The sequence below is a fragment of the Gossypium hirsutum genome, chromosome A10 (genome assembly GCF_007990345.1).
Source record: "Gossypium hirsutum isolate 1008001.06 chromosome A10, Gossypium_hirsutum_v2.1, whole genome shotgun sequence".
Taxonomy (NCBI): domain Eukaryota; kingdom Viridiplantae; phylum Streptophyta; class Magnoliopsida; order Malvales; family Malvaceae; genus Gossypium; species Gossypium hirsutum.
The window spans coordinates 27,950,701-28,022,789 of NC_053433.1; the positions used below are offsets into that span (position 1 = coordinate 27,950,701).

At 36.8% G+C, this 72,089-nt stretch overlaps 2 non-coding genes across 2 annotated transcripts; both read left to right on the forward strand.

The window, feature by feature from the left end:
• The first annotated feature begins 21,923 nt into the window (after positions 1-21,923).
• On the forward strand, positions 21,924-22,029 carry LOC121208634 (small nucleolar RNA R71). The gene has a single exon (XR_005903766.1). It is a non-coding gene; the product is annotated as a small nucleolar RNA R71 (small nucleolar RNA).
• Positions 22,030-30,519: 8,490 nt separating this feature from the next.
• LOC121209194 (small nucleolar RNA R71) lies at positions 30,520-30,626 on the forward strand. The gene has a single exon (XR_005904311.1). It is a non-coding gene; the product is annotated as a small nucleolar RNA R71 (small nucleolar RNA).
• Positions 30,627-72,089: the final 41,463 nt, after the last annotated feature.

Consider the following 72,089-nt stretch of genomic DNA (forward strand, 5'->3'; position numbering starts at 1 on the left):
GTGAGTAAGCTTTATAGCCTAACCGTATGAAAATAATAAGCAATTTATCAACTTGCTTCTCATGGTAATACAACCCTATTTGCATTTTTACTCATGTTCCAGTCAAGCTATTTCCTCAAGCCACAATCACTAAATTATTTATCTCTGGAGCTACAGAACTCCAAATTAAGTTATGCTAATTTTCCCTGAAACTAGACTCACATATCCTCTTACCATAAAATTTTCAGAATTTTTGGTTTACCTAATTAGTACAGGTTATTCCTTAAAATTACCCTTTTTTTGCTGTCTGATAGTTCTGACCCCTCTTCACTAAAAATTAATTATCTCATAATAAGGGTCTCAGATGATGTTTCCTTCTATTTATATTTAAAATAGACTCATTAAAATATAAATTATAACCCATAATTATTTTTGTACAATTTTCAATGATTTTCTCAAATCAGAAGAGGGGATTTTAAAGTCATTCTGACTCTCTCTCACAACAATTTAAATATTTCATAATATGAAACTCTTTTGCTTAAACCATTTATTCTATATGAAACTAGACTCATTAGGATTTAATTTCACATTTTATTCAGCCTCTAACTCAATTTCCAAAATTTTTGGTGGATTTTCAAAGTCAGACTACGGCTCTTGTCCAAAACTATTTTAGTGTAAGTTAATGATACTAAGTTTATCACACCTTATTAATTCATTTTCACCACATTGGTAAAGATACATATTTATACATCATAAGTATAGACCTATAATCACAAGGTCATCACAAAATCATTCTCATAGGCATGAATTACCTATTTACATCTTCACCAAATGTGCATCATAAACTGAAATCATTTCTCATGAGCTTGGCATACATACCTGTGTTACTCAACATGGTCATATTCATTCCTTACTAATCATATAACATGAATTGAATTCACATCTCATTAGCTTCATGTAAGGACTTGTACCACTCACAATATGGTCATTACCTTTCTCATTTAGCTTAAACCGTAACTCTCACCATTGAACCATTCGGAAAACTATTGGATATTTACTAAGCCTCAAACATAGGGTATAATGCCGATGCCATGTCCCAGACATGGTCTTACACTGGCTCATCCATCAAGTCAATGCCATGTCCCAGACATGGTCTTACACTGACTATCGAAATCGAGGCCAGCGCCATGTCCCAGACAAGGTCTTACACTAGCTCTCACATATCCGTGCCGATGCCATGTCCTAGACATGTTCTTACACTGACATATCTCGTAGCCGATGCGCGTCCCAGACATGTCTTACACTGGCGTACATCTCAAGGTCGATGCATGTCCCAGACATGTCTTACATTAGCTCTCATCTCAATGCCGATGCCATGTCCCAAACATGGTCTTACACTGGCTCTCATAATATGGCCGATGCATGTCCCAGACATGTCTTACACTAGCATACAATTAACCTGAATGTCACGGCATGAATATCCGAATTGTTTCTTAAGGTTCAAATGGGAATTCTACTACCTCAATATTCATCATACATAATCATTTCCACAACCAAGCAATTCATGCTATATCAATTTAAACACATATAATAACAATGTAGTTGTATTATTTACATACAACTTACTCGTTTCAATGGAATATCATATTCCTTCAAATCTCCAAACATTCAATCAACACATAAACGTTATTTACGTTTGACATCAGTTTCTCATATACAATATCATCAACATAAACTTTAATATAATCATGGCAAGATAGATTTTCAAGTATAATAACAATGGCATAAATATCATGCTCATTTAATCACACGGACTTACCTCAAATGCAATTTTGGCTAATTATTATTTTTTTGTCCTTAACCATGCACTTTCTCGATTTAAGCCAAAATATCGATTTTCTTGATCTAACATGATGAAATTCACTCATTTAATTACTAAATAAATTTGGACAATCAAATTTCACATTTTTCGCCAAATGACCATTTTGGCCCTAGACTTTCACAAATTGAATTTCCTTATTATCCAAGCCTAACCGACCAATTATTACTCTTATGAAAACCCCAAATTTCCACTATTTCAGACAATTACAACCTATTTTATAACTTTTACAAAATGGACCTTTTAAGTGTTTTCCATGAAAATCCTTTAACAAAAGTTGTTTATTACACAACCAAGACTCATATTCTTCGATAAAATTTTAGTTAACAACACACATGCTTTCATGGAAAAACCCTAAACTCTCAACCATTTTGCAAAATAGTCCCTCAATAGCTAGATTAAGCTTTAGGGGTCCCAAAAATGTAAAAGTTATCAAGAAAAGTCATAAAAATCACTTACTTGCAAGAGGATAACCTAGCTGAAATTTTAAATCTTCAAAAAGCCCCTCTTTTTTGGTATCTTCGTTGGAGAAAGAGATGAGAAGAAGATGATATCATTCCCTCTTTATTTTATTTGATTTTTAGTCAAATAAGCCACCAAATTCCACCAAAATTTGAAAATTGTCTTATCTTTGTCTCAATCGCCGACCAACCTATATATAAGGGTCTATTTGCACTTTAAAGACCTACAATTATGGTTCTCTAGCTGTTTAACACATTTGAGTAGTAAAACATAACTTTTTCCCTTTATGCGATTTAGTCCTTTTTCGCAATTAAGCTCACAAATGTTAAAATTAATTCACCAAATTTTTCATGCACCTATATAATCATGCTATAACACATAAAATAACATTAAAAGTAATTTCTTTGGACCCAAAATAGTGGTTCCAAAACCACTATTTCGATTAGGCCCAAAATTGGGCTATTACATGCTATTTTTATGGACTTGATGATATCTTGATTTACTCTCGTGATGAATCTGAACATGCCGAGCATTTGAGAATTGTGTTACAAACTTTGAAAGAGTCGTTTGCAAAGTTTAGCAAATGTGAGTTTTGGCTATGAGAGGTTGGATTTCTGGGACATATTCTTTAAGTGATGTTAATTGGAAACCTCTGAGAAATGTTTCTGAAGTCCGTAGTTTTCTGGGACTAGCGGGATATTATAGATGGCTTGTAAAAGGCTTTCGATGATTGCAACTCCGATGACAAGATTGCTTTAAAAAGATGTTAAATTCGAATGGTTAGATAAATGCCAGAAAAGTTTCGAGCATTTAAAAGCTTTATTAACTGAAGCTCTAGTGTTAGTTTAGCCTGAGGCGGGTAAAGAATTCATAATTTTCAGTGATGCATCGTTAAATGTGTAACACCCCGTACCCGAGTCCGTCGCCGGAGTCGGACACGAGGGGTTTGCAGACTTAAATCACTTCTTTGCACAATCCATTTTAAAATTTTCCAGGCAAGCTGGCTAACTGCGTCACTGTCGCCTTAAAAATCATATCTTGAGTTTCAAAACTCGAAAATCAGTTTCGTGATTTTTCCCTGAAACTAGACTCATATATGCATCTGCAAATTTTTTTCTAGAATTTTTGGTCGGGCCAATTAGTACAGTTTACTAGTCAAAGTCTCCCATGTTACAGGGATCGACTACACTGACCTTTGCGCATTACGACTTCGATATCTCCCAATACAGGGCTTCAATACTGATGTCGTTTGTTTCTATAGGAACTATAATCAAAAAGGAATCTATTCATATATGGCATCACTTCTAATTATCTCTGGTTAATTTATAATGAATTTCCAAAGTCGGAACAGGGAATCCGGAAACCGTTCTGGTCCTGTCTCACGAAAACTTTAGCATCTCATAATATACTGTTCATATGAACGTTTCGTTACTTTCCTATGAAAATATATTCATCAAGGTTCGTTTTCATAATTTATTCACTATTTAATTCCATTCCTACTATTTTTAGTGATTTTCCAAATCTACATCACTGCTGCTGTCAGCATCTGCCTTTAAGGTAGACTTTACCTATTTCATAGTTTCCATGATTCAACTAGCCCTTTTAGCATAAATAGCACAAATTATGATAGTGATTAACCATCCCCATGGCCAATCCTTGTTAAGCATATCCATACCAAATGATTATAACATTATGCTCAAACATATATAAGCCATTTTCGCATGGCTATCCAAAATTATACAAATCCAAAGGGTCCATGACCCACAACAAAAAGGGTACTCCTATACATGCCATTTTCAGAGTTCAACCAAAAGTGTACCAAAAGGGTTTTGATAGTGTGGGCGACTTTGACTTCAATAATCCCGAGTCCGATAGCTGACGAACCAAAATCTATAAAACAGAGATTCAAAGAACGGAGTAAGCATTTAATGCTTAGTAAGTTTTAAGCAAAACAAAGTGTTCTCAATCACTATCATTGGTCATTCATTTCAACTGTTCGATGAAGTTAATCTAGAGCTTCATCTCGATCTATAATATCATTAAACGCAACACTTGGCTGCCACATATATACTTTCGAATAATAATGACCTAGATGGTCAAATATTTCCAAAGCACATTCTTCATCGATTTTCAACTTTCAATAATCCTTTCCACTTGTTCATAATCACATCCATACTTTTAAGTATTTCAACATGACAAGTACTAAATTACCATAGGCACATAAAGAACCAACATATTCCTTATCACATATATGTAAGCTTACAAATCATAATCCTTACCTTGTACTGGCACATCTAGCTCAACCCAACCCATACTCAGATCATAAGGCTTTTGGGCAGAATATGCACTAATACATAAGAATATTTCATCGCATACTTTATTATACAAACATACCATTACCAATTAGATCATTCTCACATTTGGAGTTATAATATTAATCACATTTACCTACCTCTTTGATACTGATAATTCACCTCGAAATCACTCCACCGATGAGTAAGTAATACGTACCTGAACATCTTGAATACATAATACTTATTTGATGGTAACTTAATGCAGATACTCAATATCAAAGTCTTACTTGAATCCTAGCATTTAGCCGTCGGGTCTTTAAAGCTCGGATATAGTACGAGCACGAAGCCTACGGACATTAATCAGGATAATATTCTCGCAAAAAGCCTACGGGGTTTTAACCCGGATATAGTTCTGACACAATTGCCGTTCGGGACTTATCACATTTATACACTTCCACATCCATCACATTGGCCATTCGGCCTTATCACATATATACACTTTCACATTCATCACATTGGCCATTTGGCCTTATCACATATATACACTTTCACATTCATCACATTGGCCATTCGGCCTTATCTCATATATGCATGTTCACATTCATCACATTGGCCATTCGGCCTTATCACACATACACATGTTCACATTCATCACATTGGCCATTCGCCTTATCACACATACACATGTTCACATTCATCACATTGGCCATTCGGCCTTATCTCATATATGCATGTTCACATTCATCACATTGGTCATTCAGCCTTATCACACATACACATGTTCACATTCATCACATTGGCCATTCGGCCTTATCACATATATATACACTTTCACATTCATCACATTGGCCATTAGGCCTTATCACATATATACACTTTCACATTCATCACATCGGCCATTAGGCCTTATCACATATATATACACTTTCACATTCATCACATTGGCCATTAGGCCTTATCACATATATATACACTTTCACATTCATCACATTGGCCATTCGGCCTTATCACATATACTATCATGTACACACTTTGTCTTGGCCGAATCTACATTAATCATTTCCCAATGAATAATTCAATTTTACGCCATACTATCATTTCATATTCGAATACTCATAAGCTTACAATATCATGATTTAGAATTCAAGTATGGGTTTAATCAATAGCTTATGAGCAACTAAAACAAGTTTTATCCATGTTTACAACAAAATCACATATTCACTACAAGCTGTTTTCCTGAGCAATGGTCACTAAATTATTTATAACCGGAGCTACAAAACTCCAAATCACTTGCCGTTAATTTTTCCTGAATATAGACTCGTATATCTTCCATCCATAAAATTTCCAGAATTTTAGGTTTGGCTAATCAATACCAGATTTTTCTTAAAGTTTCCCCTGTTTCACTGTTTGACTAATCTAACCACTCTTCACTACGAATCAAATTTCTCATTTTACAGATTTCAAAATGTGTTGTATTTGATTTCATTTGAAACTAGACTCATTAAGGAATCTAAGCATATAAATTTTATCTTATAACCATTTTTGTACAATTTATAATGATTTTCTAAATACAGAACAGGGGATTTCGGAGTCATTCTGACAGCGTCTCACACAACTTTAAATATCTCTTTATAGGAAATTTCTTTGCTCACAAGGTCTCTTTTATAAGAAACTAGACTAATTAAGCCTTGATTACATATTTTATTCAGCCTATAATTCCACACCAACAATTTATAGTGATTTTCTAAAATCACGTTACTGCTGCTGTCCAAAGCAAATTATTACAATTTGCTCTTAAATTTCCAAGTCCAAACACATATGAACTTACCATTTGAGTTTAAGACATATCATGGCCACATCATATCTTATTAAATCAACTCATTATGTCCTATTATGATTGAATTTACTCAACGTTTAATCACTTAAAACTTACCTCGGATGTTGTCGAACGATTTCGGCGGCTATTCGACCACTTTTTCCTTCCCTTTATCGGATTTAGTTCCCCTTTGCTCTTGAGCTTAATTCAAACAAATTTAACTCATTAAAGTCTCATTTTGCTAGCTTATGGCCGAATATGACAAGGAGTTTGATAGGTCATATGGCCACCTTTTAGCATGCAAATGATATCAACACCAATCCACCTTGGCCGAATATCATCTCCATGACATAGTAAAGATTTGAACCATGGGCTATTTAGAACTCAAGCTAACTACTAAAACATGCATGCATCTCATGGAACATCATCAAACATACCTTAGTCTATCAAACCACCATAGCCGATTTCCTCAAAGCTCTTTTTCCTTCTTTTTCTTTCTCCTATTCGGCCAAGAACAACATGAGAGCTTTTCTCTTCTTTTTTTTTCTTTTTTTTGGTCATGCATGAGAATGATGAACACATTTTTTTCTCTTTGTTTTCTTCCTTCAATTTCTTATTAGTTTATTGCCCATGCTTCTTATTTTATTCTTCCATTAACACAACATGTTTCATGACATGTTTTGCCCATGCTTCTTATTTTATTTTTCCATTAACACAACATGTTTCATGACATGTTTTTCCCATCATCCCTTGCCATGGCCGGCCACTAGTACTTAAATGGGGGGGGAAATTGACATGCAAGTCCACCCCTTTGATTACATGCACTATTAGGCCACTTGCATTTGCCTAGCACATTTCTAAATTTTCTCACATAAGTCCTATCAACTAAATTCACATGCAATTAACTAAATCGAAGCTTAAAACTTTCACACATTTATATTCACATATTTTAGGCAATAATTATGACATTCAAATAATTTGGTGACTCGGTCTAGCGGTCCCGAGACCGCTTTCCGACTAGGGTCACTTTAGGGGTGTCACAACTCTTCCCCCTTTAGGGATTTTCGTCCCCGAAAATTTCTACCGATGCATAGTTTAGGATAACATCCTCTTATTGAATTATATTCATATAAACATTAGCTCATCGATAGCGATTGTAATTCATTATTGATTTCTCATCGATCTATAAAATCATTTTCTTATCTTAAAACAAATACATAAACATTTCTACAAGTATGCACATATATCTCATTTTCTTGATTTCATAAGCAATAATCACTTAATTTAATTCAAAAATGCATTTCAAACACATATTAAGCACATATTAACATGTATAATTCACATCATCAACCCACATATTTGTAACCCACATTTTCGTTCATGTATAAGCTGTAACCTAACCGAAAGTACACATATACTCAAACATCCCAATAAATATCCTTTATAACTTTATCACATCTCAATATTCAACTTAACTCATTTCCAAAAGAAAATCAACTTCCACATACCTGAACATTGAATTCATTTAGCACATTTAATCACTGTTAACGATACCCGTTGAATCATTCGAAATCATTACGGATACTTATTAAGCACATATAGCTCTTACAATGCCATATCCTAGATATGGTCTTACATATGCTCACATATCGAGCCGATGCCATGTCCCAGACATGGTCTTACACACTATCTCAAATCAATGCCTTCGTCCCAGACGAGGTCTTACATGAATTCCACTTCACACACTTAGTGCCCACTGACCGATCTCGCACTCATAGTGCTCGATTAAAGGAATTCGCACACACACAGTGCCTCTAATCATTCACACACATAGTGCTCTTATTCATTCGTTATTACACATTGAAATGACTTAACCAAGTCTATAAACATCATGTATGTACACTTTTAAACATATCATCTCATTTAAATTTGAATTCGTATAGTAATGAATACTTAAACTTTGCTCAAATTACCGGCACGAAGCCTACTAGGCACGACGGCCCGAATACACGTCACCAGCATGATTGCTCTTCGGGACCTAGCCCGGATATAACACCAGCACGAATGCTCTTCGGGGTTTAGCACGGATATATCACTAGCACGAATGCTCTTCGGAACTTAGCCCGGATACATCACTAGCATGAATGCTCTTCGGGACTTAGCCCGGTTACATCACTAGCATGAATGCTCTTCGGGACTTAGCCCGGATACATCACTAGCATGAATGCTCTTCGGAACTTAGCCCGGATACATCACTAGCATAATGCTCTTCGGGACTTAGCCCGGTTATAGTAACTCGCACAAATGCCTTCGGGACTTAACCCGGATTTAGTAACTCGCACCAATGCCTTCGGGCTTAGCCCGGACATCATTCGAATAACCATGCACATTTAACAATAAATCATGACACATTCGTATTTCATTTTCATTAGCAAAACTCAAACACAAGACACTTATCACTCTTGCAATTTCGGCTCAATAGCCACACACAAAGAGCATGATTTTGATTTGCTTAAAACATGATCTAATCAAATCATAATTTAAGCTCTATTACTCAAGAACTTACTTATGTTATACCCTTCTCAATATTGACACATCATAAGCATGTCTCAGTCCTCTCAATACCATCTGCTACAGCTCGATCAGGATCGGAATTCATTACAATAAATAAACACATTTTCAATTGTCAGAAATCACCACACTATCAAATATTCACATAATGGCATGTATAGCTAGACCCAAACGTATTACGGTAGTCCTAGAATCGACTAAACCGTAGCTCTGATACCAATAAAATTGTAACACCCCGTACCCGAGTCCGTCACCGGAGTCGGACACGAGGGGTTTGCAGACTTAAATCACTTCTTTACACAATCCATTTTAAAATTTTCCAAGCAAACTGGCTAACTGCGTCACTGTCGCCTTAAAAATCATATCTTGAGTTTCACAACTCGAAAATCAGTTTCGTGATTTTTCCCTGAAACTAGACTCATATATGCATCTACAAATTTTTTTCTAGAATTTTTGGTCAAGCCAATTAGTACAGTTTATTAGTCAAAGTCACCCATGTTACAGGGATCGACTACACTGACCTTTTCGCATTACGACTTGGATATCTCCCTGTACAGGGCTTCAATACTGATGTCGTTTGTTTCTATAGAAACTAGACTCAAAAAGGAATCTATTCATATATGGCATCACTTCTAATTATCTCTGGTTAATTTATAATGAATTTCCAAAGTCGGAACAGGGAATCCAGAAACCGTTCTGGCCCTGTCTCACGAAAAGTTTAGCATCTCATAATATACTGTTCATATGAACGTTTCGTTACTTTCCTATGAAAATAAATTCATCAAGGTTCGTTTTCATAATTTATTCACTATTTAATTCCATTCCTACTATTTTTAGTGATTTTCCAAATCTACATCACTGCTGCTGTCAGCATCTGCCTTTAAGGTAGACTTTACCTATTTCATAGTTTCCATGATTCAACTAGCCCTTTTAGCATAAATAGCACAAATTATGATAGTGATTAACCATTCCCATGGCCAATCCTTGTTAAGCATATCCATACCAAATGATTATAATATTATGCTCAAACATATATAAGCCATTTCCGCATGGCTATCCAAAATTATACAAATCCAAAGGGTCCATGACCCACAACAAAAAGGGTACTCCTATACATGCCATTTTCAGAGTTCAACCAAAAGTGTACCAAAAGGGTTTTGATAGTGTAGGCGACTTCGACTTCAATAATCCCGAGTCCGATAGCTGACGAACCAAAATCTATAAAACAGAGATTCAAAGAACGGAGTAAGCATTTAATGCTTAGTAAGTTTTAAGCAAAACAAAGTGTTCTCAATCACTATCATTGGTCATTCATTTCAACTGTTCGATGAAGTTAATCTAGAGCTTCATCTCGATCTATAATATCATTAAACGCAACACTTGGCTGCCACATATATACTTTCGAATAATAATGACCTAGATGGTCAAATATTTCCAAAGCACATTCTTCATCGATTTTCAACTTTCAATAATCCTTTCCACTTGTTCATAATCACATCCATACTTTTAAGTATTTCAACATGACAAGTACTAAATTACCATAGGCACATAAAGAACCAACATATTCCTTATCACATATATGTAAGCTTACAAATCATAATCCTTACCTTGTACTGGCACATCTAGCTCAACCCAACCCATACTCAGATCATAAGGCTTTTGGGCAAAATATGCACTAATACATAAGAATATTTCATCGCATACTTTATTATACAAACATACCATTACCAATTAGATCATTCTCACATTTGGAGTTATAATATTAATCACATTTACCTACCTCTTTGATACTGATAATTCACCTCGAAATCACTCCACCGATGAGTAAGTAATACGTACCTGAACATCTTGAATACATAATACTTATTTGATGGTAACTTAATGCAGATACTCAATATCAAAGTCTTACTTGAATCCTAGCATTTAGCCGTCGGGTCTTTAAAGCTCGGAAATAGTACGAGCACGAAGCCTACGGACATTAATCAGGATAATATTCTCGCATAAAGCCTGCAGGGTTTTAACCCGGATTTAGTACTGACACAATTGCCCTTCGGGACTTATCACATTTATACACTTCCACATCCATCACATTGGCCATTCGGCCTTATCACATATATACACTTTCACATTCATCACATTGGCCATTCGGCCTTATCACATATATACACTTTCACATTCATCACATTGGCCATTCGGCCTTATCTCATATATGCATGTTCACATTCATCACATTGGCCATTCGGCCTTATCACACATACACATGTTCACATTCATCACATTGGCCATTCGGCCTTATCACATATATATACACTTTCACATTCATCACATCGGCCATTAGGCCTTATCACATATATACACTTTCACATTCATCACATCGGCCATTAGGCCTTATCACATATATATACACTTTCACATTCATCACATTGGCCATTAGGCCTTATCACATATATATACACTTTCACATTCATCACATTGGCCATTCGGCCTTATCACATATACTATCATGTACACACTTTGTCTTGGCCGAATCTACATTAATCATTTCCCAATGAATAATTCAATTTTACGCCATACTATCATTTCATATTCGAATACTCATAAGCTTACAATATCACGATTTATAATTCAAGTATGGGTTTAATCAATAGCTTATGAGCAACTAAAACAAGTTTTATCCATGTTTACAACAAAATCACATATTCACTATGAGCTGTTTTCCTGAGCAATGGTCACTAAATTATTTATAACCGGAGCTACAAAACTCCAAATCACTTGCCATTAAATCAACTCATTAAATCAACTCAATATGTCCTATTATGATTGAATTTACTCAATGTTTAATCACTTAAAACTTACCTCGGATGTGGTCGAACGATTTCGGCGGCTATTCGACCACTTTTTCCTTCCCTTTATCGGATTTAGTTCGCCTTTGCTCTTGAGCTTAATTCAAACAAATTTAACTCATTAAAGTCTCATTTTGCTAGCTTATGGCAGAATATGACAAGCAGTTTGATAGGTCATATGGCCATCTTTTAGCATGCAAATGATATCAACACCAATCCACCTTGGCCGAATATCATCTCCATGACATAGTAAAGATTTGAACCATGGGCTATTTAGAACTCAAGCTAACTACTAAAACATGCATGCATCTCATGGAACATCATCAAACATACCTTAGTCTATCAAACCACCATAGCCGATTTCCTCAAAGCTCTTTTTCCTTCTTTTTCTTTCTCCTATTCGGCCAAGAACAACATGAGAGCTTTTCTCTTCTTTTTTTTTCTTTTTTTTTGGTCATGCATGAGAATGATGAACACATTTTTTCTCTTTGTTTTCTTCCTTCAATTTCTTATTAGGTTATTGCCCATGCTTCTTATTTTATTCTTCCATTAACACAACATGTTTCATGACATGTTTTGTCCATGCTTCTTATTTTATTTTTCCATTAACACAACATGTTTCATGACATGTTTTGCCCATCATCCCTTGCCATGGCCGGCCACTAGTACTTAAATGGGGGGGAATTGACATGCAAGTCCACCCCTTTGATTACATGCACTATTAGGCCACTTGCATTTGCCTAGCACATTTCTAAATTTTCTCACATAGTCCTATCAACTAAATTCACATGCAATTAACTAAATCGAAGCTTAAAACTTTCACACATTTATATTCACATATTTTAGGCAATAATTATGACATTCAAATAATTTGGTGACTCGGTCTAGCGGTCCCGAGACCGCTTTCCGACTAGGGTCACTTTAGGGGTGTCACAAAATGGCCTAGGTTGTGTTTTGATGTAGGAAAGCAAAGTTGTAACTTATGCCTCGAGACAGTTGAAGCCAAACGAAAAGAATTATCCAACGCATGATCTTGAATTGGTTGCAATTGTGTTCGTGTTGAAAATTTGGCTTCATTATTTTTTTGGTGAGAAATGTCATATTTATACTGATAACAAAAGCTTGAAATATTTGATAACTTAAAAATACTTGAATTTGTGACAGCAGAGATGGTTAGAATTGTTAAAAGACTATGACTTGGTAATTGACTATCATCCGGGGAAAGCGAATGTAGTTGCCGATGCTTTGAGCTGAAAGTCCTTGTTTGCTTTACATGCTTTGAACACATATTTGGCTTTTTCTGACGATGGTTTGTTAGTAATCGAGTTGAAAGCGAGGCTATTTTTTATACAACAAATTTATGAGGCTCAAAAGTTTGATAATGAGTTACAAGCAAAACGGGTTCAGTTGAGTCAATTTCTGATTCAAAGTTTCAAGTTGATTCTTGTGATTATTTGAGATTCAGAGATCGAATATGAGTTTCGAGAAATTCAGAGTTGATTCAGATGATTTTGAATGAAGCACATAATAATTGTTTATCAGTATACCCGGGAAGGACGAAAATGTATAATGATTTGAAACAGTTTTATTGATGGCATGGCATGAAACGAGATATCTCAGAATTTCTTTCGAAATGTTTGATTTATTAGCAAGTCAGAGCTGAGCATGAAGTATCGTTAGGTTTATTACAACCTATCATGATTCCTGAGTGGAAATGGGACAGAGTAACTACGAATTTTGTTTCAGGTTTGCCCTTAACTCTGAGAAAGAAAGATGCAATCTAGGTTGTTGTTGACAGATTGACGAAATCTGCGATTTTCATTCTAGTGCGTACAGACTATTCATTCGATAGATTTGCTGAGTTATATATTTTTGAAGTTGTGAATTGAACAGAGTGCCTATTTCTATTGTTTCAGACAAAGATCCGAGATTCACTTCATGATTTTGGAAGAAACTGCATGAAGCATTAGGTACAAAGTTACATTTTATTACCGCATTTCACCCACAGACAGATGGTCAATCCGAGCGAGTTATTTAGATACTTGAGGATATGTTGTGTTGTTGCATTCTTGAGTTTGGAGGTAGCTGAAAGAAATATTTACCGCTAATTGAGTTTGCTTACACTTATAGCTTTCAATCAAGTATAAATATGGCACCATACGAAGCTCTATATGGTCGTAAATGTCGAATGTTGTTGTACTGGACTGAGCTAAGCGAGAATAAGATTCATGGGATTGATCTGATCAGAGAGGCTGAAGAAAAAGTGAAAGTAATTCACGATAGTTTGAAAGCAGCTTCGGATCGACAGAAATTGTACATAGATTTGAAAAGGAAAGATATCAAGTTTCAGATTGGGGATAGAGTATTTATGAAAGTGTCACCATGGAAAAAGATATTGCGGTTTGGTCGAAAAAGGAAATTAAGTTCACGATTCATCGGACTGTATGAGACTATCGAGCGGGTCGAACCAGTTGCTTATCGACTATCTTTACCATTTGAGCTAGATAAAAAAATAATGTGTTTCATGTATCGATGCTTCAAAGATAACGATCTGACCCTTCACATGTGATTTCCCCGACTGGGGTTGAAATTCAGACAGATTTGTCATATGCTAAAAAACTGATTCGAATTGTAGCTCTAAGATTAAAAAGCTGAGAAATAATAAAATTACACTAGTGAAAGTATTATGGCATTGAAATGAGGTTGAAGAAACTACATGGGAACCCGAGGATGCTAAGGGAAAATAATACCCTAACATATTCACTGGTAAGATTTTCAGGGATGAAAACCATAAACGGGGAGAGTTGTAACAACCCGTTTTTCGCTAAATCAGAACTGTGGTTTTGGAACCACAAATCCAAGGTTAGAATATGATTTTAATATTATTTTATGTGTTTACAGCATGATTGTGTGTATGTGCGAAAATTTCGTGAGCTAATTTTATCGTTTAATAGCTCAATTTGAGAAAAATGACTAAATCGCATAAAATGTAAAATTTGCATTCTACTTGTTAAAAGTGTATAATTGTTATGGTTTATTAAATGAAAGGTCCTTCTGATGTTATTAAACCATTGACAATGGAAGTTGACATAGATGGCCTTATATTAAGCGGTTTTATATGTTTATATTAAAGGTTAATATTGGTAATTGATAAATTAATTTATTATTAATAAAAAAAGTGAATTAAAACATTATTTTCCATCTCCATGCACCGAAATTTGAAGAACAAGAAGAGAAAATAGGGTTCTTCATTCAGCTATGAATAATTCAAGCAATTAGGTATGTTTTAAGCTCGATTTTTAATAATTTTTACGTTTTTGAGATCGTTGCTTTGTATTCTAGCTAGCCCATGTCTTAATTTTTGAATTTCTTTATGATTTTGTGAAGTTCCATTGATGATTATTTGAGATTTTGGATGTTTGATGATGAAATATGAAAATCTGATGATAGATTTTAATGTTTTGTAAAGTGATTTTTGACAAAAATGTCAAATAGGGTTTATATTGTGAAATGTGTAAATTTAGGGGTTGAAATGTGAAATAAATGAAATATGTGGGCTACTAGGGACACTAGTGAAATTTGGCTATGTTGAAATTGGATTAAATTGCTTGAATTTATATTTTTGTGAAATAAGGACTAATTTGTAAAAATGTAGAACTTTAGGGGCTAAAGTTTAAAAATGACCAAATAGGTGTTTGTGGACTGAACTGAAGGATTTGATGGATAAATGAGTTAATTTTGAATGTATATAGATCAAGAACAAAAGAAATCAGATTTAGATCGAGGAAAATCAAAGGTTATCGAATAGTCGATCATTCCGTTTATCCCAAATACAAGGTAAGTTCATATGCAAATAAATGTCTTTAAATTGAATTATATATGTTTAATTGTTATTGAATTTCTATGAATGTTGAATGATCAAATACGAACAAGAATCGATAGGGTTACAATATCTAAAAGTCCAGTACTAACCTTAGGAATTGTATAGGATACGAATGTCATGACATTAGGATTAACGAGATGTGATTATGTGTAGGATCAAGTCTAGGACATTGGCATCATTATGTGATTAGGTGTAAGACCATGTTTGGGACTTTAGCATCATTAATTAATTTCGTGGAAGACCATAGCTGGGCTATCGGCATTGATATGTGATAACATGTAAGACCATATATGAGATATGGCATTGTACAAGCTATATGTGATTTCCGAGTAACCTTAACAATTCCAAAAGGTTCAACGGGCAAAAGTCAAGTCAAGGAAGAATGTGTGTCTAAGTTAAGTGACTCGGGTACGTGTGAGATTCATATAAGTATTGAAAAGGGAAGTATTTGATGTATTCATTTATGGTATTGAATATGTATACATTGAGAAATGTTTGTGAGTGATACGTGATATTCGCGATAGGTTTTAAAAATTTATAATTAATTGTTCTTGAAACTAACTATTATCATGGTGAAGGCAAGTGTACCTATCAAACAGTAGTATAGCTTTATCAAGACTAGATTTTCGAACTTGAAGGAACCAAGAGTACTTGTAATTACTTTCTTTTTATTATCTAGCTTAAAAATTAAGGGATTTGTTTATCTAAACTAATTAACTAAACTAAGAGTGCACAGAGAGAAATTGGGGAAAAGCTTTTGGGAAAATTCGAGTGATTAAGACAATACCCGAGGAAAAATCAACCTAGACTTCACTTGTTATTTGACTCTAAATCAGACGATTTATTCATTTGGCTTGATCCGTAGAAATCCCTAAGTTATATTATTATCTCTCACCCTAGGTTAATTAATTGAAATCTCTTTCTAATTAATGCCCTAGTGTTGCATTAACTCGATCTATGGATCCCTTTATTAGGTTTCACCCTAATCCGAAAAAATCTTATCACCCTATCTCTAGGCGTGCAATCAACTCCCCTTAATTATGACAAATTTACTCTTAGACAGGGTCTTTTCCTCCTTTGAATAAGAGCATTAACTTGAATCAATATCCTGAAATATTAAAACAAGAATTAAGAACACATAATTAAGAACAAGTCAAATATTTATCATACAATTCAGTTAATAATAACAAGATCTGTCTTAGATTTCATTCCCCTTAGGTATTTAGGGGGTTTAGTTCATAATTGTAAAAAAGAACATCTCAGAAGAATAATGAATACAAAACATAAAGAAAACCCAAAACTCCTGAATGAAAATTGAAGGGAGATCTTCAGTCTTGACGAATAATTCGGCTCCTAAGATAGATCAATCAGCTTTCTTCTAGTAATTCCTTGCTTTTTACTCTATGTGTCTATTCTAGCTGCCTCCTCTGGTGTTTAAATAGGCTTTAGAATGCCTAAGAGCCCTCAACAGTGGCTTTTTCCGAATAGGGCTATACTTGGGCTCGGCAGGGACACGCCCGTGTGCGATTACTCCAACATGTGGTCAAGGCTGTTGAGTAGGCACGGGCGTGTAGTCTACCCGTGTAAGTCATGCTTCAATCCTGCAAAATGGACACGACCGTGTGACACGCCCGTGTGAGGAAGTCCAGTCCATGTTGATTTCCCACGTGGGTCCATTTTCTCCATTTTCGGCCTGTTTCTCTCTCTTTTTACTCTTCTATGCTCACCTAAGTATATATCATGAAAATTAAAGGATTAAGAGCATCGAATTCACCAAATCTAAGGAGAAACCATCCATAAATGTGCTAAGCATGGGATAAAAATATGTAAAAATTACGGCTTATCGAAAACCCCCACACTTAAGCGTTTGCTTGTCCTCATGCAAAATCTCCAATCCACAATCAAAATAAATTCTTCTCAATTTATAATCCCTATCAATAATATCTCAAAATAATCCATAAGTAATCATACATTGAAAATTCAACTAAAAGTACATCAAACTTTCAAACATTCCAAGTTGAGCATTTTATCATGAAAACATAGGTGTCCCCCCTCATCTAAGTAATCACCTTTGATTAAAATATCACAGAGTTTAACATCTTCACTAAAGATTCACTAAAATCACTCGAGGTGTTTAAGGACATCAAATAAAGCACTCATTAGTCAATATGAAAAGTTATTACCATAGGCTTGCATGAAAATTAAATCTCCACCACTATAAATTATGATGATACATCAATCAAAAAGGTCTTTAGAGGGTTGTAACGTGGCTTTGGTTAGGGGGTGTGGTCACAAGCTGAAAGAAAAAGTTAGAATCGAGATTGAATTGAAGAAATCACCTAACTAGAAAAATAACTAACTATCAATTGAATACAAGTGAGCTTCTTCTCAGAATATGGAATTAACACTCAAGCTAAAAAGTGACGAATTACTACTAATATGTATATAAGTATTTTTTTTTACTTGAAGTAACATAGAACTTAATTATTGCAACGAAGAATAAAACATAGCCAACCAATTAGTTCAAATCAAATCTCGACAAAAATAGGGATCAAATTAGGGGATTTCAACAATAATGGGTTAGGGGTTAATATTGAGGGTAAATTAATTGATGGCTTGTTAGGCTCAAAGGGGCTCACTAATAGTTAATTATAAAGGTAGGCTTCTATGGAGTGAGTGGGTTAAACCTAAGCGCCTTTATCATCTCGACATATCAAATCAAATGGTGTGCTCTTGACATGCATAATCAAGCAAGTTCTAGAATAACAAATCAATACTGACGCACTCATAATAAAAGTGAGCATGAAAGAAATAAAATATGCTCTAAAGGCTGAAGTTCTCACAAAAATTATGGTTTTTTGATGTTTAAACTTGTGAATTTTAACTCAAGATAATATCTAAACTTGGGGAAACAACCTAAATTTTTTTTTAATTCTCAAAAATCAACTTATCATGCTTGATTCCTTAATGTCTTAAAGTTTAAACGATCAATGCATAAATGCCTATGTTTTAATTCAATACATATCAATAAAAATCATAACTTAATCAAAATTCATTCTAATAGTGATATGAGTGATTCACGTGAGAGTAAGAAAAAATTTAGGGATTTCTAATGATGATATAAAAGACCCCCCACACTTAAGATGTACATTGCCCTCAATGTACAAAGATGGATATATTGAAAAATATAGATATATAATCATAAGATAGGGAGAGAGGTGAAACTTCCTGAATGATGAATGAACTCCTTGAATTGGAGTTATAGAGAATAATTGGCCAAGGTAATAATAAGAGTGGAGGAGGATACTCCGGTGGTGGTAGAGGTTCATTAGTCTATAAGTCCTACGCCAAAAGAATATTATATGTGGTAGTAGCTATGGTGGTGATTGAGCAGGACAAGGCAGTCGTGGAGAACCTTTTCCAATGGAGTTTTTAGTTCCTAAGTGATGATGAACTTTGGAGCTCTTTAAACCTGTGATAGAATCAGGAACTTTTTAGGAAATATAAAGAGGCATAATTACTCGTAAAGAAATAGCTGAATAAAAAAAATTATAAAATCTCAAGATAAAATAGTATTAAAAGGAAATGAAAAAGTAATTTCAAAATATAAAGATAAAAATAAAATAAATAATAGGTGTTTATAAGAAATTGGGGCACACGGCCGTGGGGAATGCCCGTGTGCCCTCATTTCAGACTGTGAATTTCGTGGTTTTCGAAATTGGGTACATTGGTGTACATAGCCATGTTGCACGGCCGTGTAAATCTTCGTTCACCTTTCCCACACCCGTGTATGCAGGCGCAAGCCCGTGTTATTTTGATAGGCTCGACCACGGTCAGTGGGCATGGTCGTGTCGCGCGCTCCTGTTAAATTCTCAGTTTCAACCAAGGTTTCTCGACATGGGTGTGTCGCACGCCCGTGTTGTTTTGATAGACCTGCCCACGGCCATGTCGAACGGTCATGGCGACTTATCGCAGCCCTTGTTTAAGGAAAATTTTGCCCTGTTTTCACACGACCGTGTCTCCTCCCGTGGTGTGAGCACATCCTAAGGCACGCTCGTGTGCCCTGCCGTGTGGAATAGAGAACCTGTGTTTCAATGACTCAGTTAATGATTAGATGATAAAACTAAAATTTTTAAAGAAGTTAACATCGTTAGTGCTCGGGTTGCCTCCCGAAAAGCACTTTATTTATAGTCTAAGCTCGACTTACCTTTCTGGTGCATGGTCATGGTAGTGCGAGGAGTTTACAGTCCTCATCCCTGCTATCAATTTTATCAACATAAGGTTTAAGACGGTAATGTTTACCTTAAAAGTGCCAAATTTGGGATGAATTACCTCGACTATACCATATGGGAAAATACTGAGTATCGTAAGGGGGATTGCTCCATTAGGTTCAGAAGTGGCAATGCGAGGGCCTACTGCATATCTAGTAGTACTTTCTCTCCAACCTTAAATTGATTTGGTGCGACATTGAACACGTCATGGCGTAGTTTTGGTTTATCGTGTGTCCTCGATTTATGTGTCCGCCATTCATCTAGTTCCTTGATTTGTAGCCTTTGCTCTTCATAGATAGGTCCTTTTGTTGTTGCTTGAACATAGATCATATAGGTTCTTCGAACTTATTTCCTGCAAAGTAGGTTCACCACATGCTCAGTTTTAGTAGAATGATTCATACAACCACCTTCAAGTTTTGATGTGTTACTCGTATTATGAGCTTGAAGGGTGATTGTTTCGTCTCCCACATGAAGTATGAGTTCACCTGTGCCAACATCAATTATTGTTTTAGCAGTTGCTAAAAAGGGCCTCCCTAAAATTAAAAGAACGTTACTATCCTCCTCTATGTCTAGAACAACGAAATCAACTGGGAATATAAATTTGTCAATTTTAACGAGTACATCTTCAATAATCCCTCTAGGAAATCTTATTGTTTTCGGCTAATTGAATACTCATCCCAATTTGTTTGGGTTTCCTAAGACCTAGTTGCTTAAACATTTTGTAAGGCATAACATTGATGCTAGCCCCTAAACCAGCCAAAGCATTATTAACACCTAGGCTACCAAATAAACAGGGAATCGTAAAACTCCCTGGATCTTTTAATTTGTTCACGAGGTTATTCTACAGTATGGCTGAGCAAACCGCATTTAGTTCCACATGCGACGCCTCATCCAACTTCTGCTTATTTGTTAAGAGCTCTTTTAGGAATTTGACTGCGTTTGGCATCTACGAAAGAGCTTCAATAAAAGAGTAAGTTAATATGTAACTTCTTTAATAATTTAAGGAATTTACCAAATTGTCCATCTGTGCGGTCTTTCCTTGTTGCGTTGGGATATGGCACACGAGGTTTGTACTCTTTACTTACCGGTTTCTGGTCATTGTGGTCCACCTCACCTTTACCTTTACTTACAGTAGTTTCTTGCCTCGATTCTGGTTCAGGTGCAAGTAACCCTTCCTCATCTTGAATGGTAATTGCATTGAGCTACTCCTTGGGTTAGATTCAGTGTTACTCGGTAGGCTACCTTGTGGTCTTTCAGATATCAATTTAGCGAGCTGACCTATCTGAGTTTCGAGCCCTTGGATTGATGCTTGTTGATTCTTAAGTGCTGTCTCGGTATTCTAAAAATGAGTTTCTGACACCGAGATGATTTTTGTTAGCATCTCCTCAAGGTTTGGCTTTTTCTCTTGTTGGTAGGGTGGTTGTTGAAAGCCTGGAGGTGGTGGTCTCTGATTCCCTTGGCCTCCCCATGAGAAATTTTGGTAGTTTCTCCAACCTTCATTGTAAGTATTACTATAAGGATTATTTTGAGATCGAGGATTATTACCCATGTAATTTAACAGCTCGTTCTCCATGTTGTGGCCATAGGGTGGGTATTCTGAATTGCTTGATCCACCTCCACTTGCTTCGCACTACATTACTGGGTGAACCTATGAAGAACTAAGAAAACCGTCAATTTTTCTATTCAAAAGTTCTACCTGATTAGAGAGCATGGTGACCAAATCGACGTTAAAAATGCCGGCTGTTTTCGTTGGTTTTGTCCTCATGACTTGCCACTGATAACTATTAAGTGAAATCTCTTCTATAAATTCATAAGCATCCTCAGATGTCTTATTATTGATAGTTTTGCCAGCTGCTACATCAATCATCTGTTGAGTCGAAAGATTCAGGCCACTGTGAAACGTTTGAACCTGTAGCCAAAGTGGTAACCCATGGTGAGGGCACCTGCTCAATAGATCATTATATCTCTCCCATGCATCGTAGAGTGTTTCTAAATCCATCTATACAAAAGAGGAGATAACATTATGTAATTTGGCTGTTTTAGCCAGTGGAAAATATTTTAATAAAAACTTTTCGATCATTTGTTCCCAAGTAGTGATTGACCCTCGTAGTAACGAGTTCAACCATTATTTAGCCTTATTCCTCAACGAAAAGGGAAATGGTACGCAATATTCATGACAGGTTTTAAATATTTATAATGAATCGCTTTTGAAACTAACTATTATCACGATGAAGGCAAGTGTACCTATCAAACAATAGTATAGCTTTAGCAAGACTAGATTATCAAACCCAAAGGAACTAAAAGTACTAGTATTAACTTCCTTTTTATTATCTAGCCTAAAAAATTAAAGGGTTTTGTTTATCCAACTAATTAATTAAACTAAGAACTCACAAAAAAGAAATTTGGGGAAAATACTTGTGGAAAAATGATTGAATTAAGACAATACCTAAGGAAAACTCCACCTAGATTTCACTTGTTATTTGACTCTGAATCGGACGATTTATTCATTTGACTTGATCTGTAGAAATCCTTAAGTTATATTATTATCCCTCTCGAGACTAACAACATCTAACCCTAGGTTGAATAATTGAAATCTCTTTCTAATTAACTCCCTAGGGTTGCATTAACTCGATCTATGGATCCTCTTATTAGGTTTCACCCTAATCCGGCAAAATATTGTCACCCTATCTCTAGGCGCGCAATCAACTCCGCTTAATTATGAAAAATGTACTCTTAAACAAGGCTATTCTTCCTCTGAATAAGAGCTTAACTTGAATCAATATCCTAGAATATCAAGACAAGAATTAAGAACATATAATTAAGAACAAGTCAAATATTTATCATACAATTCAGATAATAATAACAAGATCTGTCTTAGGTTTCATTCCCCTTACGTATTTAGGGGTTTTAGTTCATAACTAAAAAGGTAAACATCTCAGAAGAATAATGAATACAAAACATAAAGAAAAACCCAAAACTCCTGAAGTGAAATTAAGGGGAGATCTTCAGTCTTGATGATGAATCCAGCTTCTGAGATGGATCAATCGGCTTTCCTTGAGCAGTTCCCTACTTCTTTCTCTGTGGCCCTCTTTTCCTCCTCTTCTAGAGTGCATTTATAGGCTTTAGAATGCCTAAGAACCCTCAAAATTTGCCTTTTTTGAATTGGACTCAATTTGGGCTCGACAGGGACACGCCCGTGTGACACGCCTGTGTGCGATTACTTCAGTCTGTGGTCAAGCCTATTAAATAGTCACGGGCATGTGGTCCACCTGTGTGAGTCGTGCTTCGATTCGGCCAAATTGACACGGCCGTGTGGTCTACCCGTGTGAGGAGGTCCAGGCCATGTTGATTTTGTACGTTGGACCATTTTCTCCATTTTTGGCCTGTTTCTCGTTCCTTTCACTCTTCTATGCTCACCTAAGTATAGAACATGAAATTAAGGCATTAGGAGCATCAAATTCACCAAGTTTAAGGAAAAATCATCCATAAAATATGCTAAGCATGGGATAGAAATATGTATAAATTACGGTTTATCAAATACCCCCACACTTAAGCATTTGCTTGTCCTCAAGCAAAATCCTCAACTCATAATCAAAATAAATTCTTCTCAACTTATAATTTCTATCGATAATAACTCAAAATAATCCATAGGTAATCATACATTGAAAATTCAGAAAGAACATCAAAGTTTCAAACATTCCAAGTTGAGTATTTTATCATTAAAACAAAGGTGTCTCCCCTCGTCTAAGTAATTACCTTTGATTCAAAATATCACAGAGTTTCACATCCTCACTAAAGATTCACTCAAATCACTTGAGGTGTTTAAGGACAAGAACTGAAGCAGTTAATAGTCAATAACGAAGAGTCATTACCATAGGCTTGCATGAAAATCAAATCTCTACCACTATAAATTGAGATGAAACATCAATCAAAAGGTATTTAGAGGGCTGTAACGTGGATTTGGTTAGAGGGTGTGCTCACAAGTTGAAAGAAAGGGTTAGAATCAAGATTGAATTGAAAAATTCCCTAACTAGAAAAATGACTAGTCATCAATTGCGTACAATAGAGCTTCTTTCAGAATATGGAATTTAACTTCTTTAGCTCAGAAGATCACTACTACTAATATGTATACATGTATTTTTTTTATTAATTTTTTAGAGCAAATCGAATTACAAAATAGAATAAAACATAGCTAAGCAACTATTCCAACTCAAATCTCAACAAAAATAGGTATCAAATTAATTTAGGGGATTTCAACAATAATGAGTTATGCGTTAATATTGAGGGTAAATTAATGAATGAGTTGTTAGGCTTAAGGGGGTTCACTAAGGGTTAATTGTGAAGGTATGCTTTTATGGAGTGAGTGGGTTAAATCTAAGTGTCTTTATCATTTTGACATATCAAATCAAATGGTGTGGTCTTGACATGCATAATCAAGCAAGTTCTGAAATAACAATTCAATACTGATGCACTCATAATGAAAGTGAGCACGAAAGAAATAATAGATGCTCTGAAGGCTCAAGATCTCACAAAAATTATGGCTTTTTTATGTTTAAACTTGTGAATTCCAACTCAAAATAATACCTAAACTTGGGGAAACAACCTAAAAGTTTTTAATTCTTCAAAAATCAACTTATCACACTTGATTCCTTAATGTCTTAAAGTTTAAACAATCAATGCATAAATGCCTATGTTTTATTCAAGACATATCAATAAAAATCATAAATTAATCAAAATCCGTTCTAATCATGGCATGAGAAGATCACATGAGAATAAGACAAAATTCAGGGATTTTGAATAACGATATAAAAGACCTCCCACACTTAAGATGTACATTGCCCTCAATGTACAAAGGTAGATATATTAAAAAAGATAGATTTAGAATCATAAGATAGAGAGAGAAGTGAAACTTCCTGAATGATGGATGAACTCAAACTTCCTGAATGATGGATAAACTCCTTGAATTGGTTTTTCGAATAATAATCAGCGTGAGAGTGGAGGAGGATACTCTGGTGGTGGTAGAGGTTGGGTTCCATAAATGTTGCGCCAAAAGAATATTATATCTCAAGTTGTCTATGGTCATGATCGAGCAGGACATGGTAGTCGTGGAGAACCTTTCCCGGTGGAGTTTTTAGTTCCTATGTCATGATGAGCTGAGGAGCTCTTTATAACTGTGATAAGATCAGAAACTCTTTAAGAGGTATACTGATGCATAATTACTCGTAATGAAATAGCTGAAGAATAAAAATTGTAAAAACTCAGGATAAAATAGTATTAAGAGGAAATAAAAAATAATAATTTCAAAATATAGAGATAAAAACAAAATAAAATAAATAATAGGTGTTTATAGAGAAATTAGGGCACACGACCATGGGGCACTCCCGTGTGCTCTAAGCTCAGCCCGTGCGTTTCATAATTTTCAAAATTAGATGCATTGGTGTATACGACCATGTTGCACGGCCGTACCGATATCCTTTTGCTTCTCCCATGCCCGTGTTAAATTGACAGGTTTAACCACGATTTCAAAACACAGGCGTGTGGAACACCAGTGTTATTTTGGTAGTTTTGCCCACGACCATGTCGCACGGCCGTGTCTACTATCGCATCCCGTGTCGGGGAAGAAATTTTGGCCCTGTTTTCTCACGTCCGTATCGCACGGCCATGTTCCATCACGTGGTATGTGTATGGCCAACGGCACGCCCGTGTGCCTGGCTGTGTGGTTCTGAAAAGGCCTATGTTCAATGACTTGGTTAGTACGTTTAGATTTTAAAAACTAAAATTTAAAAGAAGTAATATTGTTGGTGCTCGGGTTGCCTCTCGAGAAGTGCTTATTTAAAGTCTAAGCTAGACTTTACCGTGTGAGTATACTTAAGGAGATTCGTGGAGCCGTACCTCATCCCCGTCATCTTTAAATTTCTCACCGTTGTAAGGTTTGAGGCGATGTCTATTTACTTTGAAAGTACCTTGCAAGGGGTGACTTATTTCTACAGTGCCGTATGGGAAAACTATTTTGACTACAAACAGACCTAACCATTGTGATTTAAGCTTCCCAAGGAACAATTTGAGTCTCAAGTTATATAATAGTACAAGATCTCCAACTTCAAATTGTTTATTTTATTTTAACCGAGCATCATGGCATTGTTTCATTGCTTCCTTGTATAGTCTTGAATTTTCATATGCATAGGTTCGCCATTCGTCTAACTCGTTTAAATGCATCAATCTGTTTTCACCTGCAAGTTTGGGATCAAAGTTTAGAAATTTTATAGCCCAGAATGCTTTGTGTTCTAACTCAAATGGTAGATGACAAATTTTTCCATAAACGAGTTTGTATGGTGATGTTCCTATGGGGGTTTTAAAAGCAGTTCTATAGGCCCATAATGCGTCATCTACTTTCATTGCCCAATCTTTCCTGTTTAATCCTACCGTCTTTTCTAGGATACATTTAAGTTCTCGATTTGTCACTTTGACTTGGCTACTAGTTTGAGGGTGGTAAGGGGTAGCTGTTCCGTGGTAAACTCCATATTTCTTGAGGGTCCTTCCAAATTGGGCGTTACAGAAATGAGTCCCCCTATCGCTGATGATTAATCTAGGTGTTCCAAATTGAGAGAAAAGTTTTTTAAGGAAATGTACCACTACTCTAGCATCATCTGTAGGTAGAGCTTGGGCTTCAACCCATTTAGACATATAATCGACAGCTACTAAGATGTATTTATTTCCAAACGAAATAGGGAATGGACCCATGAAGTCGATACCCCAAACAACAAATATTTCACATGAAAGCATATATGTCTAAGGCATTTCATCACGGTTAGAGATATTACCTGTCCTTTGGCATTTGTCACAAGAAATAACATACCTGTTGGCATCTTTGAATAAGGTGGGCCAATAAAAACCTGATTCAAGTATTTTATGTGCGGTCTTATTTACACCGTAATGTCCCCCAACTGGTCTTGAGTGGCAATGTTCCAAGATTTTTAATGCTTCTGTTCTTGTAACGCATCGCCGAATGACTTGATCTGGACATATATGGAAAAGAAAAGGATCTTTCAAAAGTATTTTTTCACATCAGTAAAGAATCGTTTCTTTTTCTGATGTGTCAACCGTTTTGGGATAATGTTAGCGGCTAAAAAATTCGCGATGTCTGCAAACCAAGGTACCTCCGAGTCAGAAATAACAAAAAATTTTTCTTCAGGGAACAAATCATTTAATTCCACTTCATCTAGCTCTTTGGTACTTGAATTTTCAAGCCTAGATAAATGATTAGCAGCGAGATTTTCTGCTCCTTTCTTATCTAGAATTTCCAAGTCGAATTCTTGCAATAACAAAATCCATCAAATGAGTCGAGGTTTTGCATCAGTCTTAGTTAACAGGTAGCGAAGGGCAGAATGGTAAGTATAAATGACAACTTTAGACAATAATAGATATGGCCTAAATTTATCGAATGAAAAAACCACAGCTAACAATTCTTCTCCATGGTGGTGTAGTTCTTCTGTGCGGCTGTCAAAATTTTGCTAACATAATTAATACGTTGAAAGTGCTTTTCTTCATTGTCCCAAAATAACACCTACTGCAAAGTCAATCGCATCACACATTAGTTCAAAAGGTAAATTCCAATCAGGTGCTATTATAATTGGAGAATTAATCAATTTATCCTTTAGAGTATTAAATGCTTCTAAACATTCCTGATCAAAATTAAAGAGCATATCTTTTTCTAGTAATTTGGTCAAAGGCTTAGCTATTTTAGAAAAATCTTTAATAAATCTTCTATAAAACCCAGCATGTCCTAAAAAACTTCTAATAGCTTTAACTGAACTAGGAGGAGGTAATTCATTGACTTCGACTTTAGATTTATAAACCTCAATCCCTTTACTAGAAATTTTATGTCCTAGCACAATACCTTCTTGAACCATAAAGTGACATTTTTCCCAATTAAGTACAAGGTTTGTTTCCTCACATCTTATTAGAACTCATTTTAAATTTTCAGGGCAAAGATGGAAAGTGTTACTGAATACCGAGAAATCATCCATAAATACTTCCACGATATATTCTACGAGTTCGTCAAAGATGGCCATCATGTAGCGCTGGAACGTAGCAGGAGCATTACATAATCCAAAGGGCATTTACCATATAGACATGTGAATGCCATTTTTTCCTGATCTTCAGGAGCTATTGGGATTTGGAAATAGCCAGATAGTCCGTCTACGAAGCAGTAGTACATGTGCCCTGATAGTCTTTCCAACATTTGGTCAATGAATGGCAAGGAGAAGTGATCTTTTCTCGTGGCATCATTTAGCTTCCTATAGTCAATGCAAATTCTCCAACCTGTGACAGTCCTGGTTGGAATTAGTTCATTCTTCTCATTGGCTACCACAATCATGCCTCCTTTCTTAGGAACAACTTGCACTAGACTTACATAAGAACTATCAGAAATAGGATAAACAATTCCAACATCTAGAAGTTTAATTACCTCAGCTTTAACAACTTCATTCATGTTGGGGTTCAGTCATCTTTAAGCTTGAACACAGGGTTTATATTCATCTTCCATTAAAATTTTGTAGGTGCAAAAAGAAGGGTTGATCCCTTTAATGTCAGAAATTTTCCAAGCTATGGCCTTTTTATGTTCTTTTAATACTTGGATTAATTCTTCTTTCTTCTTGGGTTGCAAGTTAGATGCAATAATAACTAGTAATATAGAATTATTTCCAAGGAATTCGTATTCCAAGTGATTTGGTACTTGTTTGAGTTCTAGTTCGGGAGGTTCTTCAATAGAGGGTTTTTGCTTAAAATCATCGTTCCCTTTAATGTCCTCATATTCTGCTTGGCTTTGGAAAGATTTATTGAAGTTCAGCTTAGCTTTTATTTTACCTCTCTCAGAATCATCGTCATCTATCTCCTCTCCTTGGGCATGGCACAGTTCCAACGTGTCCTTATGTATGATTTCCTGAAAAGAATCTTAGGCAGCATGATCAATAGAGTAAATAATATAACTTGAGTCATCCTGTTCCCTAGAAAATCTCATGGCATCATAAATTTTAAAAATGATTTCTTCGTCACCTACTCTAAGTACCATTTTACCATCACCCACATCAATAACAACCCTAGCAGCGGCTAAAAATGGACGCCCTAAGATTAAAGGCACTTCAACATCTTCATCCATATCAAGCACAACGAAGTCAATAGGGAATATAAATTTATCTACTTTTACAAGTATGTCCTCTATAATAACCCTAGGATATTTAACAGATCTATCAGCTAGTTGAATACTCATCCTAGTGGGTTTAGGTTCCCCAAGACCAAGTTGTTTAAACATTTTATATGGCATCAAATTAATACTAGAAACTAAATCAGCTAGTGCCTTATCAACGTTAAAACTACCAATTAAGCAGGGTCTAGTAAAACTTCCTGGATCTTTTAGTTTGGTTGGCAGTTTGTTTTGGAGTATAGCCGAGCATTCCTCGTTAAGTTCCACTGTAGATAAATCTTCAAACTTCCTTTTGTTTGTTAGAAGCTACTTTAAAAATTTTGCATATGTAGGCATCTGCAATATAGCTTGAACAAAAGGTAAGTTAATATGTAGTTGTTTAAAAAGTTCAAGGAATTTACCAAATTGTGCATCCATGCGGTCTTTCTTCAACATTTTTAGGTATAGAATTGGTGGTTTATATTCCTTCGGCATTAGATTGTCATTGCTTTCGGGTTTTACCTCCTCTCCTTTGCTTCTGTCAGCTTCTTGTTGTAGCTTCTTTTCCGATTTAGCTAACACTTTCCCACTCCTCAGTGTAACTGCTTTCACATGTGCTTTTGGATTGGGTTCGGTGTTACTAGGTAGATTTCCTGGTGCTCTTTATGAAATCATCTTAACCAGCTGTCCAATTTGAGTTTCGAGCCCTTGGATCGATGCTTGTTGATTTTTGAGTGTCGTCTCAGTATTCTAAAAATGTGTCTCTAACACCGAGATGAATTTGGTTAGCATCTCCTTAAGGTTTGACTTTTTCTCTTGCTGGTATGGTGGTTGCTAAAAGCCTGGAGGGGATGGTGGTTTCTGATTTCCTTGGCCTCCCTATGAAAAATTTGGGTGATTCCTCCAACCTGCATTGTAAGTATTGCTATAAGAATTGTTTTTGAGATCGAGGATTATTACCCATGTAATTTAACTGCTCGTTCTTCATGTTGTGGCCATAAGGTGGGTATTCTGAATTGCTCGATCCACCTCCATTTGCTTCGTACTGCATTACTGGGTGAACCTGTGAAGAACTAAGAAAACCACCAACTTTCTTATTCAAGAGTTCTACCTGATTACAGAGCATGGTGATCGAATCGACGTTATAAATGCCGGTTGTTTTGGTTGGTTTTGTCCTCATGACTTGCCACTGATAGCTATTCAGTGACATCTCCTCTATAAATTCATAGGCATCTTCAGGTGTTTTATTATTGATGGTTCCGCCAGCAGCTGCGTCAACCAGTTGTCAAGTCGAAGGATTCAGGCCATTATGAAAAGTTTGAACTTGTAGCCAGAGTGGTAACCCATGGTGAGGGCATCTTCGTAAAAGGTCCTTATATCTCTCCCATGCATCGTAGAGTGTCTCTAAATCCATCTGCACAAAAGAAGAGATATCATTACGTAATTTAGCCATTTTAGCCGGTGAAAAATATTTTAATAAGAATTTTTCGGTCATTTGTTCCCAAGTAGTAATTGACCATCATGGTAACGAGTTCAACCACTGTTTAGCTTTGTTTCTCAGTGAAAAAGGGAATAACCGAAGGTGAATGGCATCATCAGAAACGCCATTAATTTTGAAAGTGTCAGAAAACTCCAGAAAATTTGCCAAGTGAGTGTTGGGATCTTCGTCCTGCAAACCATCAAACTGAACAAATTATTGTATCATTTGAATTGTGTTAGGTTTTAGTTCAAAAGTATTTACAGCTACAGCAGGTCTAACTATGCTCGATTCAGTTCCTGTTAAAGAAGGTTTAGCATAATCATACATAGTACGTGGAGCAGGATTTTGATTAACAACAATCGTAGAAGGTAACAGATTTTCTTGGTTTTCAGCCATCTCCTCGGTGGTGGTTTGAATATTGTCCTCTTGCTCATTCTCTATGTATTTTAAGCTTCGCCTTATTTCTCTTTAGTTTCTACGAACTGTGCGATCGATCTGTCTTAGGTTTCATTCCCCTTAGGTATTTAGGGATTTTACTTCATCACTAAAAAGGTAAACATCTCAGAAGAATAATGAATACAGAACATAAAGAAAAACCCAAAACTCCTCAAGGGAAATTGAGGGGAGATCTTCAGTCTTGATGATGAATTCGGCTTCTGAGATGGATCAATCGGCTTTCCTTGAGCAGTTCCCTGCTTCCTTCCCTGTAGCCCTCTTTTCCTCCTCCTCTAGGGTGTATTTATACGCTTTAGAATGCCTAAGAACCCTCAAAATTGGCCTTTTCTGAATTGGACTCAATTTGGGCTCGACAGGGACACGCCCGTGTGCGATTACTTCAAGCTGTGGTCAAGCCTGTTAAATAAGCACAGGCATGTGGTCCACCCGTGTGAGTCGTGTTTCGATTCTACGAAATTGACACGGTCGTGTGGTCTTCCTGTGTGAGGAGGTCCAGGCCGTGTTGATTTCGTACGTTGGACCATTTTCTTTGTTTTTGGCCCGTTTCTCATTCCTTTCTCTCTCCTATGCTCACCGAAGTATGAAACATGAAATTAAGGCACTAGGAGCATCGAATTCACCAAATCTAAGGAAAAATCATCCATAAAATGTGCTAAGTATGGGATATAAATATGTATAAATTATGGTTTATCAAGAAACAACCGAATGCGAATGGCATCATCAGAAACGCCATTGATTTTAAAAGTGTCACAAAACTCTAAGAAATTTGCTAAGTGAACGTTGGGATCCCCATCCCGTAAACCATCAAACTAAACAAACTGTTGGATCATTTGAATGGTGTTAGGTATTAGTTCAAAATTATTTGCAACAACAGCAGGCCTAACTATGCTCGATTCAGTTCCTGTTAAAGAAGGTTTAGCATAATAATACATAGTACATGGCGCAGGATTCTGATTAGCGGCAATCGCAGGAGGTAGCAGATTTTCTTGGCTTTCAGCCATCTCCTCAGTTGTGGTTGAAGTATCGTCTTCTTGCTCTTCCTCTGTGTATCATAAGCTTTGCCTTATTTCTCTTCAGTTTCTGCGAACTGTGCAATCGATCTCACTATCAAACAGTAATGGTCCCGACGTGTTTCTTCTAGTCATACACTATAAAAATTTGCAAATAAAATTGAACGGCTAAAGTAATAAAAATTGAGTGTTCGTAATATCCTAGTTCCCCGGCAACGGCACCAAAAACTTGATACGTGATATTTGCGACAGGTTGTAAAAATTTATAATTATTTGTTCTTGAAACTAACTATTACCACAATGAAGGAAGTGTACCTATCGAACAGCTTTAGCAAGACCGAATTGTCGAACCCAAAGGAACCAAGAGTACTAGTAATTACTTTCTTTTTCTTATCTAGCCTAAAAATTAAGGGATTTGTTTATCTAAACTAATTAACTAAACTAAGAGTGCACAGAGAGAAATTGGGGAAAAGCTTTTGGGAAAATTCGATTGATTAAGACAATACCCAAGGAAAAATCCACCTAGACTTCACATGTTATTTGACTCTGAATTAGACGATTTATTCATTTGACTTGATCCGTAGAAATCCCTAAGTTATATTATTATCTCTCTGGAGACTAATAATGTCTAACCCTAGGTTGATTAATTGAAATCTCTTTCTAATTAACGTCCTAGTGTTGCATTCACTTATTAGGTTTCACCCTAATCCAGAAAAATCTTATCACCCTATCTCTATACGTGCAATCAACTCTGCTTAATTACAAAAAATTTACTCCTAGATAGGGTCTTTTCCTCCTCTGAATAAGAGCATTAACTTGAATCAATATCCTGGAATATTAAAACAAGAATTAAGAACACATAATTAAGAACAAGTCAAATATTTATCATACAATTTAGATAAAAATAACAAGATTTGTCTTAGGTTTCATTCCCCTTAGGTATTTAGGGGGTTTAGTTCATAATTGTAAAAGAAAACATCTCAGAAGAATAATGAATACAAAACATAAAAAAAACCCAAAACCCCTGAATGGAAATTGAAGGGAGATATTCAGTCTTGACGAATAATTCGGCTTCTGAGATGGATCAATCGGCTTTCGTCTAGTAATTCCTTACCTCTTACTCCGTGTGTCTATTCTAAGTGCCTGCTCCGGTGTTTAATAGGATTTAGAATGCCTAAGAGCCCTCAATAGTGGCCTTTTCTGAATAGGGCCATACTTGGGCTCGGCAAGGACACGTCCGTGTCGCACACCCGTGTGTGATTACTCCAGACCGTGGTCAAGGCTGTTGAATAGGCACGAGCGTGTATTCTACCCGTGTAAGTCGTGTTTCGATCCTACCAAATGGACACGACCGTGTGACACGCCCATGTGAGGAAGTGCAGGCCGTGTGGGTCAATTTTCTCCTTTTTCGACCCATTTCTCGCTCTTTTTACTCTCCTATGCTCACCTAAGTATAAAACATGAAAATTAAAGGATTAAGAGCATCAAATTCACCAAAACTAAGGAGAAACCATCCATAAATGTGCTAAGCATGGCATAAAAATATGTATAAATTACGGCTTATCAATGAGCTTATATGTACTTACTCATAGTTTGCCTATGGATGGAAATGATGTTGATTTATGTGGTAATTTTATTTGTATATGGCTTACTAAGCTTTTAAAGCTTACTTTGTGTGTTCTTTCCCTGTTTTATAGATAATCGAAGCTAGCTCGGACTCAGGGATCATCAGGAACACCGTCACACTATCGATCAACTTGTTGGTACCTTTGATGCTTTTTAAATATGGTATATGGCATGTATATGCTAGTGATATGATGTGTTTTAAGATATGGTATTAGCCATTAGATTTGGCTCATAAAGGATGTAAATGTTGGTGTGTATTTGGCCATTTGGGTTGGCTTATTTTATGACTTTGTTAAGTGAAAATATAAATGGCCTTGTGCTTTGGTTGCCTATAAATGTATTGAAATGGTATGAAATGATGTGGTTTTAGTTTGTCTGAGGAGGGTGAGAAATGTGGCCTAAACCAAGCCTAATTTCGCCCACATGGTTGAACACACGGGTGTGTGACTCGACCATGTGTCTACTGTAACTTAGTTAAACAAGTCAGCGAGTTACACAACTGAGACACACAGGCATGCCTATTGGCCGTGTGTGACACATGGGCTGGCACATAGGCATGTGGCTTGCCGTGTGACCCAAGTCAGTAAACCCTCCAGATTTCACATGGCCATGGCACACGGGCGTGCCTTCAGACATGTGATGCAAGTCAGTATGTGTGCCCTATTTCCACACGGCTTGTGACACGGGCATGTCTAGTGACCGTGTGAGGCACACGGCCTGTTCACATGGGCGTGTAATCCCTGTATGCATGAAAATTTTATAAGTTTCCAAAAGTTTTCAAATATTATAAGTTTAGTCCCAGACCTCTTTCAAGCATGTTTTAAGGTCTCACAGAGCTTTATAAGGGACAATATAATTATTTTTGACTGATATTTAAGTGATAATGAATTCATGTTTGAGAAATGTATGTTCTATGTTGTGATTTGATCGGTAATGCCTCGTAACCCTATTTCGGCGACGGATAGAGGTTAGGGGTGTTACAGAATTGGCCACAAGGGTAGAGACACGGCCAAGTATCTTAGCCGTGTAAAGGGCGCGGCTCAGGGATATGGGCTTGTGCCCAGGGTGTGTGAAGTCTACACCTAATTTATGAAAAATTTATGAAAATAAAATCGCACACACGGCCTAGCACACAAGCTTGTGCCTTGGCCGTGTGACCCTAATTTGTTGATGACATCATAAATAGAGAGTTAAATGGGATGAGGACACAGGCATGTGAGACCACATGGCCTACCCACACGGGCGTGTGACCCTCCAAAGCATGAAAATTTTCTAAGTGTTATAACAAATTTTGAAAGTTCTCAATTTAGTCTCGAACCACTCCCAAAGTATGTTTTCGGCCTCGTAGGCTCGCTATAGGGACAATATGAATGTATATGAAAAGTTTTAATTTGGATGGTATTTTATGTCTCGGCTCTGCATGATTACTTGTGTATAAGTCTGTTAATGCCTCGTACCCTATTCAGGCGTTGAGTACGGGTAAGGGGTGTTGCAGTGAGTATGTTCCTTGGTTAAGTACCCTACGGGGGTACCCTCAAATTAAGAATTGATGGATTAATGAATCGTACACCTCGAGTGTACTACTTGAGCTTTCATCGAAATTTTAATGATTCTACGGGCATATAACTCTTGACATGGCATGAGAGCTTTGAGATGAAATGATAATGAGTTGAAAGAATATTGCATGATGAGCTCATCTATGTTACTTGATTTATATGAATAGTTTGGTGACTAACATGTTTGATGAAATGTATGTGATTAGGCCATTTAGCCAAATGCATGGAAACATAACATTGTATGCCTAGATCTTAATAAACAAGATTGGCAAGTTTAGCTTCTGTTATACGAACTTACTTAGCTTGTAATGCTTACTCCTTTTATTTTTCCCCTATTTTATAGTGCTCAAAAGCTCTTGAAGGTTGGAAGATTGTTGGAGCATCGTTACACTATCAACTAGCATTTTTGGTATATTTAGTGAAATCATTTTGGTGTAATGGCATGTATAAGGAAACTTGGCCAATAGTGGCTTGAAATGTCATTTTGTAACCTAGCCATTAGAATGGCTAGTAATGGTTCATTTTGGATATGATTTAGTAATCTATTATGGTATATTTATATATATATGTCCACATGTGTTATGCTAAATTCATGTGATCAAATGTTGTTAATGTCTAAGTTAAGCTAAGATGAGTTAGTAACCGTGTATGCATGAAATGGCATGCATTGATGAATGATGAATTTATTCAATTGGAGTGCTTGAAATGGTTGGAATTAGTTGAGTGTTCGATGTGCAGGTTTTTGATTTTGGGTAAGAAATGAAGCTAGGAAATGGCTTCATTTTGTCCACATGGGCAGACACACGGGCGTGTGTCTAGACCGTGTGTGACACACAGGCGTGTGTCAAAACCGTGTTTGATACACGGCCTGGTAACACAAGAATGTGGTTAGGCCGTGTGTCCCTTGTACCTTAATTTTGAAAAATAGAATGCTCAGAATTGGGCACACTGGTAGGGACACGGGCGTGTGTCTTGGCCTTGTGAAACCTGCACCTAATTCGAATGAAGTTAATGAACCATAGGAGTGTGGCATGGCCAAGTGTGCAAGTCAGAGAGTTGCACGAGGTTGAACACAGCCTCTAACACAGGCGTGTCTCTTGGACCACACAGGCGTGTGAGCCTTGGACCTTGGAAAAATTTTGTAATTTCGTGAAAAATTCTTAGAGGTCTCGATTAAGTCCAGATTCGATTCTAATGCTCGTATGGGACCTAGTGGAAATTGTGGTTTCAAAATCATAAATCTGAGGTTAGAGAAACTATATTTATATTATTTTATGTGTTATAGCATGATTATATGAGTGTTTGAAATTTTTGGTAAATTAATTTTAGTGATTGCATGCTTAATTTTGAAATAGGAAAAAATTGCATAAAGTAAGAAAGTTTTGTTCTACTAGCTAAAGGTGTCAAATAGCTATGGAACATTAAAGTAGAGGTCCTTATTGAGTAAATAGACCAATAAAATGTTAGCGGCTAGACATGGAGCCTTAATTCATGGAATGGTCAAAGGTTAGGTGACTTAATTGGTAATAAAATAATAAATCTAAAGGCTAGCTATCATCTTTTTCAATCTTTTTCTTCACCACCAAAAATTTCAGCAAAAAGGGGGGTTTGAGAGCTCAAAATTTCAGCAACTTCTATCCCTTACAAGTAAGTGATTTTGATTATCTTTCTTGATGATTTTTGTATTTTTGGGACCCTTGTAGTATAAGCTAACTAATGGGGGGACTATTTTGAAAAATGGTTGAGATTCTAGGGTGTTTCCATAAGAGTATTAATGTTGTTTTTTGAATTTTTATAGGAGAAAATGAATCATGGTTGTTAAATAAACAACTTTTGTGAAGTGGTTTTCATGAAAACCCTTAAAAGGATCATTTTGTGAAGTTTATAAAATAGGTTGCAAATGTGTGAAATAATTGAAATTCTGAGATGCTATAAGTTTAAAGTAGTCTTGGCTAGGCTTGGTTAATGTGGAAATTTGATGAAAATCATTTTACGAGCCTAGGGGCAAAATCATAATTTTGTGAAGGTCTAAGGGCAAAATAGTCATTTTTCCAAAGTAGGAATTTGGAATGTCTTGATTTATGTAATGATTAAATAAAAAAATTTTGTCATTATAGATCAAGAAATACGAAAACTGGACTTAGACCGGGGGAAAACCAAGCTAGTGGACTAAATCAAACTAGTCGCCCATATTTTGTATATCGAGGTAAGTTGCACGTAAATATCACAATTCTATTGTTATTATGCATTAAATAATTTATATTGCATGAAATGTTTGATTTTTTATGAATATGCATGACGAGATTTGATGTGGTAAAACTCCCTGTTGAACCGTAGGAATAGATTAGATATCCATGTCGTGATACTAGGGTTATGTGAGCCAGTGTAAGACCATGTTTGGAACATCGCATCGGCATTTATATGAGAGCTAGTGTAAGATCATGTCTAGGACATGGCATCGACCCCGACATGTGAGCCAGTGTAAGACCATGTTTGGAACATGGCATCGGCATTTATATGATATCTAATGTAAGACCATGTCTGGGATATGGCATAGGCCTCGACATGTGAGATAGTGTAAGACCATGTTTAGAACATGGCATCGGCACCGATATATGAAAGCCAGTGTCAGACCATGTTTGGGACATGGCATCAGCTTCTTACCCTTTTGTATGAGGTATCAGATATCCATTTATTATTCAACTGGTTCAACGGGTAATTTAAAGATCATATCACGATTGAGAAAAGTTGCGATGATGTTGCAAGTGGTACAGGTACTTACATGAAACTCATAAGAATAAGCTTGGGTTATGTATATGAATAGTAAGGACGAAAATAAGTAAGTTATGTTTATAGTCATTCGAGAATCTTGTGCAAGTATATGAAATGTTATGAGTATGATATTTCTTGGTAAAGCGATATTAATTATTTACTTGTGACTTACTAAGTTTTATGCTTATTTCCTCTCTTTTCCATTTTCTTATAGGGTCGCCATGCTAGCTCAGGAATCAAGGGACGTCGGAGGCATTGATCACACTATCATCTAAAGTTTTTGGTGTAGTTAGTTTAAATGTTTTGAGCGTGGCATGTATAGGGACTTGGTCATTTTGTTGAGCTTCATGTTGGTTTAGCCATAAGTGTTGGCTCATATTGATGTGATATTCATTTTGTATAGGCTATTGATGTTGGCTAATATTGATTATTATTAAATGCATTTGATGAGAATTCTCATGGATGTGTTTGTTACATGGTCATGTGTTTATGTAGCATTGGTATTGTTTAATGTTTTTGTATGTGGATGTAAGTAAGGGTGACAAAAAGGCTTGGTAAATAGCCTTCTTTTTGTCCACACGGGTAGACACATGGGTATGTGTCTAGACTGTGTGACACACAGTCTGCCCCATGGGCGTGTAGTCAGGTCGTGTGTCCCCTCTACGTAAATTTGGAAAAACAGAATGCCCAGTAGTAACCACACGGGCAGAGACACGGCATGTGTCTCAACCGTGTGGACACGTCCTAGTACACGGGTACGTGCCTTGGCCATGTTCCCCTAAATGGATTGATGACGTTAGAAATAAAATGTCAAGGTTTTTGTACACGGGCTGAGACATGAGCTTGTCATGGCCGTGTGAGGGACACGGGCCATAGACACAGGCGTGTGCCAGGTCGTGTGAAAACCCCTATAAGTTTGAATTGAAAAATAAATCCACACAGGCTAGGGACACGGGCGTGTCTCAATAAGTTCAAGCCGTGTGAGCCACACGGGCCTTCAACATTGCCATGTTAAGAGTACGCACGGGGGTGTTGCCTTTCCACACGGGCGTGTACCCCTGTTTGTATTGAAATTTTTTTCAAAGTTATCTGAAGTGTTTAATTTATTCTTGAATGATTTCTAAAGCATGATTTGGGCCTCGTAGGTCCATATTATGAATGTTGAAAGGAAGCTTGAAAGTTTAAAATTTTAACGAAATTTTATGACCTTGAAATGTTTGTATGCATGTGTTCAAGTCTATTAACGCCTTGTACCCTGTCCTGGCGTGGGATACGGGTAAGAGGTGTTACATTTAGTGGTATCAGAGCTATGGTTTAGTCGATTCTTGGACTAACCTAGCGTATGTACGAGTCTAGCTATGCATGCCATATAAGTAATATGATAGTGTGACGACTCCTGACAAACTTAAATTGTAACACACCTTACCCCTACCCTAGACCGGGGACAAGTACAAGGCGTTATTGGACATATATGCGAGCATAAACGGAAAATACGGGTTATAAAATTTTGTTTCAACTCAAAACAAATCCACTAACATTGTAGTGTCCCTATTTTGGGCGTATGAGGCCCTAAACAAACATTGAGAAATGTTCAGGACCAAAATAAAGATCTAAGGAAAACTTATAGTTTAATACCTTACACGCCCGTGTTAAGATCATACACATCATTAGGACATGCCTGTGTGGTCACCCTGTGTCCAAAACTTGAGCATTCTATTAGATTCATACGGCCAAGACACACGCCCGTGGCACTAGCCCGTGTTCGACATCGACTTAAAATTTTAGGTGTAGGGGACATACGGTTATACCAAACGCCCAAGGGTGATCCGTGTGTCACACAAGGCCTGGACAGACGCCCGTGTGTCTACCCGTGTGGACCTTATTAGGCTACTTTTCAAGCCTTTGGCCACCCTCAATTGCCCACTCTCATCTATAGTTTCTACTAATATCTAACATCCCCTAATTTGCACTCAAGTTCTATCATAATTGTCAATTGCATGTAAACCTCATATCATTGGTTTTGCACATCCTAGGTTACCCTTTTTGTATTAAAGATTATAGTCTCATTAATCACAATATCAGGTTTGGCTCGTCTTTTAACTCATTGCCAACTGTGATCCTCTCAATTTCAAATGAATTGGTCACATTTATCGTATCCATTCATAATACACCATGTAATCATTTCAATAAGTAAAAATTTCGTGATTAGTAGGATAGCAACCTACACCAATACAGGCTATATATCAAGGCTATACACAAAATGAATAGACATAGCATTCAAGCCTTTACATTGCTAGCCAAAAGACACATATGACAAAATGACCCAAAAATACCTATACATGCCATTGAACAAAACAAAGTATCTATGTACCAAAGCTGGATTAGTTGATAGTGTGTTGACTCTCCAACTGTCTTCCAACCTTTATGAGTCCTCGAGCTCTGAAAGATAGGGAAAAGAGAGGGGTAAGCATTTTCATGCTTAGTAAGCTTGAATAACCGGAAAGTAAACTTACCAAATAATTAGCATACATCCATAATAGATAAGGAAACCAACAAGTATAAAATGGTTCCCCATCACTTGCACTCAACCAATGAGTTAGTCACATAACATGTATTTCATGTTAATCCTGTTGAGTGTCTAGGAAATCTCGATGGAATATCCATTAACCGTCAATTCATAAGGATGATCATTTTAGGTGTGCACTCCCACGAACCTCACATCTTTTGGCAGGATTACCAGTCTAGGCTAAATCTCCCATATCGTAAATTCATAAGGTGATTTCGGGATTACCAGTCCAAGCTAAGTCCCTTATTGCGACAAACACCTTTAATGAGCTCGGATCTGAATCACCAATCCAAGCTAAATTTAGACCCTAATCGGATTACCTGTCTGGGCTAAATCCATAATGCACATGTATTCTCCGGGAAGCTCAATCATCCAAAGGAACACCCGTCTGGGCTAAATCTATAATGCACAAGTATTCTTTAGGAGGCTCAATCATCCAAAGGAACACCTATCCGGGCTAGATCGTTTTCATAATTGAGATCAGTAGATTACCCATCCAGGCTAAATCCTTTCTACAAGACATGTAGGATCTGATTACACATGTAAAACATGGTTTATCCATCGAATTCCCTTTTTAACCTTAACCGAGACAATTTTTCAACACATCATTATTAGGAATGCATTTCATGAAATCTTATGCTATCAATAAATACAATCGTCATTCATTCACAAATCATATAATTAGGCATATTAGGATTTTACTTTAAGTTATCCTAACTTACCTGGTATTCGTTTTGATTATTCCGAAACCTTCTGTTTTCCTTGATCGACCTCCAAAATTTGTTCCTAGGGGTCTATTACAACAAAATTAAATCATTAAGACTCCAGATTATGCATTTCATGTCTCAATTCCACCCTCGGTCCAAATGACTATTTTTCCCCTAACCTTTCACATTTTTACGATTTAGTCTCTAGGCTGTATAATGAAACACATGCAATTTCTATCTTACCCAAGCCTAGCCAAATGTTTTTCCCTCTTATGGAAGCCCACATTTTCCATTATTTCTCATTTCCACCACATATTTTACATCTTTTGCAAAAAGACTGGAAATGGCTGATTTTTGTTTCATTTTTCCCATTTTATTTCATTAAAATGCCAAATGACCAAAATGCTCTTAATCTTTTTCTTTAAAATTTCATCCATGCAAGCCCATTTTTGTCCAAAAACTTAGAAATTAGGAAAATTGCTCTCCAAGACCTTCTAATTTACAATCTAAAGCAATTTCATTCAAATTTCTTCTAGAATCCAAGTTTTGCAATTTATTCAATTTAGTTCCTAATTTCCAATTGGACACCTTACTCAAAGAATTTCTTCATGAAACTTTAACACATGCATATTATCATATTATAGGCCTTATAATAATCATAAAATAAATATTTTGATGTCAGATTTGTTGTCCTGAAACCACTATTCTGACTAGGTCCTATTTCGGGATGTTACATTTCTCCCCCTTAAGGACTTTCGTCCTCGAAAGTCTTATCAATAAACAGATTCGGATATTAGCTTCTCCTGGTTTCTTCTGGCTCCCATGTAGCCTCTTCCATACCATGTCGGTGCCATAAGACTTTTACCAAAGCCACGTCTTTATTTATCAGCCTTTTAACCTCACAAGCCAAAATCTTGACCGGTTCCTCACCATAAGTCATGTCCGGTCTAATTTCAGTCTTAGTCGGTGAAATTACATGAGAGGGGTCTGATCGGTATTGCCTTTACATAGATACATGGAACACATCATGAATGTTTTCCAGTTAGGGTGGCAATGCCAAACGATAGGCTAACGGTCCAACTCTTTTGGTGATGTCATACAGTCAGATAAATCACAGACTCAGTTTGCCTTTCTGACCAAATCTCAACACCCTTTTCCATGGAGATACTTTCAAGAATACACCATCTCCAACTTGGAACTCAATTTTCTTTCTTTTCAAATCAGCATATGACTTTTGCCTATCCGATGCCGCTTTTAGACAATTTCGTATCACTTTAACTTTCTCCTCAGTTTCTTTAATCAGATCAACTCCATGAATCTGACTTTCCTTAAGTTTTGTCCAGTACAATGGAGTTCAGCACTTCCTGCCATACAAGGCCTCATAAGGTGCCATCTTCAAACTTGTTTGAAAAATATTGTTGTAGGTGAATTCTACCAACGGCGGGTATTTTTCCCAGCTACCCTGAAATTCAAGGATGCAACATCACAACATATCCTCGAGAATCTGAATCATCCGTTCAGACTGACCATCGATCTGAGGGTGAAAAGTTGTACTAAAGCTCAACCTCGTACCCAAGGCTTCATGTAATTTATTCTAGAATCTCGAAGTGAACCTCAGGTCTCTATTTGAAATAATCAACAGTGGCACTCCATGCAGCCTTACAATCTCAGAAATGTATAAGTCGGCCAACTTATCAAGAGAGAAATCTATTCTTACCAGAATAAAATGAGCCGACTTCGTCAACTTATCCACTACAACCCATATGGCATCTTTCTTTTTCGGAGTTAAAGGCAATCCTATCACGAAATTCATGGTAACTCTATCCCACTTCCATTCGAGGACCATCACAGGCTGTAACAACCCTGAAGGTATATGATGTTCAACTTTAACTTGCTGACATACCAAGCATTTTGATACAAATTTGAAAATATCTCTTTTCATGCCGTTCCACCAGTACATTTTATTCAAATTGTTGTACATCTTGGTACTTCCCGTGTGACAGCCCAAAATTGACCCTAGTCGGGAAGTGGTTTCGGGACCACAAAACCGAGTCATAAAAATAATTGATTTCCATATTCTATGCTTATTATGTGTGTACATGAGTATGTGGAAGTTTCATTCTCCAATTTTGCCAATTGCATGAGAAATTATTAAATAGGGATTGATATGAGACATGGTGAAAATATGATAGGCTAATTTAAAATGGTCTATTAATGCATGTTGTGAAAATGATGGGTTTGCATGTCAAATTACCCAAAATTTGAGCTAGTGGTTGGCCATGCTATGGGTGGAAACATGTTGGGAACATGTTGGCCTAGTGAGGTATGTAGGAAAAAAATAAAATAAGGGGCATGGGCAAAAAATAATGAAAAGGAGTATGATGAATACAAAAAAAAAATGTGTGTAGTTGTTTCCCCCCCCCATTGCCGTGAGCTAAAGAAAAGAAAGGAGAAAATTTTTGTTCATCCTTTCTCATCTTCATTTAGCCGAAACTAGAAAGAAAAAAACAAAGAAAAAAAATGCTCATCCTTTGGTTCATCCTTGGCCAAAAATTTTAAGGAGGAAGGAAGAAGAAAGGTTGAAGAGGTTCGGCCATGCATGTAGCTAGGCTAAGGATGTTTGATGATGTTCCATGAGATGCATGCATGTTTTAGTTGTTAGCTTGAGTTCTACCTAGCCCATGGTCTAAATCTTGCTATGTGATGGAAATGACACTCGGCCATGGATGCATCATTCTTGGTTGATGTTTGATGTTGTGGTGATGAGGCATGAGGATGAGTTAAGATTCGGCCTAGGTGGAGTTTGTGTTAATGCCATTGCATGCTAAATATGAAGCTTGTTAATGATGCATGTGATGGTGGCTTGATGATTCTTGAACCTCCTTTTTAGCATTTTTGAGTGAGCACATATGTGCATTGGTTGCTAAATGGAGAAGAATCGGCTAGCAAGTTGTGTGCTAAGGCCGAATATAACTTTTGCATGTTAATGAGCAATGCATGTGTCAAATTGATGGAAAGGGAGAGGATGCTTTACTAGTGTGTATATGTGTGTATTAGCCAAGTTTTGAACTTGAAACAAAAGGGTGTTTAGTCAATACAAGTGACCATACTTGTAGAATGTATTAAGTGTTGAAATCGGCCCCAAAATAGACATGCATATTCGGCCAAGGGGGAAAAATTAGCTAAAATGTTGAGTTTGATTCATGATTCCGTACATATGTGACTTTAATGTCTAATGTATAAATATGGGCTAAGTGCCTTGTGTTCCTCTTTTCGATGCTCAAATGATTAAATCAATTTATTTGTTTAATTAAGCTCAAGAGCAAAGGGGAACTAAATCCGATAAAGGGAAGGAAAAAGTGGTCGAATAGCTATCGGAATCGTTCGACAACACCCGAGGTAAGTTCTTGAGTAAGAGAGCTTAAATTATGATGTGATTAGATCATGTTTTAAGCAAATTAAAATCATGCTCTTTGTGTGGCTATTGAGCCGAATTTGCAAGAATGATAAATGTCTTGTGTTTGAGTTTTGCTAACGAAAATGAAATACGAATGGGCCAGGATTTATTGTTAAATGTGCATGGTTATTTGAATGATGTCCGGGCTAAGTCCCGAAGGCTTGTGCTAAGTGACAATATCCGGACTAAGATCCGAAGGCATTTGTGCGAGATACTAATTCCGGGCTAAGCCCGAAGGCATTTGTGCGAGATACTAATTCCGGGCTAAGCCCGAAGGCATTTGTGCGAGACACTAATTCCGGGCTAAGCCCGAAGGCATTTGTGCGAGTTACTAAATCCGGGTTAAGTCCCGAAGGCATTTGTGCGAATTACTATAACCGGGCTATGTCCCGAAGGCATTTGAACGAGGAGCTATATCCGGTTAAATTCCGAAGGTACGTGATTTGGGAATGAATGAACTTGCTGTAAAATTCCAGTTAATACTCTCGAAACATCCCAACATTGAGGTATGTTTCGTATGTGCTTGAATTTAGTTGAGCCCTTACAAATAAGTATTCGCTCAGTTGATAAACGAGCTACCGGCCTTTGGCTAAGTTGATCTTTTGTGTACGTACATAAGGGTTGATAATGTGAAGCAAGTACGATATCGTAAATTTGTGCATATGAAATTATCCGTTTAGCTATATGAATGCTATACTTTTGTTGTGCTGGAATTCCTTGCTCAAAACTTACTAAGCATAAATTGCTTACTCCATTTCATTGCTCCTCTGTTTTATAGATTTGGTTCTCCAGCTATCGGACTCGGGATCTTGAAGTCAAAGTCGCCCACACTATCAAAGCCCCCTTTTGGTACAATTTTGGTTGAACTTCGAAATGGCATGTATAGGACTACCCGTTTGTTGTGGGTCGTGGACCCTTTGGACTTGTATAAATTTTGGATAGCCATGCGAAAATGGCTTATATGTGTTTGAGTATAATGTTATAATCATTTGGTGTGGATATGCTTGACAAGGATTGGCCACGGGGATGGTTAATCACTTTCATAAATTGTGCTATTTATGCAAAAAGGGCTAGTTGAATCATGGAAACCATGAAATAGGTAAAGTCTACCTTAAAGGCAGATGCTGACAGCAGCAGTGATGTAGATTTGGAAAATCACTAAAAATAATAGGAATGGAATTAAATAGTGAATAAATTATGTAAACAAACCTTGATGAATCTACTTTCATAGGAAAGTAACGAAACAATCATACGGACAGTATGTTAAGAGATATTCAGGTTCTCGTGAGACAGGGCCAGAACGGTTTCTGGATTCCCTGTTCCGACTTTGGAAATTCATTATAAATTAACCAGAGATAATTAGGAGTCATACCATATATGTATATATTCCTCTCTGAGTCTATTTTCTATAGAAACAAACGGCATCAGTATTGAAGCCCTGTACAAGGAGATATCCAAGTCGTAATGCGCAAAGGTCAGGGTAGTCGATCCCTGTAACATGGGAGACTTTGACTAATAAACTGTACTAATTGGCCCGACCAAAAATTCTAGAAAAAAATATTTAGATGGGATATGAGTTTAGTTTCAGGGAAAAATCACGAAACTGATTTTAGAGTTGTGAAACTCAAGATATGATTTTTAAAGCGACTAGTACGCAGATTGGCAGTGTCTGGGAAATATTTTTTATAAGGGGTTTAAAGTCTGTTAACACCTCGTGTTCGACTCCGGTTTCGGTCTCGGGTTCGGGGTGTTACATCCCGAGTGAATTGACAAACGGCTGTCATGCGCTTCTTGCAAAATCTTCCGAATAAGCTCATTGTCCTTAGGTACAAAAACCCTATTTCTGAACATCAAACATCCATCAGAACCAATCCGAAAATCTGATTTAATACTTGATTCACATTGAGTTCTTTTTGCTTGCAAGTCATCATCATTAGTTTGAGCATTATAGATTTCCAGAAGAAATGTCGGCCTAGCCTCTAGCTCTGCCAAGACTGAACCATCATCAAGCAATGCCAAATGAGCATCCATAGCTCTCAAAGTAAACAAGGATTTTCTACTCAAAGCATCGGCGACCACATTCGCCCTTCCCGGGTGATAGTCAATGATTAAATCATAGTCCTTAATTAATTCTAACCATCTCCGCTGTCTCAGATTTAATTCTTTTTGAGACATCAAATACTTCAAACTCTTGTGGCCTGTGAATATGCGGCAAGTATCACCATATAAATAATGCCTCTAAATTTTTAAAGAAAAAACAATGGCGGCAAGCTCTAGGTCGTGTGTCAGATAGTTCTTCTCGTGTGGCTTCAATTGCCATTAAGCATAGGCTATCACTTTGCCATCTTGCATAAGTACACAACCCAGTCCATTTGAGGATGCATCACTGTAGACCACAAACTCTTTTCCTGGTTTAGCTAGTACTAAAATAGGAGCTTCGTTTAGCAATGTTTTTAACTTCTCAAAACTTTGTTGGCACTTCCTCATCCATTCAAACTTAACGTCTTTCTGTAGCAACCTCGTCATCGGAGTCGCTATCATGGAGAATCCTTTTACAAACCTTCGATAGTAACCGGCTAAGCCCAAAAAGCTTCTAATCTTGGTTACATTTTTAGGCGGTTTCCAATCGACAATAGCAGAGATGTTGCTTGGATCAACTCGGATGCCTTCACCCGAAACAATGTGACTAAAAAATCCTACCTCTCGGAGCCAAAATTCACTCTTGCTAAACTTAGCATATAATTGTTTCTCCCGTAAGGTTTGCAATACTGTTCCCAGATGCTTCACATGTTCTGTCTCATCCTTAGAATAAATCAAAATATCATCAATGAACACGACAACAAACTTATCCAAGTATGGCTGAAAGATTCGACTCATTAGATACATGAATACAGCCGGTACATTTGTCAATCCAAACGGCATGACAAGAAATTCATAGTGACCATACGTTGTTATAAAAGCTGTCTTAGGCACATCCAATTCTCTAACTCATAACTGATAACAGTCGGACCTTAGGTCTATCTTATAAAATACAGTGGCTCCCCTCAATTGGTCAAACAGATCATCGATCCTTGGCAAAGGATACTTATTCTTGATAGTTACCTTATTCAATTGCCGATAGTTTATACATAGCCTCATTGAACCATCTTTCTTCTTTACAAATAATATAGGAGCACCCCAAGGTGAAAAGCCCAGCCTTGCAAAACCTTTATCCGTCAGCTCTTGTAACTGTGCTTTCAACTCTCTCAGCTTAGTTGGTGCCATCCTATATGGAGCAATTGAAATAGGAGTTGTCCTTGGTATCAATTCAATGCCAAAATCTATTTCTCTTTCAAGAGGTGGTTTGAGTAATTCCTTTGGAAACACATCCGGATACTCACATACTATCAGTACAGACTCAATCTTCAACTCTGTTTCCTTAGTGTTCAATACAATTGCAAAGTAGGCTTCATACCCTTTCCTCATATATCTCTGAGCAACCATTGTCGTGATTACAACAGGTGGCGAACCCAATTCTCTTGAATCGACCTGTAGAATCTCACCACCCGAGTATTTTAATTTAATATGCTTACTACCACAATTTACAATTACATCATGAAAGGCTAACCAACCCATACCAAGTATTACATCAAATTCATCAAATGGTAATAACATAAGGTTAGCTGAAAAGCAATGACCCTGAATCGTCAAAGGACAATTCTTACAGACTTTATCAACTAGGACTGATTTGCCTAGTGGGTTCGACACTCTAATGATGAATTCCGTAGGTTCAACGGGTATGTTCATACTAGACACCTATCTCATGCAAATATATGAATGCGTCGACCTTGGGTGAATTAAAGCAATAGCACTTGTATTAAAAAGAGAAAAAGTACCCGTAATAACATCAAGAGCAGAGGCTTCCTCTCGAGCACGTATCGCATACGTTCTTGCCAGGGCTCGAACCTCTGGCTTGGTAGTGTCTTTAGTCGCAACTCGACAGCCACTAGCACTCTGAGGGTATCTCGGAGGTCTACCCTGTGGAATGGGAGTACTCGACTTTGGGGCTACTTTCACTTCTTTTTTGACTCACTCTGGGCAGACTTTGAGAAAGTGGTCAAGAGAACCACATCTGAAACAAGCATCATTCTTCATTCGGTACTCTCTAAAGTGAAATTTGTTGCAACTCTTACACGTCGGCTTTTGATCATCTACACTCCCCACACTAGTACCATCGGGGAGGAAGACTTCTGACTTCGTCGTTTAGAGCCTCTCGCTCTACCCGAATATCGTACTGATGAAGTGGAGCATTCATGTTGGCTCCTTGCTTTCTTTGTGGAAAATGAGAGTGTTGTATTGCTGGACCTCTTGCTCACAACTCAAGCCTCTCTCTTTGCTTGTTTTCTTTCATTATTAATCTTCTCGGCCTTCTTGGCACGACCAGCCAATACGGCAAACTCCCGTATTTCAAGGATTCCAATCAATAACTTGATTTCCTCATTCAAACCTTCCTTGAAGCATTTACACATTTCCGACTCAGTTTGGACCCATTCAGTTGCGTACTGGCTTAGTCTTACGAACTCTCTCTCGTATTCTGCTACAGTCTTATTCCCTTGTTTGAGTTCCAAGAACTCATTTCGGTTTGAGTCTAAGAACCTCTGACTGATGTATTTCTTTTTAAACTATGCTTGGAAAAATTCCCAAGTAATCTTTTCCTTCGGCAACATCCTTCAGGAGGGACACGACATACTTCAAGCACTCCTCAAGTGTGCATGACAATTCATCTAATACCTGTGTACTATTCTGAAGCCAGAACTCAGCTCTTTCGGCATCATCATCAACCTTAACTTTAAATTCTTCAGCCCCATACTTTCTAAGCTTGTCTACAGGGGCTTTCCTCATTAGGTTGGTTAGGGGGCTGGGGAGGTCGTGGTAGTTGGAGCGATTCCTCAAGTAATCTCCAAACCACTAGTCCATCATTTCGAAGAAGGTGGCCTTGGCCTCTTCCTAGCCTTCAGACATAGACCTTCTACTACTAGTAGAAACAGTTTGATGTACAGAAGCTAGAGCACGGCTTTCGGCTCCCTCGGACTCATTTTGTGCTTGATTGGAAAACATTTACTATATTCAAAAAAATTTAAACGGTTAGGAGATGTCACACTATCAATGTTCAAATAATAGCATGTATAGTGAAATCCAATACTCTCTACGGTAGTCCTAGAACTGACTAAATTGTAGCTCTGATACCACTAAATGTAACACCCCTTACCCGTACCCGAGACCAGGGACAAGTACAAGGCGTTACTGGACATATATGCTAGCATAAACGGAAAATACGAGTTATAAAATTTCGTTTCAACTCAAAACAAATCCACTAACATTATAACGTCCCAATTTTGGGCCTACGAGGCCCTAAACAAAAATTGAGAAAGGTCCGGGACCAAAATAAAGATCTGAGGAAAACTTATAGTTTAATACCTTACACGCCCATGTGCGTTGGGACACGCTCGTGTGGTCACCCCGTGTCCAAAACTTGAGCATTCTGTTAGATTCCCACGGCTAAGGCACACGCCCGTGCCTCTGGCCCGAGTTCGACACTGACTTAAAATTTTAGGTACAGGCGACACATGGTCATACTAAAAGCCCAAGGGTGATCCATGTGTCACACACGGCCTAGACACACGCCCGTGTGTCTACCCGTGTGGACATTATTAGGCTACTTTTCAAGCCTTTGGCCACCCTCAATTGCACACTCTCATCTATAGTTTCTACTAATATCTAACATGCCCTAGTTGCACTCAAGTTCTATCATAATTATCAATTGCATGTAAACCTCATATCATTGGTTTTGCACATGCTAGGTTACCCTTTTTGTATTAAAGATTATAGTCTCATTAATCACAATATCAGGTTTGGCTCATCTTTTAACTCATTACCAACTGTGATCCTTCCAATTTGAAATGAATTGGTCCCATTTATTGTATCCATTCATAATACACTATGTAATCATTTCAACAAGTAAAAATTTCGTGATTAGTAGGATAGCAACCTACACTAATACAGGCCATATATCAAGGCCATACACAAAATGATTAGACATAACATTCAAGCCTTTAGATTACTTGCCAAAAGACACATATGACAAAATGACCCCAAAATACCTATACATGCCATTCAACAAAATAAAGTATCTATGTACCAAAGCTGGACTAGTTGATAGTGTTTTGACTCTCCAACCGTCTTCCAACCTTTATGAGTCCTCGAGCTCTGAAGGACAAGGAAAAGAGAGGGGTAAACATTTTCATACTTAGTAAGCTCGAATAACCAGAAAGTAAACTTACCAAGTAATTAGCATACATCCATAATAGATAAGGAAACCAACAAGTATGAAATGGTTCCCTATCATATGCACTCAACCAATGAGTTAGTCACATAACAAAACACCATGTAATTTATCTTAAATGAGCCCATCATTCAACATTTCATTTTGTACATGTATTTCATGTTAATCCCGTTGAGTGTCTAGGAAATCTCGATGGAATATCCATTAACCGTGAATTTATAAGGATGATCATTTTAGGTGTGCACTCTCGCAAACCTCACATCTTATGGCAGGATTACCAGTCCAGGCTAAATCCCCCATATCGTAAATTCATAAGGTGATGTCGGGATTACCAGTCCAGGATAAGTCCCTTATTACGACAAACACCCTTAATGAGCTCGGATCTGAATTACGAGTCCAGGCTAAACTCAGACCCTGATCGAATTACCTGTCTGGGCTAAATCCATAATGTACATGTATTCTTCGGGAGGCTCAATCATCAAAGGAACACTCGTCTGGGCTAAATCCATAATGCACATGTATTCCTTAGGAGGTTCAATCATCCAAAAGAACACCCGTCCGGGCTAGATCCCTTTCATAATTGATATCAATGGATTACCCGTCCGGTCTAAATCCTTTCTGCAACACATGCAGGATCTCATTACACATGTAAAACATGGTTTATCCATCGAATTTCCTTTTTAACCTCAACTGAGAGAATTTTTCAACAGATCATTATTAGGAATGCATTTCATGAAATCTTATGCTATCAATAAATAAAATAATCATTCATTCACAAATCATATAATTAGGCATATTAGGAGTTTATTTTAAGTTATCCGAACTTACCTGGTATTCGTTTCGGTTATTCCGAAACCTTTCGTTTTCCTCAATCGACCTCCAAAATTTTTCAACAGATCATTATTAGGAATGCATTTCATGAAATCTTATGCTATCAATAAATAAAATAATCATTCATTCACAAATCATATAATTAGGCATATTAGGAGTTTATTTTAAGTTATCCGAACTTACCTGGTATTCGTTTCGGTTATTCCGAAACCTTTCGTTTTCCTCAATCGACCTCCAAAATTTTTTCCTCAGGGTCTATTACAACAATATTAAATCATTAACACTCCATATTATACATTTCAAGTCTCAATTCCACCCCGGTCCAAATGATCGTTTTGGCCCTAACCTTTCACATTTTTACGATTTAATCCCTAGGCTCGTATAATGAAACACATGCAATTTCTATCTTACCCAAGCCTAGCCAAATGTTTTCCCTCTTATGGCAGCCCTATTTTCCATTATTTCTCATTTTTGCCACATATTTTACATCTTTTACGAAGAGGTCCTTTTAGAGGTTTTTCATGAAAACCACCTAGAAAAAAGATGTTTAACACTCATCCAACTTTCATATTCCTCCATAATCCATCAAAATACAAGTAACTCGTGCATGGGTAAATTTTTAAACATGAACCCTAGCATGAAATATGGGTAGAAATGGAGAGAGCAAGCTACCCGAATTTCAAAAATACAAAGAACATTAGAAACAGGGTTTGGGAGCACTTACTATTGAGCTTGAAAAGCTTGAAAGCCCTAGATATGGAGGGCTTGAGAGTTTCGGCTGGTACAAAAGAGAAAATGGCTGATTTTTGTTTTATTTTTCCCATTTTATTTCTTTAAAATGCCAAATGACCAAAATGCCTTTAAGCCTTTTTTTTAAAAGTTCATCCATGCAAGCCCATTTTTGTCCAAAAACTTAGAAATTGGGCAAATTTCTCTCCAAGACCTTCTAATTTATAATCTATATAAATTTCATACAAATTGCTTCTAGAATCCAAGTTTTGCAATTTATTCAATTTAGTCCCTAATTTCCAATTAGACACCTTACTCAAAGAATTTCTTCATGAAGCTTTAACACATGCATATTCTCATACTCTAGGCCTCATGATAATCATAAAATAAATATTTTGATGTCATATTTATGGTTCTAAAACCACTATTTTGACTAGGCCCTATTTCGGGATGTTACATAAATTGTGTTTTCATATAGTAAATGGATCCTAACGGAGCAGTGGCGGATGATGTAGGAAGTAATATGGTAGCTCCCGCTAAAGGGACCGTACCAATTGAAAGTGGACCCGTGACACTTAGTCAGGGTGGAGGGGCTAAAGAAGCCTTCCTCCACATGATGAGTGCTTGGTATTCGGAGTTTGTTTGTACAAATCTGAACGCTCCACCTCCTCCACCCCCTCCAATCCCTCAACCTACCTCTATTGCTCCCCAAGTCGTGGAAATGATTAGAAAGGAAAATCCTCCAGTTGATAGAATTCGAAAGCAAGGGGCCGAGGAATTTTGAGCCAATATTATTGTTGACCCAGAAAGGGTGGAATTCTTGCTTGAAAATACCATTACGATATTCGATGAGCTGTCTTGCACACCTGAGGAGTGTATGAAATGTGTGGTGTCACTCTTAAGAGACTCAGCTTATCACTAGTGGAAAACGCTCGTATCGATTGTACCAAGGGAGAGGGTAACTTGGGACTTTTTCCAGGAAGAGTTTCATAAAAACTATATTAGCCAATGATTTATAGACTAGAAAAGAAAGGAATTCCTTGAATTAAAGCAAGGTCGAATGACAGTAACGGAGTATGAATGAGAGTTTGTGAGGATCAGCAAATACGCTTGGGAGTGCGTATCCACTGAAGCCATCATGTGTAAGAGGTTTGAGGACAGATTAAATGAAGATGTCTGACTATTAGTTGGTATTCTAGAACTAAAAGAGTTTGTGGTACTTGTTAAGAGAGCTTGCAAGGCTGAAGAATTAGCCAATGAGAAGAGAAAAGCTGATATTGAGTCTCATGACTCAAGGAAAAGACAGATGGGGAAATCATTTCAATCCTCGTCTAAGAAATTGAGAGAGTTTACTACTCGATCCAATAATTCAGTTGAATTCTTGAACAGAAATAAGAATAAGCAGTATACAGTGTCTAAAGCTCAAACCACTTCTATCCCGAGTGTTGGTTGTTCTCGACCGAACAGGCCAGAATGTTCATAGTGTGGTAGATGTCATTTCAGTGAGTGCCGAGGAAATGAAAGAGGTTGTTTCAAATATGGGTCACTAGACTATTTTATTTGTAGTTGTCCCAAGATGGTCGAGAAAGATAGTAATCAGGGTGTGAGATCGGGTAATGCTCCTTCTAAGAGTAGACCACAAAAAAACCTAGGAAATGAGTGTAATATCCTAATTAGGGCTTAATCGGAATAGTGGTTTCGTGACCACAAATCCGAGATAGAAATAATTATTTTATAATTATTTTGATGATATGATATGATTGCATGATTGTGTGAAAATTTCGTGATGAAATTCTATGCCTAAAGTGCTTAAATTGAAAGTAGGGACTAAATCGAATAAGTTGCAAAACTTGCATTCTAGAATTTTTTTAGTATGAAATTGTTTTGGAATATTAATGAGGAGGTCTTAAATAGCAATTTGACCAATTTTAAGTTCATGGAAAAAATTAGGACATGGAAGGAATTTTTGGAAAGTTTAGTAGTAAGGGTATTTTGGTCATTTAGTTATTAAAATGAATTAAAAACAAAATTAAAAGCCAATTTTTGTCCATCTTCTTCATTAGGCCGAAATTTCAAGGGTTCTCCATAGCTAGGGTTTGTTTCAAGCTTCCAAGCTCCATAGTAAGTGATTCCAAGCCTCGTTTTTAATGTTCTTTACGTTTTTGGAATCCTGGTAGCTCGATTAAGCTTATGTTAGCAATAATTCAACCTAGGGTTTATATTTGGAAAAATACCCATAGGTGAAATTTGTGTATTTTGATGTTTTATGATAGAATATGAGGTTTTAAATTATGTTAGACAACTTGTGCTACTCGGTTTTGAGTGAAAACGAGTAAAAGGGCTTAATCGGCAAAAATACCTAATAGTCACAAGTATATGTTAGAGAGAGAATTTGATGTTGCCATAGAAGGGAAAAGTGATCAGCATGTTATAAAACATAAGAATAAGGAATAAAGTTTAATTCCCGAGCCTAGGGGCAAAAGTGTAATTATGCAAAAGTTTAGGGGCAAAAGTGTAATTTTTCCAAAGTTCGTATTAAATGCTATTTTGATGAATGTATGTATTAAATAAGATTAATTTGGCATTATAGATCAAGAGAAACGAGATTCAAGTCGCGATTGAGGAAAAGAAAAGATTGTGGACTAAATTGCAAAATCTTTATATTTTGGTACCAAGGTAAGTTCATGTGTAAATAATGTAGCATAATTGTTATTTTTAAGTTATTGATGTTAATTATATGATATGCTGATTTTTATTATGAAATATATGCTTTGTGGTTATTTTCGAATAAAATGCAAATTATGTGTATTAATTGTTAAATATAAAGTCCTACCGAGTATTGGTTTTGGTATTTTACGGAAGATGGCAAGGATATGTGTTCGAGGAAAATCCCGTTTGAACCTTAGGAATAGATTAGGATACAAGTGACATGTCACTAGGATGGTTGAGCATCCGAACTAGTTGAGTTGAGTCCGAGTTCTCCTATGGATGCGAATGTCCGAACTCGTTGAGTTGAGTCCGAGTTCGTGAGATGTAACTAGGCATCCGAACTTGTTGAGTTGAGTCCGAGTTCACTTAGGGGCAGGTTACATGATTTCTTGATTACATATGAGGCACTTATGTGCAAATTATCCGTGTATCCGAGTTGTATTCCGATGTGTTCAACGGGTGAAATTTCTAATGAAATGGAAGAACACTTAAGATGCAAGTGACGTTTTGGTAAGTGTTGTGAAATGGACACTTTGTACAGGTATGTGCTTAACCCTCGGGTTGAAAATAGATACAACAACGATAAGGTGGTAAGATGATGAATGATGTTTAGAAATGTGATATATGTTTTGGTGATACCATGCTAAAGTTGTTTGGTATATTTGTATTGTTATGTTACTTGTTATTTACATATGAACTTACTAAGCATTTATGCTTACTCCTTCCTTTTCATTCACTGTAGTTTTGAACAAGCCGGCTCAGGAATCGGGACAGGTCGAAAGTTCGATCACACTATCCAAAGGACTTTTATCTTGGTAAATGGCTTGTACAACTACTTAAGTATGGCATGTATAGCAATATACCTATTTTGTGTAAATAATTTTATGATATGGCCATGTTTGGTTGAGAAAAAGTTTGATATTGATAAGTCATGGTGATGGCTAATTTAGATCATGTTTGATATTATGGAAGTTTAATAGGTTATCTAGTTCATAAAAATTCATGGAAAGATGAAACTTGCCTTAAAACAGAATATTGCTGCAGCAATGACATGAATTTGAAAAATCAATAAAAATAGTATAAATGGAACTAAATAATGAGTAAGTTATGAAATTGAAGCTTAATGAGTCTATTTTCATGTGGATTTAACAAAATAGGCATATAAATTATATTTTATGAGATATTTAAACTTCTGTGAAACTGGGCCAGAGTGATTTCTGGATCCCCTGTTCTGACTTTAAAAATTTATAATAAATTTTAAAACAATAATTAGAAGTTTTTCTTTAGATGTACAGATTTCTTATTGAGTCTAGTTTTAATAAAAACAAACCTTGTAGTCATTGAAATTCTGTATAGAGAGATATCTGATTCGTAATACACATATGTCAGAGCAGTCGAACCCTGAAATACGGGAGACTTTAACTAATAAACTGTACTAATTTTCCCAACCAAAAATTTTATAAAAAAATTAGTAAATATATATGAGTCTAAATTTAGGGAAAATTTACGAATCTTGATTTTGAGTTTCATAACTCGAGATATGATTTTTCTTGTAACTGTGACGCGAGTAGCTAGAAAGCTGTGAATGTAGAAACAAATGATTTGAAGTTCTTAAATTGATAAATTATGTTCGGTAACCCCTCAAGCTCGACTCCGGTGATGGTCTCGGGCATGGGGGCGTTACATTTGGTGGTATCAGAGCAGGTTTAGTCGGTTCTCGGACTACGTGTTGTATGTACAGATTTTTCTATACATGCCATATGTATGAATTGTGATAGTGTGACGACTTTTGACCTTTTTAAATGAATTTTTATATAGTAAATGGATCCCGATCCAGCTGTGGCAGATGAAGTAGAGAGTAATGCGCCAGCTACGGCTGAAGGGGCAGCGCCGACTGAAAACCCACCTCCTACTATTGGTCAGGGAGGAGGAGAAAGGGATCGGGAAGCCTTTCTCCAAATGATGAGTGCATGGTACACTGAGTTCGTTCGTACGAACCCAAATGTACGACCTCCCCCACCTCCCCCAATTCCTCAACCTATGCCTCCAATGCCTCAAGAAGTGGATATGATAAATTTTAACAGAACCCCCATTGATAGAATTCGTAAACAAGGGGCTGAAGAATTTAGAGCAAATATTGATGATGATGCAGAGAAAGTGGAGTTTTGGCTTGAAAATTCTATCCGGGTATTTGGTGAATTATCTTGTACACCTGAAGAATGTTTGAAATGTGCTACATCTTTGTTGAGAGATTCAGCCTATAATTGGTGGAAGACTTTGATTTCAGTGGTACCGAAAGAGAGGGTAACCTGGGAATTCTTTCAAGAAGAGTTTCGGAAGAAATATATTAGTGAAAGATTTATTGATCAGAAATGTAAAGAGTTTCTTGAGCTGAAGCAAGGTAATATGACAGTCTCAGAATATGAAAGAGAGTTTGTTTGATTAAGTAAGTATGCCAGGGAATATGTTCCTACAGAAGCCAAGATGTGTCGACGATTTGAAGACGGGCTTAACGAAGACATTAAGGTATTTGTTGGGATCCTTGAACTAAAAGAAATGGTGGTACTTGTCGATCGAGCTTGCAAGGCTGAAGAATTACTGAAGGAAAAGAAAAAGGTAGAATCTGAAACACGAAATTGGAAGAAAAGACCAATGAGTAATGCACCCTCACAGCAAATCGGAAAGTCAAGAAATATGAATCCTCGTTCCCAAGTTTCAGCTGGGCAATCATATGGAAATTTTAAGAAGCGAAATGTGGGTCCTAAATCTCAGACTACTTCTGCGGCTAGTGTGGGAAATACGATATTTGTTAAACCTGAGTGCCAACGGTGTGGTAGAAATCATTTTGGTCCGTGCAGAGCAAATGAATGTTTTCGATGTGGTTCTCCAGATCATTTTATTAGAGACTGCCCAAAGAGAGCTAAGAAAGAAAAATTTCAGAATGTAAAATCTAGTGGTGCAGACTCGAGGGGAAGGTATCCGAGAAAAGCTGGAAGTGAAACAAGCAGTAAGAATGTAGCCAGAGATGTAGCAGTTAGATCTGAAGGAAGAGCTCCGGCTAGAACCTATGCTATTAAAGCGCATGAAGATGCTTCCTTACCCGATGTGATTACCGGTACATTTTCTCTTTATGATACTAATGTTATTGCTTTGATTGATCCCGGTTCTACTCATTCATATGTATGCATGAAACTGGTGTCTAGTATGAATATACCTGTTGAGAACACAGAATTTATGATTACAGTGTCGAACCCATTAGGCAAATGCATGATAGTTGATAAAGTATGCAAGAAATGCCCTTTAATGATTCGGGGTCATTACTTTCGGCCGACTTGATGTTGTTGCCATTTGATGAATTTGATGTTATTTTGGGTATGGATTGGTTGACATTGCATGATGCTATAGTAAATTGCAAAGAAAAGGTTATAGAATTAAAATGTAAAAGTGGTGAAATCTTGCGGGTTGAACCCAAACAAATCAGAGGCAATATTTAGTATGATTTCTTCGATGTCGGCTCAGAGATATTTGAGAAAGGGTTATGAAGCTTGTTTGGCGTATGTAATTAATACAAAAGAAGTTGAAAAGAAAGTTGAATCAGTGCCGGTTGTATGTGAATTTGCGGACGTATTGCCAGAAGAATTGCCGGGTTTGCCTCCAGTCAGGGAAGTAGAATTTGGTATAGATTTGATACCGGGAACAGCTCCGATCTCGATTTCTCCATATAGAATGGCACCAACAGAGTTGAAAGAATTAAAGTCGCAGTTGCAAGAGTTGACTGATAAAGGCTTTGTGAGACCAAGTTTTTCACCTTGGGGTGCTCCCGTGTTATTTGTGAAAAAGAAGGATGGTTCTATGAGATTATGTGTTGATTATCGGCAGTTAAACAAGGTGACAATCAAAAACAAGTATCTATTGCTGAGAATTGATGATTTGTTTGATCAGCTAAAAGGAGCGACATGGTTTTCAAAGATTGACTTGAGATCTGGGTATTATCAGCTGCGAGTAAAAGAGTCAGATGTGCCTAACACTGCTTTTAGAACAAGGTACGGTCATTATGAATTTTTAGTTATGCCATTCGGGTTGACAAATGCTCCTGCTGTGTTTATGGATTTAATGAATCGCATATTTCGGCCATACTTGGACAGATTTGTTGTGGTGTTTATAGATGATATTTTAATTTATTCAAAAGATGAGACAGAGCATGCTGAGCATTTGAGGATAGTTTTGCAAACTTTGAGAGATAAGCAGTTGTATGCTAAGTTTAATAAAAGTGAATTTTGGCTCCGGGAAGTTGGATTTTTGGGTCATATTGTTTCAGGTGATGGTATACGGGTTGATCCTAGTAAAATTTCAGCCATTGTTGATTGGAAACCACCGAAAAATGTAACTGAAGTTAGGAGTTTCTTGGGGCTAGCTGGGTATTATCGGCGGTTCGTAAATGAATTTTCTATAATTGCTGCTCCTATGACTAGACTACTCCGAAAAGATGTTAAATTTGAATGGACAGAAGAATGTCAACAGAGTTTCGAAGAATTGAAAAAGTTATTAACTGAAGCACCAGTGTTGATACAACCCGAATCAGGTAAAGAATTTGTGGTGTATAGTGATGCTTCTCTAAATGGTTTGGGGTGTGTACTCATGCAAGAAGGAAAAGTGGTGGTTATGCTTCGAGGCAGTTAAAACCTCATGAGAGGAATTATCCTACTCACGATTTGGAATTGGTTGCAGTGGTGTTTGCTTTGAAGATTTGGCGACATTATTTGTATGGTGAAAAGTGCTGAGTATATACCGATCACAAAAGTCTTAAATACTTGATGTCACAAAAAGACTTGAATTTGAGACAGTGAAGATGGTTAGAGTTATTGAAAGATTACGAGCTTGTTATTGATTATCATCCGGGAAAAGCGAATGTGGTTGCCGATGCTTTAAGCAAAAAGTTGTTGTTTGCTTTGAGGGTTATGAACGTTCAGTTGAAAATTTCAGATGACGGTTCGATTCTAGCAGAGTTAAGAGCAAGACCGATGTTTTTACAAGAGATTTCTGAAGCTCAAAAAAATGATCAAGATTTGCTAGCCAAAAGAAAACAGTGTGAAGCTGATACGGGATCAGATTTCAGAATCGGTTCTGATGGTTGTTTGATGTTTAAAAATCGGATTTGTGTACCGAAAAATAATGAGTTGATTCAAAAGATTTTGCATGAAGCACATAATAGTTGTTTGGCGGTTCATCCGGGCAGTACGAAGATGTATAATGACTTAAAGAAAATGTACTGGTGGAATGGAATGAAAAGAGATATTTCCAAGTTTGTATCAAAGTGCTTAGTTTGTCAACAAGTGAAAGTTGAACACCAGGTACCTTCGGGATTACTTCAGCCTATTGTGGTTCCTGAATGGAAATGGGATAGGATCACTATGGATTTTATATCAGGGTTGCCGTTAACTCCAGGGAAGAAAAATGCCATCTGGGCAATAGTTGACAGACTGACTAAATCGGCTCATTTTATTCTGGTACGTACAGATTATTCTCTTAATAAGTTGGCTGAATTGTATATCCGAGAGATTGTTAGACTTCATGGGATACCTTTGTCAATCATTTCGGATAGAGATCCGAGGTTTACCTCACGGTTTTGGCAAAAGTTGCAAGAGGCATTAGGTACAAAGTTAAATTTTAGCACTGCCTTTCATCCACAAACTGATGGACAATCAGAGAGAGTAATTCAGATTCTTGAAGACATGCTCAGATGTTGCGTATTAGAATTTCAAGATAGTTGGGAAAGGTACTTACCATTGGTAGAATTTGCTTATAATAATAGTTATCAGACGAGTTTGAAGATGGCACCTTATGAAGCATTATATGGTCGTAAATGTCGGACGCCATTGTATTGGACTGAACTCAAGGAAAATCAGATTTATGGAGTTGATTTAATAAAAGAAACCAAAGAAAAGGTGAAAGTGATTCGAGATTGTTTGAAAGCTTCTTCAGATAGACAAAAATCTTATGCGGATTTGAAACGAAAAGAAATGGAGTTTCAAGTTGGTGATAAGGTATTTTTGAAAGTGTCTCCATGGAAGAAAGTCCTTAGATTTGGACGAAAGGGCAAGTTAAGTCCGCATTTTATTGGACCGTATGAAATAATTGAAAAAGTTGGACCGGTAGCATATCGGCTAGCGTTACCACCCGAATTAGAGAAGATTCATGATGTGTTTCACGTATCTATGTTACGCCGGTATCGTTTGGATCCTTCACATATAATTTCACCGACAGAAATTGAACTGCGACCGGATATGACTTATGAAGAAGAACCGATTAAGATTTTAGCTCGAGAAGTCAAACAACTAAGAAATAAAAGTGTTGCACTTGTGAAAGTGTTGTGGCAAAAGCATGGGGTAGAAGAGACTACATGGGAACCTGAAGAAACTACGAGAAACCAATATCCACACCTGTTTACCGCTAAGATTTTCGAGGACGAAAATCCTTAAAAGGAGGGGAGAGTTGTAATATCCTGAATTAGGGCTTAATCGGAATAGTGGTTTTGTGACCACAAATACGAGATAGAAATAATTATTTTATAATTATTTTGATGATTATGATATGATTGCATGATTGTGTGAAAATTTCGTGATGAAATTCTATGCCTAAAGTGCTTAAATTGAAAGTAGGGACTAAATCGAATAAGTTGCAAAATTTGCATTCTAGAAGTTTTTAGTATGAAATTGTTTTGGAATATTAATGAGGAGGTCTTAAATAGCAATTTGACCAATTTTAAGTTCATGGAAAAATTAGGACATGGAAGGAATTTTTGGAAAGTTTAGTAGTAAGGGTATTTTGGTCATTTAGTTATTAAAATGAATTAAAAACAAAATTAAAAGCCAATTTTTGTCCATCTTCTTCATTAGGCCGAAATTTCAAGGGTTCTCCATAGCTAGGGTTTGTTTCAAGCTTCCAAGCTCCATAGTAAGTGATTCCAAGCCCCGTTTTTAATGTTCTTTACGTTTTTGGAATCTCGGTAGCTCGATTAAGCTTATGTTAGCAATAATTCAACCTAGGGTTTATATTTGGAAAAATACCCATAGGTGAAATTTGTGTATTTTGATGTTTTATGATAGAATATGAGGTTTAAATTATGTTAGACAACTTGTGCTACTCGGTTTTGAGTGAAAACGAGTAAAAGGGCTTAATCGGCAAAAATACCTAATAGTCACAAGTATATGTTAGAGAGAGAATTTGATGTTGCCATAGAAGGGAAAAGTGATCAGCATGTTATAAAACATAAGAATAAGGAATAAAGTTTAATTCCCGAGCCTAGGGGCAAAAGTGTAATTATGCAAAAGTTTAGGGGCAAAAATGTAATTTTTCCAAAGTTCGTATTAAATGCTGTTTTGATGAATGTATGTATTAAATATGATTAATTTGGCATTGTAGATCAAGAGAAACGAGATTCAAGTGCGATTGAGGAAAAGAAAAGATTGTGGACTAAATTGCAAAATCTTTATATTTTGGTACCAAGGTAAGTTCATGTGTAAATAATGTAGCATAATTGTTATTTTTAGTTATTATGTTAATTATATGATATGCTGATTTTTATTATGAAATATATGCTTTGTGGTTATTTTCGAATAAAATGCAAATTATGTGTATTAATTGTTAAATATAAAGTCCTACCGAGTATTGGTTTTGGTATTTTACGGCAGATGGCAAGGATATGTGTTCGAGGAAAATCCCGTTTGAACCTTAGGAATAGATTAGGATACAAGTGACATGTCACTAGGATGGTTGAGCATCCGAACTCGTTGAGTTGAGTCCGAGTTCACCTATGGATGCGAATGTCCGAACTCGTTGAGTTGAGTCCGAGTTCGTGAGATGTAACTAGGCATCGGAACTCGTTGAGTTGAGTCCGAGTTCACTTATGGATGCAAACACCCGAGCTCGTTGAGTTGAGTCCGAGTTCACTTAGGGGCGGGTTACATGATTTCTTGATTACATATGAGGCACTTATGTGCAAATTATCCGTGTATCCGAGTTGTATTCCGATGTGTTCAACGGGTGAAATTTCTAGTGAAATGGAAGAACACTTAAGATGCAAGTGACGTTTTGGTAAGTGTTGTGAAATGGACACTTTGGACAGGTATGTTCTTAACCCTCGGGTTGAAAATAGATACAAAACGATAAGGTGGTAAGATGATGAATGATGTTTAGAAATGTGATATATGTTTTGGTGATACCATGCTAAAGTTGTTTGGTATATTTGTATTGTTATGTTACTTGTTATTTACATATGAACTTACTAAGCATTTATGCTTACTCCTTCCTTTTCATTCACTGTAGTTTTGAACAAGCCGGCTCAGGAATCTGGACAGGTCGAAAGTTCGATCACACTATCCAAAGGACTTTTATCTTGGTAAATGGCTTGTACAACTACTTAAGTATGGCATGTATAACAATATACCTATTTTGTGTAAATAATTTTATGATATGGCCTTGTTTGGTTGAGAAAAAGTTTGATATTGATAAGTCATGGTGATGGCTAATTTAGATCATGTTTGATATTATGGAAGTTTAATAGGTTATCTAGTTCATAAAAATTCATGGAAAGATGAAACTTGCCTTAAAACAGAATATTACTGCAGCAATGACATGAATTTTAAAAATCACTAAAAATAGTATAAATGGAACTAAATAATGAGTAAGTTATGAAATTGAAGCTTAATGAGTCTATTTTCATGTGGACTGAACAGAACAGGCATATAAATTATATTTTATGAGATATTTAAACTTTTGTGAAACAGGGCCAGAGTGATTTCTGGATCCCCTGTTCTGACTTTAAAAATTCATAATAAATTTTTAAAAAATAATTAGAAGTTTTCTTTATATTTAAAGATTCCTTATTGAGTCTAGTTTTAATAAAAACAAACCTTGTAGTCATTGAAATTCTGTATAGAGAGATATATGATTCCTAATACACATATGTCAGAGCAGTCGAACCCTGAAACAGGGGAGACTTTAACTAATAAACTGTACTAATTTGCCCAACCAAAAATTCTAGAAAAAAATTAGTAAATAGATATATGAGTCTAGATTTAGGGAAAATTTACGGATCTTGATTTCGAGTTTGATAACTCGAGATATGATTTTTCTTGTAACTGTGACGCGAGTAGCTAGAAAGCTGTGAATGTAGAAACAAATGATTTGAAGTTCTTAAATTGATAAATTATGTCCGGTAACCCCTCAAGCTAGACTCCGGTGATGGTCTCGGGCGTGGGGGCATTACAATGAGGTTAGTAGATGAGGTGCACCGAAAGATTCTACCGTGAGGTCTGAGGGCTGAGCACCTGCAATGTAACATCCTGCATTAGGGCTTAGTAGAAATAATGGTTTTCAGACCAAAAATTCGAGGTAGAAACAATTATTATATGATTCTTATGAGGTCTATGATATGAACGCATACTTACGTGAAAGTTTTGTGAAGAAATTCTATGCATAAAATGTCTAATTGAACTTTAGGGACCAAATTGAATAAGATGCAAAACTTGCATTCTAGAAGCTTTAAGTATGAAATTACTTTAGATTATAAATTAGAGGGTCCTAATTAGAAATTTGACCAATTTCTATAATTTTAGACAAAAATGGACATGCATAGGAAAAATTTGAAAGAAAAACCCTAAGGGCATTTTGGTCATTTGGTATTTAAAAAATTAAAAAGGGAAAATTAAAGAAAAATGTGTCCATCTTCTCTATGTGCTAGCCGAATTTCTCAATAGCCATAGCTAGGTTTTTTTTCAACATTTCCAAGCTTGATTGTAAGTGCTCCCTAACCCCGTTTTTAATGTTCTTTGAATTTTTTTTAGTCTTTGAAGCATGATCTACCCATTTCTAGCTATATTTTGAGCTAGGGTTCCTATATGAAATTTGACCCATGTGTAACATGCATGTATTTTGTTGATTAATGGAGGAATATGAATGTTTGATGCATAATAAACACCTTTTACTAGGTGATTTTTAGTTAAAACACCTAAAAAAGGGGCCTTGTTTGTAAGAGTGTAAAAGTGAGTAGTAATAATATGAAATAGAGGAAAATATGGGCTGATATGAGCATAGTAAAGGTTCGGCTAGGCTTGGATAACCAAGAAAATGCATGTATTCCATTTTATGAGCTTAGGGACTAAATTATAAATAAATGGAAAGGTAGGGATAAAAAAGTAATTTTACCAAAACATGAATTATGGATTGATTTCCGTAATGTGATTAATAAATAAGTTAAATTTGGCATTATAGATCAAGAAAAATATGAATCGGGTCTTGAGAATAAAGTATACGATGATTAGGCTCAATTACCATAATTTTTGTACCGAGGTAAGTACATGTGTAAATAATGTGACAACGTGGTATGTTATGTTGTGTTAACATTATGTGATGATTATTTTATTGCTTATTATGTATGCTATGTCTAATGGTACTATTGTAAGCATGAATGATATTATGGTCGCCATCTATAATGTCACGAGCAAGTGCAATATATGTATAATGTGCAAGTGAGAAAAACCCTATTTGAACCTTAGGAATAGTTTAGGATACAAGTGCCATGTCACTAGGAATTAAAAAGTCTGAACTCGTAGAGTGGTCTGAGTTCGTGATATATGTGGCATTCGAGCTCGTTGAGTGCTTCGAGTTAATTATGGATACGAGCATCCGAGCTCGTTGAGTGGTCTGAGTTCATAATGGATGCGATACATGTGATTGAGTTCCAGGCAATGGTCTTGTGTGTCCTACCGGTGGCTAGGTAATCCTTGAGTGGTCAGATACTTGACAGCTTTTGTGAGCAGCCCATGTAGTTACACCTTGATCGATAGCTTATATGAGCAAGCCCGTGAATAGCTCCATGGTGAGCGTTGCATGATATGAGGTAGCTTCAGCTACATATGTTTATATGGAACTTATGTGCAAGTCTCCGTGTATCCAATAGTAATTTGAGTGTTCAATGAGCATTATAATAAATGATGCGATGAAAGTCCCAAGATGGCATGGTAATGAAGGCAAAGTTATTTGATATGCTATGGATATATATAGGTACATACGTTATACTCATGAGGGATGCCTTGTTAAAGGGTGGTATGTGACGAGAAAGTATATTCATATATATATGTATATATGAACACTTGATAAATGAGCTAGAATGCTTGAATGATGAATAATCTTTGTGGTTATGCTATTATGTCTTGCATGATTATGGTTTATTAATATTGCATATTATTTGCATGTGGACTTACTAAGCTTAAATGCTTACTCTCCTCTCTTTTCCATCCTTTGTAGTTCTTCCAAGCTAGCTCGGGGATCGAAAGTTGTCGAAGTATTCGATCACACTATCAAAAGAACATTCGGTATAATGAATTTGTTATTTTGAGTATGGCATGTATAGGGGACTTGGACATTTTGTGGTATGTGTCATGCTATTTGGCCAAATTGTGAAGACCTATAATGTTGATGATTCATTTTGTAATAGCCATGTGATATGGCTCATGATTAATTCTTGGGTTGTAATATCTAATTGTTCATTCATACATGTGTTGATGCATTGATGATGTTCTATGTGGTTGTGTGATGGATATATGATGAGATATTTTCTCGATGATGTGTAATACGATTGCTTGATGGATGTATAAAGATGTATGGATTAAATATTAGGAGATAAAAAATGGTTTAATAACCTAAGATGATAATAGTTATAAATGTGCAACTTGAAATTTTGATAATTAAGTTGATTTGCATGAAGTTTGTATAAAATTCTTCCTAATGGTGTGATTAAGGGAAGGTGCAATAGGATGCAATTATAAAGATGTGAAAGTGCTATGGTGTTGAGTATTGAGTGTCTATGTATGACATGTTGCATGTTATGAAATTTGCTTAAGTGCATGAGTGATTAAGGGTGGTAATTGGCTTGGAAATTAGCCTACAAATTGTCCAAACGGGTAGACACATGGGCATGTGTCTAGGTCGTGTGTGACATACAGTCTATCCCATAGGCGTGTGGAATGGTCGTGTGTCCCCTGTACCCTATTTTTACAAGTAGTATGCTCAGTAGTAAAAACACGGGCTAAGACATGAGTGTGTGTCTTGGTCGTGTGAGGGGTAAGACCTACCCACATGGGCGTGTACATTGGTTGTGTGAAGTCTGCACCTTTTATGAAAATTTCATTTAATTTTAATTGACTACACGGTCTGGCCACACAGCATGTGATGTGGCTGTGTGACCCTATATTGGTGCTAATGTCATAGTCAGAGAGTTACACGGCCGAAGGACATGGGCGTGTAGAGAGCACACAGGCGTGTCCCCTGTCTCACACGGGCGCGTGGCTCTATACTAGGGAAAATTTCTCAAACTTTTCTAAAAGTTCCCTTTAGTCCCGATTCTTTTCCGATGGTTGTTTTGGGCCTCGTAGGCCCATATTAAGTACAATTTGTCTATGTATGAATGAAGTTGTTTTAAAGAAAAGAATTTATAGCCCGACTTTTTGCATGAATGTACAAGTACAAGTTTGGTAACACCTTGTACCCTGTCCCGGCGTCGGATACGAGTAAGGGGTGTTACATGCAAGGACTTATGCCATTTGCACTTGCAAAGAGGCATCGTCACCTGATGTGATTACAAGTACTTTTTCTCTTCACGGTATTTCTATTGTTGTGTGATTGATTTGGTATCTACCTATTCGTATGTTTGCATGAAATTCGAGTCTAGTATGAATATGCCTGTTGAGTCTACAGAATTTGAGATAAAAGTGTCAAACCCATTAGGCAAGCATGTGATAGTTGACAAAGTGTGTAGAAACTATCCTTTGATGATTAGAGATCATTGTTTTCTAGCTAACCTCATGCTACTACCGTTTGATGAATTTGACCTAATTCTTGGCATGGATTGATTGACCGTTCATAATGTGTTAGTAAATTGTGGTAGTAAGTTTATTGAACTGAAATGTGAATGCGAATATTATTTGGGTTGAATTAGGTGAACAGGATAGCTTACCTGTACTGATTTCTTCTATGACCGTTGAGAAATACATGAGGAAAGGGTATGAGTCCTATCTTGCATTTGTGTTGGATACCCAAGAGTCGAAAGTAAGGATTGAATTAGTGCCTGTGGTATGTGAGTACCTGGATGTGTTTCCGAAAGAGTTGCCCGGATTACCTCTAACTAAGGAAGTCGAGTTTGGTATTGAGTTAGTCCCTGGTACTGTGCCTATATCGGTTGCCCCATATAGGATGGCACCATTAGAGTTAAAAGAGTTGAAGATTCAACTACAAGAGTTAACGGATAAGGGTTTTGTGAGACCAAGCTATTCTCCGTGGGGTGCTTTGGTACTTTTTGTGAAAAAGGAAGACGGGTCGATGAGGTTATGTATAGACTACAGACAGCTCAACAAGGTGACTGTGAAGAACAAGTATCCTTTTCCAATGATTGATGATCTGTTTGACTAATTGAAAGGAGCCACAATGTTTTCTGAGATAAACTTAAGGTCCGGTTATTACCAGCTAAGAGTTAAGGAGTAAGATGTACCGAAAATCGCATTTCAGACAAGGTACGAGCACTATGAGTTCCTAGTCATGCCCTTTGGCTTGACAAATGCACCTGTTGTGTTTATGGATTTGATGAATCGTATTTTTCGGTTGTACTTGGATAAGTTTGTTGTTGTTTTTATCGATGATATATTAATTTATTCTCGTGATGAGAGTGAGCACGCAGAGCATTTGAGAATTGTTTTGAAGACTTTAAGAGATAAGCAGTTGTGTGCTCAGTTTAGTAAAAGTGAGTTTTGGCTCTGAGAGGTCAGATTCTTAGGACACGTCGTGTCGGGTGTGGAATTAGAGTCGACCTAAGTAGGATCTGGGCTATTGTTGACTGGAAATCACCGAGGAATGTGTCAGAGATTAGAAGCTTTCTAGGCTTAGCAGGTTACTACAGATGATTCGTTAAAGGATTCTCCATGATTGCTACTCCGATGACGAGGTTGCTACAAAAAGATGTCAAGTTTTAGTGGACGGAAAAATGCCAATAGAATTTCAAGAAACTAAAGGCGTTGTTGACTGAAGCTCCAATTTTAGTGCAACTGGAACCGGGAAAAGAATTTGTAATGTATAGCGATGCATCCTTGAATGGATTAGGATGTGTGTTTATGCAAGAAGGAAGGTAATAGCGTATGCCTTGAGACAACTGAAGCCGTATGAGAAAAACTATCTGACTCATGACTTAGAGTTAGCCACCATAGTGTTCGCATTGAAGATTTGGAGACACCATTTGTATGGCGAGAGATCCCGAGTATTTATTAACTATAAAAGTCTAAAGTATTTGATGACCCAAAGGGAACTGAACCTTCGCCAATGGAGATAGGTAGAGCTCATAAAAGATTACGAGCTGGTGATCGACTATCACCCGAAAAAGGCGAATGTGGTCGCCGATGCTTTGAGTAGGAAGTCATTGTTTGCCTTGAGGGCTATGAACACTCAGTTGTTAGTAACCAATGATGGTTCGATTTTAGCCGAGTTGAGCAAAACCAATGTCTTTGCAAGAGATCTGCGAAGCTCAGAAAGGTGATAATGAATTGCAAGCTAAGATAACTAGTGCGAGACGGGTATAGAATTTGACTTTCGGATTGTTTCAAATAGTTGTTTAATGTTCCGAGACAGAATTTGTGTACCCAAAGGCGATGAGATTATTCAAAAAAATTTGCATGAGGCACATAGCAGTTGTATGTGCATCCATCCGGGCAGTGTGAAAATGTACAATGACTTGAAGAAACTGTATTGGTGGTCGGGAATAAAGAGAGACATTTCAGAGTTTGTCTCTAAGTGCCTAATTTGTCAACAAGTGAAAGTTGAACACCAAGTACCTTCGGGTTTACTTCAGCCTGTGATGGTTCTTGAATGGAAATGGGACCGTATTACTATGGATTTCATGTCCAGGTTGCCTTGGACGCCAAGGAAGAAGGATGCCGTATGGGTTGTGGTTGATAGGCTAACAAAGTCAGCTCATTTTATACCGGTGCATATGGATTATGCACTTGAAAAATTGGCTGATTTGTATGTTTCCAAAATTGTGAGACTCCATGGAGTGCCCTTGTCAATTATTTCGGATAGATATCTAAGGTTTACCTTGCAGTTTTGGAAAAAGTTACAAGAAGCTTTGGGGACAAAGTTGAATTTTAGCATGGCTTTGCATCCGTAAACCGATGGTCAGTTGGAGAGAGTAACTCAGATTCTTGAAGACATGTTACAGTGTTGTGTCCTTGAATTCCAAGGTAGTTAGGAAAAGTATTTACCACTAGTAGAGTTTGCCTACAACAATAGCTATCAGTCGAGTTTGAAAATGGCTCCATATGAGGCTTTGTATGGGCATAAGTGTCGAACGCCCTTGTTTTGGACCGAACTCAGAGAAAACCAGATTCACAGGGTTGACTTAGTCAAAGAGATTGAAGAGAAAGTAAAGGTAATTCGTGGCTGTTTGAAGGCCTCTTTAGATAGACAAAAATCCTATGCGGATTTGAAACGAAAAGAATTTGAGTTTCAAGTCAGTGATACGGTGTTTTTGAAAGTATCCCCGTGGAAGAAAGTCCTCAGATTTGGTAAGAAAGGAAAATTAAGCCTACATTTTATTGGACCTTATAAGGTGACTAAAAGAATTGGACCGGTAGCTTATAGACTAGCCTTGCCATCCGAGTTAGAGATGATCCACAATGTTTTCCATGTGTCGGTGTTGTGCCGTTACCGTTCTGACCCTTCACACGTTCTTTCACCAACAGAGGTTGAGACTCGATCAGGCATGAATTAAGATTTTAGCTCGAGAGTTTAAGCAATTGAGAAATAAGAGTATAGCACTTGTGAAAGTATTATGGCATAGACATGGGGTAGAAGAGGCCACATGGGAGCCTGAGGAATCTATAAGGGACCAATACCCAAATCTTTTCACTGGTAAGATTTTCGGGGACGACAATCCCTAAGAAGGAGAATTGTAACAGCCCGATTTTGGGCCTAGTCAGAATAGTGGTTTTGAAACCACAAATTCGAGGTTAGAGAAATTATTTTTATATTATTTTATGTGTTATAGCATGATTATATAAGTGTTTGAAATTTTTGGTGAATTAATTTTAGTGATTGCATGCTTAATTTTGAAAAAAGACTAAATCGCATAAAGTGCAAAAGTTTTGTTTTACTAGCTAAAGGTGTCAAATAGCTATAGAACATTAAACCAGAGGTCCTTATTGAGTAAATAGATCAATAAAATGTTAGTGGCTGGACATGAAACCTTAATTCATAGAATGGTCAAAGGTTAGGTGACTTAATTGGTAATAAAATAATAAATCTAAAGGCTATCTATCATCTTTTTAATTCCTTCTCTTCACCACCGAAAATTTCAGCAAAATGAGGGGTTTGAGAGCTCAAAATTTCAGCAACTTCTATCCCTTACAAGTAAGGGATTTTGATGATCATTCTTGATGATTTTTGTATTTTTGGGACCCTTGTAGTATAAACTAACTAATGGGGGGACTATTTTGCAAAATGGTTGAGATTCTAGGGTGTTTCCATGAGAGTATTAATGTTGTTTTTTGAATTTTTATAGAAGAAAATGAATCATGGTTGTTAAATAAACAACTTTTGTGAAGTGGTTGTCATGAAAACACCTAAAAGGATTCTTTTGTGAAGTTT